This window comes from Lactuca serriola, chromosome 8 (assembly GCF_051521515.1).
Source record: "Lactuca serriola cultivar US96UC23 chromosome 8, Lser_US96UC23_V15, whole genome shotgun sequence".
Lineage (NCBI taxonomy): Eukaryota > Viridiplantae > Streptophyta > Magnoliopsida > Asterales > Asteraceae > Lactuca > Lactuca serriola.
Window position 1 is genome coordinate 171,489,142 of NC_136415.1, and position 72,089 is coordinate 171,561,230.

At 37.8% G+C, this 72,089-nt stretch overlaps 3 protein-coding genes across 5 annotated transcripts; 1 reads left to right on the plus strand and 2 right to left on the minus strand.

Moving 5' to 3' along the window:
- Positions 1 to 17,419: 17,419 nt before the first annotated feature.
- LOC145070503 (biotin--protein ligase 2-like) lies at positions 17,420 to 19,872 on the plus strand. Its single transcript, XM_079017442.1, has 10 exons — positions 17,420 to 17,702; positions 17,776 to 18,046; positions 18,129 to 18,190; positions 18,256 to 18,404; positions 18,493 to 18,613; positions 18,709 to 18,861; positions 18,986 to 19,031; positions 19,204 to 19,276; positions 19,356 to 19,432; positions 19,689 to 19,872. Exons 1-10 carry the CDS (start codon positions 17,579 to 17,581, stop codon positions 19,729 to 19,731), a joined length of 1,119 nt encoding a protein of 372 aa, XP_078873568.1. The 5' UTR covers positions 17,420 to 17,578; the 3' UTR covers positions 19,732 to 19,872.
- A 218-nt stretch (positions 19,873 to 20,090) lies between these two features.
- On the minus strand, positions 20,091 to 22,969 carry LOC145071411 (gibberellin 2-beta-dioxygenase 8-like). Its single transcript, XM_079018300.1, has 3 exons — positions 22,467 to 22,969; positions 21,614 to 21,956; positions 20,091 to 20,544 (listed from the first exon to the last, which is right to left on the minus strand). The coding sequence occupies exons 1-3, from the start codon at positions 22,919 to 22,921 to the stop codon at positions 20,326 to 20,328; spliced, it is 1,017 nt and encodes a 338-aa protein (XP_078874426.1). The 5' UTR covers positions 22,922 to 22,969; the 3' UTR covers positions 20,091 to 20,325.
- Positions 22,970 to 27,725: 4,756 nt separating this feature from the next.
- On the minus strand, positions 27,726 to 34,716 carry LOC145066309 (uncharacterized). 3 transcript variants are annotated; one of them, XM_079013529.1, is made up of 10 exons: positions 34,510 to 34,716; positions 34,137 to 34,374; positions 33,011 to 33,190; positions 32,690 to 32,782; positions 31,129 to 31,311; positions 30,945 to 31,047; positions 30,131 to 30,301; positions 29,333 to 30,027; positions 28,306 to 28,514; positions 27,726 to 28,182 (listed from the first exon to the last, which is right to left on the minus strand). In XM_079013529.1, the coding sequence occupies exons 2-10, from the start codon at positions 34,365 to 34,367 to the stop codon at positions 28,122 to 28,124; spliced, it is 1,926 nt and encodes a 641-aa protein (XP_078869655.1). In that variant the 5' UTR covers positions 34,368 to 34,374; positions 34,510 to 34,716; the 3' UTR covers positions 27,726 to 28,121. The 3 variants fall into 3 exon arrangements, with proteins under 3 accessions (XP_078869655.1, XP_078869656.1, XP_078869654.1); XM_079013530.1 differs by having other exon boundaries at positions 28,316 to 28,514; positions 34,137 to 34,716; XM_079013528.1 differs by having other exon boundaries at positions 34,137 to 34,716.
- Between the last annotated feature and the right edge of the window lie 37,373 nt (positions 34,717 to 72,089).

The window sequence follows — 72,089 nt, forward strand, 5'->3', positions numbered from 1 at the left end:
TCCTTGACCACATCTAACCACCTCCTCTGACGCATGTTTAGATTGGGCTGATCCATCAAGTACTTTAAGCTCTTATGGTCCGTGTATATCGTACATCGAACCCCATATAAGTAGTGGCGCCAAATCTTGAGGGCGAACACTACTGCCCCCAACTCTAGATCATGCGTGGGATATCTTGTCTCATGAGGCTTCAGCTGCCTCGATGCATATGCTATCACATGACCCCTCTGCATCAACACCGCACCCAACCCCAAAATCGATGCATCACAATATACTACAAAATCCTCCATCCCTTCCGGGAGAGCTAATACCGGGGCTTCGCACAACCTCTGGCGAAGTGTCTCAAAGGAGGTCTGCTGCTCGGGACCCCATGAGAATGCAACACCCTTCCGGGTCAACCTGGTGAGTGGCACTGCGATCTTGGAGAAATCCTTGATAAATCTCCGATAATACCCTGCTAATCCAAGGAAGCTCCTGATCTCAGAGGGTGACTTTGGCACCTCCCAACCCATCACCGCCTCAACCTTGGCCGGATCGACCAGAATCCCTTCCTGGTTAACGAGATGTCCTAGGAACTGGACCTCCCGTAACCAGAAATCACACTTGGAGAACTTTGCATAAAGCTTCTCCGATCTCAGTACCCCAAGGACCTCCCTCAAATGTTCCTCATGCTGCTCCCTAGATCTCGAATACACCAGAATATCATCGATAAATACAATCACCGACCGATCCAACATCGGCCTACATACCCTGTTCATGAGATCCATGAACACCGCCGGGGCATTGGTGAGCCCAAAAGGCATCACCACAAACTCATAATGCCCATAACGCGTCCTGAAAGCTGTCTTCTGGACGTCCTCATCTCGCACCCTCACCTGATGATATCCCGACCTCAAATCGATCTTGGAAAACCAAGATGCTCCCTGCAACTGATCAAATAAATCGTCGATCCTCGGCAACGGGTAACGGTTCTTGACCGTCAGCTTGTTCAACTCCCGGTAATCAATACACATCCGGTGTGAACCATCCTTCTTCTTGACAAACAGAATAGGTGCTCCCCACGGCGATCTGCTCGGCCGAATAAATCCCTTCCCCAGCAACTCCTGAAGCTGCGAGGATAACTCTTGCATCTCTGGAGGTGCAAGATGATAAGGCACCTTAGCTATAGGCGCAGCCCCCGGAACCAAATCAATACCAAACTCTACTTGCCTCACAGGAGGTACTCCCGGCAGCTCCTCGGGAAAGACATCTGGAAACTCACATACCACCGGTACCTCCCCAACTGAACTCGGTCTCTCGGAAGTCGCTCGCGTATCCATCACATATGCCACAAAACCCTTACAGCCCTGCTGTAGACACTGCCTCGCCCTGGCGGCCGGACAAAAGGCTGATCCCGAACGTGTACCCTCACCGTACACCGAAAGAACTTCCCCACTAGGGTCTCGTATAGTCACCAGTTGACGCTCACAGTCGATAATCGCGCCGAAACGGCTCAACCAGTCCATGCCCACAATGACACAAACATCACCCATCGCAATAGGAATCAGATCAATCGGAAACTCAATCCCGAAGATCTCTAACACACATCCCCGGAAAACCTCTGCGGCACAAATCACTCTATCATCAGCTATGGAGACTCTCAGAGGCCGACTCAGTGCCTCACGACTAGCACTGATATGCTGGCTAAAGGCCAAAGATACAAAAGACCGACTCGCACCCGAGTCAAATAACACTAAAGCAGGTACGGAATTCACAAGAAAAGTACCTACACATAACATAATATAAGCATAACATCATATGTCAAAATAAATACACGAAAGGAAACATACCAGCCACAACATCGGGCGCAGCGCGGACCTCCTCCGCAGTCAGCTGGAAGGCTCTCCCTCGAGCTCTCGGCGTCTCGGCCTTCACAGGCCGACTCTCTGTAACTCTGGTGGCGGTAGGAGCAGACCCCTGAGATGCTCCGCGCAACTGCGGACACTCGGCCTTCCGGTGTCCGGTCTGGTTGCAGTGAAAGCACACTGCAAACCCCTTGGGGCAGTCCTTGGCCATGTGCCCCTCCTTGCCACATTTGTAGCAAGACCCTGCTCGGCAGACTCCGTCATGACCCTTGCCGCACTTTCCGCAAGTGCGGCCCTTCTGGCTCCCTGGTCTGGGATCAGCAGGCTTGGCCCGCTTGGCGGCCGGCTGCGACAACGCCGGTCGCCGATCCCTCCCCTGAGACTCTGCCTCCTCCCTGGCCTGGGTCTCAAGCTCAATCTCCCTCTTCCGGGCATTTGCCTGAAGCTCGGCAAATGTCCGGTACGAGGAGTTCGCAGCGAACTCCCGAATATCCCTCCTCAAGATGCTCAAGTAGCGGCTCATACGTGCCTGCTCAGTGGACACGTGCTCAGGGCAGAACATCGCCCTCTCGTGGAACATCCTCGTGATCGCTGTAACAGACTCAGTACCCTGCTTGAGGGTCAGAAACTCCTGTGCTAAACGCTCCCTCTCCACCTGGGGAACGTACTCATCCCGAAACATAGTGGTGAACCTCTCCCAGGTCACCGCAGAAAGCTCAGCAGGCGAATAATGCGCTGTCACAAACTTCCACCAGTCCTTCGCTCCCAAGCGAAGCTGGTTTAGCGCGAACCGTACCTTCAAATGCTCAGGAGATGAGCAAGTGAAGAAACACCCCTCAATATCAGATATCCACCTCATAGCTGCCACCGGATCCTGAGTACCATCAAACTCTGGTGGTTTTGTGTTGCTGAACTCACGGAACAGCAACGCATCCCCACCCTGCGGCCTCGCAGCAGCAATCGCTGCGGTAGCCGCTGCAGCAGCAGCCTCAGAAAGAGAGGCATAACGCTCATCAAACGTCTCAATCAAGGTGGTCTTTATAGACCCAAACATCTCCGGTATCTCTGCCCTGATGGCCGCAGCCACCTCCTCCTGAATGATCCGGCGGATCTCCTCCTCACTGGTACCACTGCTCTCGGGCATCAAACGTGTCCTCACCATGATCTACCTCTGAAATACAACATACGATAAATTAGAATCCACACGAGTATGCTCACACTCGACAACTCTTTTCTCCTTGATTCTTGGCATTCCAAAGATTCTGACTTAGGCTGCACACCGCTCCGGTGCTTCCAGTAGTACGGGCCCAATACTACTGTCCGCACCGCACCAGAATACACTCCAAGTCCTTCTCTTTGGATCCCAGGTCTCAAGTACTTTATCATGCATAGACTACTCTCTAATAGATTTCTCATAAGTCCCTTGCTGCTACCTACTCACTCTCAAGCATCTCATAGCAGCTCACCTCTCTCTAGGCTAAGGCATCACACATCAGGCCACTCTAGTCCTAATAGCAATACCTAGCCTACTATAACATGCGGATACATCATATCAATATCAATATCACATAATATATAAAGGTATTTTGGGAAATCACCGTTCAGGCGCTGACTGATCGTACACACATCTCTTGCTCTGCGTTTTTCGAAAATCTTTTACTCTTTTTGAAAATACATCTCAAATCCTCAGTTTGAGTTCAAATACGCCCGAAGGTGTACTCGAATCCCTCAAACCAAGGCTCTGATACCAACTTGTAACACCGAAAATTTTAAAATTTATTTTTCACAATTTATAAAAGCATTTCTCTTTTAATTTCATAAAACATCAAATTTCAAATTCCAATATGTATCATACAAATCCCAAGATCACATAATTATATCGAATTCCTCTACGTGTGTACAGATCAAGCCGGCGCCTTCCCACGGTCATCGCTAGTACCTGAAACAACAACACTAACACTGTAAGCACAAAGCTTAGTGAGTTCCCCAAAATACCACACATAAAACACATATTAGCCACTCGAGGCCATAACTCTATGGGTCCGTGCACCCAACTCTGTGAACCCTCAGGTTCTAACTCTGTGAACCTTCCGGTTCCAACTCTATAAACATGCACAGCATAGATCACATAGAAATAATGCAGTACAACACATAACATGCACATAACATACATACACTAACACATAACTCTGATTACCGACTCAAGGTAAAGTATAGTGAGAAGACTCACCTCGCGTGTCTCGGTATCTCACGATCCCTGGAAATCCCTCGTGCTCGATCCTCCGAGCTCTAATCCTCCTATAACATCACAAGACTCTAATTAACACTTTTATCTCTAAGGTTGACTATCCCTAAGAAGTCAACACAGGTCAACGGTCAACGGTCAACGGTCAACTTTGACCGGACTCGGCGAGTGCACGCGGCAACTCGGCGAGTCTAGACGTTCTCACCAACTCTCTAGGATTCCCTTTCTACACGTCGAGTACTCCCCCCTGACTCGACGAGTTCCACCTGGAAGAATCGCGGGACCACCCCGACTCAACTCGCCGAGTCTCAAGAACGACTCGGCGAGTCCCAGCTCGACTCAGACCACATGACAATCCTCTCTAACTCGCCCTGACTCACTGGGTCAACTCCTGACTCGTCTGGACCACTCACTGGCCGGTCCAAGGCAATCTTCAAGCTACTCGCCGAGTCTGCTCATCGGACTCGGCGAGTCCATTCCATGCAATCACTCAAACTTGCTTCTAAGGTCAGATCTACTCCAACAATTCATAGATCTGGCCCTCCTAGACTGATTCATCACGTAAAGTCCTAGTCTTGATGCATTAACAACCTCTATATGACTAATTATGAAGAATCTTCAACAAATCTCACTACACAAGGTCATGACCTCCATTGTTCTCTATAAAGCTTGAAGAATGGGACTCTCTGGACCTCTATGGATCCAGATCCGAAATCTCATCACTAGCATGGGACTATTTGGCCATCAAATCAACTCAACAAGGCCACAAGAAACCCTAAAATCGGTTATACTTCACAAAACAGGAGATGAGTCGAAATTATACCTTTAGATTGAAGGGTCAAGCTTCCAATCCCCCAAATAGCAGTCCCCTTTGCCTCCTCTTGGCTAGAGCCTCCTTCTTCTTTGCTAAACAACACACAAATGTCAAGAAATGCCTCCTTTCACTCTCAAATCGCTAAAGCACTTTTAGGGTTTCTCTCTATGGACTGATGGATGCAAATGACGGCCATAAGGCCATTTAAATAGGTCCCAAACCCGAGAAATTAGGGTTTCATTAAACAGCGTGGACTCGTCGAGTCCATATCCTGGACTCGCCGAGTCCGAACGAATCCCGCGTCCAGAATCGCGACCCTACTCGGCGAGTCTGAGCTCCAACTCGCCGAGTCCCTTCTCAAAACTCAAAATATTAAAACAATAAAATACCTGGAGATCCAGGCTGTTACAGAGGAAGGTCTTTAATTAGAAAGTCCTCAAGAACTCGTTCTCATAATGATGATCGAAGCAGAAAAGGGCAGTTTTTCAAAAGAATAAAAGGGTTTTTCATAACAAAGTCAAAAACTGTTTGCTAAAACCGAACAAGGCTCGACCAAGAACGGTTTCGTCAGGGAGTAGTTCTGGGTCTTCAGCCACTTCTGGTAAAAAACCTAGGTGCTCAATGTAAACGGATAGGAAACCTATTTCTAAATCACCAGTGACTGTTAAGAAACCAAACTATCAATGGATGCCCAAAATAACTTCCTATCAACCATCAACATCCTCTGAAAAGGTTGTAAATAACAATAAATCTGAGAAAGTGAAGGGCCAACCCGGGAAAGTAAGGACCTGGGTTCCCAAATCTAATTAAACCCGCTCATTTTGCAGGGACAGTGGCCGAGGAATGTCGTTAGACCTTGGTACGTCGACAGCGGCTGCTCCCGGCATATGACAGGAGACATCTCCCAACTGAGCAACATTCAATCTTTTAATGGGGGTATGTTTCCTTTGCGGGCGGAGAAGGTGGCAAGATCACTCAGAGGGGAACCGTTAAAAATGGAGTGTTAAATTTCAAGAATGTCAACTTTGCTCCCGAGTTAAAGCATAGTTTGTTTGAGTGTGTCTCAGATATGCGACAAAGGTTATTCTACACATTTCACCGACAAGGAGTGTATGATTCTCAAGTCAGGCATTGTCATCTCGGAAGAATGGATTTTTGTCAAATCTAAGAGGGATGGAAATGCTTACATTATTGATATGAATAGCAACATTCCCGAACAAGTTACTTGCCTCTTTTCAAAGGTCTCAAAATAGAACGCAATGTTGTGGCACCGACGACTTGGTCATGCTAACGCTAAAAATATGAATCGCCTTGCGAAGAATGAGATGGTCCGCAGTTTACCTGTTAGAGATTTTATAACTTTTGAAAATTGTGTGTCATGTGCACAAGGAAAACATCATAGAAAACCACACCTGCCAAAACATGTTAACTCAATCAATCAGGTGCTCCAATTGCTACATATGGATTTATTTGGTCCAGTCAATGTCCTCAGCATCAACAAAAATTCGTACTGTCTGGTTGTGATTGATGACTTCTCTCGTTTTACGTGGGTTTTCTTCTTATCCAACAAGGCTGGGATTGCGGATCTGATAAAGAAATTCATTGTGTTGATTGAAAACCAAACCAACCACCAGGTGAAGGCGCTTCACACTAACAATGGAACAGAATTCAAGAACTCTATTCTTGATCATTTGTGCGCAAAAAAGGGGATCATGCGTCAATACATCTCTGCTCACACACCTTAACAAAATGGTGTTGCTGAAAGGAGAAATAGAACTTTAAAAGACGCTGCAAGGACAATGTTGTGTGACTCCAAGTTACCCGTCCTCTTTTGGGATGAGGCGATTAACATTGCTTGCTACGTTCATAATCGTGTGTTGATCAACAAAGCTCAGATGAAGACGCCGTATGAAATTCTATATGGTCATAAGCCTCCAGTTAGTCATTTCCGCGTATTTGGATGCCCTTGCACCCTTCTTCACCTAGAGTCCAACCCAAAGTTTAATGCCAAAGCTGATGATTGTTATTTTGTAGGGTATGCTGCACGCACCGCATATAGGGTCTACAACAAGAAGACGAAGCAAATTGTGGAATCCTATGATGTGCGCTGGTTGGAGGAAAATGAAACGGATGCTCGAGTGGGTCCGGATTGGTTATTTGATTACACATCACTCTTCAAGTCCATAAATGTGTCTTCAGATAGTTCATCTGGATCTTCCTCTGGTAAAAAGATTGTGTCTGAAGAAGAAGACGAAGAAGTTATGTACAGACCTTCAATGGTATCCTCTTCACCATCTGAGGGGGAGTCATCTGCTACACCTGAGGGGAGCCATCTATTCCACTTTATAGTCCAAAATCTTCAGTTCAAAATGATACAATGCTCGGATAGGTTGAGCAGGGAGATATACATGGGAATCTACTAGTCACATTAAAAGAGCCCGTATCTAGAACTGTGGATTAACTTTTCCTCGATGTGCGGATTATGTCCTTAAGTCCGGTATTGATGGGGTGAGTTGGGAATTCCGATAAATTAGGTCTATGGAAGGTTATTTTTATTTCTTTCTATCTGTTAGTCATATGTTGCCTCCTCTGCGTGATCGAGAGATCTGACCTGGACTGTAACATATGCAACTCTATCTCTCTGCATCTTCTCTATATGCAATTCTTTCTATCTGTTAGCCATATACTGTCTCCTTTGCGTGACTTACAATCCGACCTGGTACATGGTATATGCATCATTCTTTTTCTCAATCCCTCTAAAACTTCAGTTAGTCATATGTTTCATCCTCTGCGTGATTGGAAGAAATCCGACCTGGGTGTATAGCATATGCATTCTAAATCTATATTCTCTCTCAATAATTGTCTGCTCACCCGATGTAAGGAGTATTCTGGAAGTCCTTGATTACTGGAGCATACCAGGAAGCGGGAAACATGTTCTAGTACAATTAAAATGGAACACTTACTGATTGTCTGTAGATCTCGCTACTCAATTTAGGTGGACAACAATATCCCTGGTCGTCGTCAGCTAAATGGTCCCTAGAAATTTTATCTAAGAATATAGAATCAAAATGTCTTGTCCTTATTAGCTTGTCCAAATCTTATCTAATTTTTCGTGTTTAAGTGAATCACAATACCACCGATCGACCAGACATATACATGAAGGTAAAGGTACCGACAAGTAGACTAAGGCTGTCTAACAACTTTGATCTCTGCATCACAAAATTATATATTCAGTGTTTGTTAAGATAAGTTTAGTTTACTTTATTTTATTTTTAATTTTATTTTTAATTTTAATTTTAATTTTATTTTATTTTATTTTGTAATTGTCAAAATTTAAAATTTTATTGTTATTTATTTTATTTTATTTTATTTTTTAATTTATTTTAATTTTTATTTTATTTTAATTTTTATTTTTGTTTATGTTAATTTTAATTTTAATTTCAATTTTAATTTGATTTTAATTTTAATTTTTAAAATCCTCAAAAGATTATATTTTTTATAAAAAATTTGGAATTTAGACTATGCCTTGTACTGTGTGGAAGACAGGGAAAATTGTCAAGGGTATTTAAAGGAGTTTACAGCCGGAAACCCCTTCACTTCTCATTCTTTCCTCTTTCCGGCCGCAAACTCTCTCCATCCTCTCTCCTCTTAGAATTTTTTTTTCTCATTTTGTGAAATCGTTCAGTCCATCTCAAAGGTACATCAAAATCGACCGTGAGAATGTATTCTATTCATCAAATTGATGGATTTTCGGGCCAAAATCGAACAAAAGGGGATCTGTCGGCATTTACGGTCGAAGCTTACGGCCAGGAGTTTACGGTCGTAAACTCCGTTTGCGGCTTACGGCCATGATTTTACGGCTGTAAACCCAAAATTGACTGTAAACTCCTTTGGTCAAAATTATTTTTCGGCCCAAATTAAATTGATTAAATAAGAGAACCATGAAACCTTAACTGCTTTATTATATTTGTTTTCTCACTTGGTTCGTTTTAATGCAGATCAAATGGCTAACTTGAGATTTGCAGACATGCACAACTTGGCCATCGTACTAGCAGATCCTCCAGTTGCACATGGAGAATTTAGGTCGATGATCCACGGGCTGAGAGAATGTTTCCTAGCTTCTGCTATCACTATGAATATCGTGGTCTATCAGAACATCATAAGGGAATTATGGAAGACTGCTAAGATGAAAAGAGATGATGATGGAGCAGTCACTGTTGATGCAATTGTTAAAGGATGCAAGATTGTGATCACTGAGCAATTGATCAGGGAGACGTTGCTGATTAATGATCAACCTGGTTTTCCTACTGAGATTGGGATTGAAGATGCCCAGAAGATTCTCAAGAAGATGGGGTATGAAGGTGACTCTCCTCCTACTGTGAAGAAGCTTCTGCCACCCTATTGGAGATTCTTAGCTCATGTATTTATGAGCTACATCTCTGGGAGAAGGTCTGGGGCTGACGATATTTCATTAAGGAACACTGGAGCCATCACTTCACTTGCTGCAGGAATAAAATTCAACTTCTCAAGATTTATCCTGGACGAGTTCGTGGTGAACATCAACGCTATAACCCAGGATACTTTCTTGATGTATCCCAAGTTTATTCAATTATTCATCAATAGACAATTTCCTGAGATGGTCAAGGAGGGAGAAACCCTAGACATGAAGTCATTAGGTCCTCACACCGTTGGGCTTATCAAGCAAAATCGCAAGGGAAAGGTCGTTTTCCAAGGACTGCATCCACTTGTGAAGTTCAGAAGATTTATTGAGCTTAATGAGGCATCCGAGTCTCATGGATCCTCTGATAAAGTATCCTCTGAGCCTACTTCCTCAGAAAGAGTGATTTCAGAAGAGGATGTGATCACTGTGTCAGACCAAGAAGAAAGAGAAGAGACGGTTGCTCCACATGTTTCTGTAGCAGAGGAACATGATCTTACTTCAATTCAAGTCCAAAGTGACTATAATGAAGGGTCTTTAAAGAGTGTGACTCAGATTGATCTATATGAAGACCTTGATCTTACGGGCTTTGATAAGGATGATATTCCGTCAAACTTTGGAAGTAATGAATATTTTTTGTCAAATGTCAATCTCAACTCACTACTTGACAATATCAATGATGTTGCTCATCCAGCAACGGAGATACAGAACTCCGATGACGTTCTCGAGTCAATACCCCTTACTACCATACAAGTGGTTGATACGACAACTCCTATGGTGACAGTGTCAGGGATTCCTCCCCTTGATATTGTTTCACCTACCACTGAACCACTTCAGAGTGATGATGCAACAATCCAGACCTTACAACCTCCTTCAAAAAGAAGAAGACATGATCCTAGACAAGGACTTCTGGATTCTGATTTATCTCAAGGCCTACCAATTACACCAACAACCACTCCTGCTATTGTCTCATCAGAGCCTTTCATTGAAGGTCCTGGCACCACCTTTGAGGCTGGTGGATCTTCTGTTCAAGCAGGATTTTCTCCTCCTAGGGCAGATCATGATGTTGCCTTTGTACGACTCGCCATGCATCTAGCTCAGGAAAAAGTTCAATGCCTTCTACCAGAGCTAAAGGAATTTCTTTTAGAGAAGGTCATTCAGGAGAAGATAATGCAGCCATTGATGAGCTTCAGAAGAGAGTAAATGTGCTTGATCAAAAGAACATTGAGCTCAATATCCAAGTTAATGATCTTTTGAGCGAAAATGTACAGCTGAAGATTCAAGTTTCTGATCTTGAAAAGGACAAAACTTTGAAGACCAAGCAGATTTCTGACCTCCAAGAGCACTTTAATCTCCTCACTTCAAGTTACTTTGATTTGAAGAAAAAGCTAAAAGAAGAACTTGGTGACAAGTTCAAGACATCCGCTGATGAGTCAAGGATAAATCTGCACATCCAAGCTCACCCCATTATGACATCTGCTCAAACATCACGTGTTGTTGATAGATTTGAGGAAGAGCCAACTCAAGCTCCGATTGTTGTGGCCTTAAAACGTGTCAAACTGGCCAAATCTGCTGAGAAAGGTCAATATTTGTTTAAGAGGAGCTCAGATCAGAATGCTCCTGTGGATCAGCCCACCATCACCTTTATAGATCTTGAAGAGAATCACTTTAAAAATGTATATGGTGATATGCCAGGGATCATTTCATGGGGATTTCACGATACTCTAAACATGTGGATCGTGAGACGGAAAAGTGGCAACACTGAATTATATAAAGATGCTCGTGATTTCCACTCCTGGACCAGGGTTGATTTTTCAGAGTTGTCAAAGGCTCCTTTTGCAAATCCATCTCAGAATCCTATGGCTACACAATTCAAGCATTTCTTGGAAGATCAAGTGCTCAAGGATTTTCCTTCAATGAAGACTGCAGAGTCAATTATTAAAGTATAAACAAGTGTAATTGATCCCAAAACCAATCAACCTCTTCGGTATGTGATGTGGCCTGCTACCAATCAAGTAAAGCAGATTCCTATCCTTTAGGATCATCCAGATGGATCTTTACGGTCCATGTTGTACTGGGTGTTTGATGAAACTACTGCATCTGCTGTCATCAAACTTGAAAAGGGGTGTATCCGCTTATATGACAAAAGAGACCTACTTCAGTTTGGAAAATGGGATATACATCAACTGAGCCATCATCAGATTAAAGTTGTAGAAGACATCTTTGATCCAGCTGCCAAAGAATATACGGCTATGGTTATTGATATCATCAACAAGCGGATATGGAATGGAGCAATGGGGAAGTCAGCTGTAATGGTGGTCGACAAAGACCGAGCTCAAGCTAGCACCAAACCAAGGGGGAGATTGAAGGGTCTAGTTAGTGGTTTGGTCTAGGCTTCAATGTAATAAGTTCTTTTGAGTCTTTATTGTATTTTGGTAGGTTGTTTGTGTGTTTACGGCCTAGTAGTGAGTTTACGGATGTAAACCTGTTTACGGCCGTAAACCCAGTTTCCAGCCCAAGTCCACTATATATAGGGGCTGTTTAGGTCATTATTGGTTGTTGATGCTAGATAGTTCACAGCTAAGTGTAAACGAGTTGTACCCGACGTTTCAAGTAATAAACGTGTGCAAGCTTGTTTCAACTATTCTTCTACTCATATTCTTATTTCTGTGATTGTGTGATTTCTTGATCATTGGTAAAGATCTGTTTTAGGACCTTACAAACAACCCTCTTCATGCAGGGCCACCATGTTGGCCTTGCCCAGGCGGTACATGATCTTACAATCATAATCCTTGACCACGTGAAGCCACCTCCTCTATCTCATATTCAGGTTCAATTGGTCCATAAGGTATCTCAAACTCTTGTGGTGCGTATAGATGGTGAAACAGACCCCGTACAGATAATGTTTACCCCGTACAGATAATGTTTCCAAATCTTCATGGCGAAAACCACAGCCCCCAACTCCAAATTGTAAGTAGGGTAGTTAGCCTCATGAGGCTTCAATTGATATGACGCATAAGCAATCACTCTACCCCCTATCTGTATGAGTATCACGCCCAACCCGATGTTGACATGAAATGTCTTTGTTTGACAACAATTTACAAAAAAAATTTACAAATTTTATTTTAATTGTATATTATTTTTTTTCATTTTTGCTCTAAAGACAAATCTGTCTTTTTCAATGTACAAAAATAAAAATACGACTTAACACCATCTGTGTTACTGTAATAATACCGACACATGTTATTATATTAATTTTTTTAATTAATACTCATAAGTTATTATTAAAATTAAAAAAGGTGAACAAAAATTAGTATTATTATTTTTTTATTATATTTAGGATATAGTCAATCCGACTTAATAATTATTAATTTTATTTTTAACTGTACTTATTTTTTTTAATTATTTATTAAAGAAGAACATGGATGCCACTAGAGAGAGAATAAAAATAGTTATCTTATAACTTAATGAAAATTATTTTTAATTTTCTCATCCGTGGTGTTCACGGGTCTTACCTAGTATATATATATATATATATATATATATATATATATATATATATATATATATATAGAGAGAGAGAGAGAGGTAGGTTCAATTGAGAAAATAAAAAAGGTTGAGAATAGGGGAATCATTCTCAGCCACTCATTTTATCTAAGCATAAAAAGACACAGTGACAAACTTGTAAATATGATAACAACCTTCAATCTCAAATACGTATCTGTAGAGAATTAGATTACAGTTCAAACTCATTCATTGTTCATCATCCAAATTTCTTCTCCAATTTTCAACAATCATCCAGATTTCTTCAATTAAACCATCATCAACATCATCCAATGTTAATCAATCATCGATCTTCTTCAATAATCAACACGATTCAACAGTTAACAACAAAAATTCGTTTTTGGTTCTTTTAATTCAACATTCAATTGTGCTTGAATACGATCAAATCTTCAACATCTATGATTAATTGTACTCCCAGCGTTATTAGATCAACATCATCGATAATCAACAAAAATCCACTTCATATCATTCATTCAATATCGGTTATCAAATAAAACTTCAAATTGAGGTTAGAAAAAGAGCAAATCGTTTTTTTTTTTTTGAAAAATTTCATATAATTCTCTGTCAATCTACTCTTTTGTAAGATTTAAATAGTCAAAATATCATGTTTTTAACATTTTTAAAAAAAGTTAAATTGTATGCACTCCAACTGTTTGATGAAATGCATAAACTAAGTTACCACGTTATATTCATATATGAATATGTTTTCTCAGTATATGATTATTAAAACAAAAAAACAAATATGCAAGTCTGTATGTTATTCATATGTGAATAACATATAAAAATTATATATATTTGTGAAAATACCTTGTAATATTCATATGTGAATATACTGTGTAATATTCATATGTGAATATACAGTGTAATATTCACAAATGAATATACTATGTAATAGTCACATGTAATATACCATGTAATACTATGTAATATTCAGATATGAAAATATTATCTAATATTCATAAGTGAATATATCATCTAATATTCACAAGTGAATATACTATGTAATATTCATAAGTGAATGCATCGTCTAATATTTAAATATGAATATACTATGTTTATTATACGTTATATTCATATACGAATGATACTTAAATTGTAAAAAAAAAAATAATAATCATAGTTTTTATTCATAACTGAATAACGAATGTACTGTAGTAAAAACCTGATTCATTTTTATTCACTTATGAATAACGATAGCTGAAAATATAAAAAAAAATAAATTTTTTATTTTATCTTAAAACTATATGGATGTCTATTTGTAGAGAATAAAAAATCATGAATTTTGGTATATTTAAAATCATTTTTCGATAAAAATAGCTTCTTAAAAATTAAAAAAAACGAAAAAACTATGTTTTTGTATATATTAAGGTAATGATTAGCATAGTTTAAGGAAACATGTTTTGTTGGAAAACACATGTTTATTCCTTTCCCATTTTTGTTGGTACGACGGAGGCTTTTGCGGCAAAAATAAATGAGTGGGTGACAATAATTCCCTCATTCTCAACCTTTTTTTCTCAATTGAACCCTCCTCTCTCTCGCTCTCTCTCTCTCTCTCTCTCTCTCTCTATATATATATATATATATATATATATATATATATATATATAATATGTTAATTTATTATGTTCATTGATTTTCATATATGTTCGTTTATGTTCTTATATGTTAAGTTGTGTTTTTTTAACTATGTTTGTTTAACATCTTAACAAACACAAACAAGAAAATATGTGTGTTTACGCTTTCATGTTCGTTTGTTCAGTTAATTTAAATGAATGAACATGAACAAGCATTTTCTTGGTTCCTTTACAGCTCTGCTAGAAACCTCAAAACACTACAAGATATTTCTATGATCCTTATAGTTCAAAGTCATGCATTAGGCTTGGGATGAGATCGGTCCTGGAAACAGAAAATTGAAACCGAAATGAGGAAATATGGAAACCAAAAACCGAACCGAAAATACTGGTTCGGTTCCGATTCCATTTTGGTTTTTTAGTTCCAAAACCCCAAAGAAACCGAACTTCTAAAGTATATTGCCATATTTTGCATTTTGAGGTGGCATTTCCGTAGTATCTAGTGATTTAATTACCATTACAATGAGATAAAATGAAAACTATTTGTGACAAAAAACGACAACCCTTACAAACTGATGTTTAGGGTTATATAACTATACTATTTTTTACCCAATTTAACTTTTTTTAGCCTAAATTGTAGCTAAAATAGGGGCTTAAACCTGGAATAAAATCAGCTTATTATTAGCTCATATCAAAAAGTTTAGTTATTAAAAGCTAGGCAAAAATTATAAACATTGTTGAGATAAAACACACAACCCTAATATCCCTTGTATATAATTGTGTAACTCAACTATTTCTTAACCAAATCAATTATTTTTTGACCCTAAAATGTAGCCAAGGGCTACAACGAAAAAAAATCAGCTGATTATGAGCTTGTATGGAGTCATGGTTTTTCAAAGTTGGGCAAAAATTATAAACAATATTGAGAAAAACAAAAACATACAACCATATTAGCCCATGTTTAGAGTTGTATAAGTCAACTATTTTCTTAACTAAGTTTAATATTTTTAAGCATAAAATATAGCCATAACAGAGGTTTACAATTTAGAGAAAAAACAGCTCATTTTGAGTCCGTACCAACGAGTTATAATTGTTCACAGCTAGACAAAAATAATAAACATTACCGAGAATTAAATCGATATGCCCTTAACGATTCTGTAAAACGAAAATTGGGTTTTTTTGGGCTTCGAATTTCCGAGTAAACCTTTTTTTTTCTAGAAAAATGATAGTTTATAACGGATACCTCACTTTTAGCCGGTTTCTCCATTAAATTTTTGTAAATAAAATGATTAATTACACCAATAGTCCCTTGTGCACATGCCAGAAAGTGTTTTGTTCCTATTTTCAAAAATTAACTCGGATCGTCCCTCGTTTGCTTAAAACTTGCATGTTTCGTCCCTTAAATGCGTTTTTGTTGCAAATGTAGTCCACGTCCCATTTGAAATGACTAAAATGCCCTTGGATATTTATTTTTTAATTAATCTAATACTATTTATTATTATTTATAACTTAAAAATAACAACTCTCTCTAATCTCTATGTCTCCCAGTTACGTTGCAAAATACCACAAGTCTATAACCACCTTCGATCTCTCTCACTTCTCTCTCTCTCTCTCTCTCTCTCTCTCATTCTTCTTCAACACATACTCTTATTTCGCCCAGCCCATCTACCTCCTTCACTTCCAAACCCTCACACTATTTGTTACTGATCGGAGATAGCATAGTAACAAAAAACGCACATACACATGTGTCTGATGCGATATCAAGATAGATGGCAAGTGAGATGGAGATGTAACACGATATGGAGAGAGAAATAGGCTGAAGAGACAAACTCGATGAAAATGGTAGTTCCCTCCTTCTTCGTCATTCTCAAATCCAAAAATTGAAAGTGATGAAGGTTTCGATTTTGGTTTTGAGTTTCAGGTTCAATTTGATTTTATTTCGATGGATTCATCTTGGACCTGATTTCGATTGCTGTGATATGTTGTGAACTCATGAAAGATTAAAATTGGTAGCTTCGATGGTCATTGGGGAAAGGGAAGGGGAACGTGTTTGTGGTGACAGGTGGTGGTGCCAAATGAGTTGGTGCTCACGCTGATATGTGGTGGTGACAGAGGAGCTACAGGTTTTTGGCAGCTGTGACGACTCCAACGAGGGATTGAGGTGTAGACCGATGGCCTCATCGGTGGCTTCAAGTCTACCATCAATGACAAAACCATGGATTTCCTCAAACCATTCTTCTCCTGTCCTGATCTCCACACCCTCCTCCTCATCTGGTCATTGCATCACAAACAGAGCTCGGTGGGTTGCGATGGTAGCCTAGTTACTTCACCGGAAAATCGAACCTATTGAGTGACTGATTCACCGGATTCTGATGTTATTCTCTGGAACTCGGAAAAGAAAGTAAGAGAAAGAGTAGATGTGGTTGGTCTCGCCAAAAAAAGAAGAGGAGGAATTGCTTAGGTGTTTGTCGAGAGTGAATGAGACAAAGGGAAGGAAACTGGGGAAAGGGAAGGGGAAGGGTGGGTCGGTGCATATATATATATATATATATATATATATATATATATATATATATATATATATATATATATATATATTAATTTAAATATAATAAATAAAAATTAAAAAAGAAATTATTAAAATCGTCTTTTTATGTCTGGAGGGATGAGGTGTGTAACTTTTAACCAAACGAGGGACTGTCCGAGTTAATTTTTAAAAATAGAGACTAAATACGCTGTTCGAGTTTATTTTTAAGAATAGAGACTAAACACGTTTTCTGACATATACATAAGGGACGAGTGGTATAATTTACCCAAAATAAAATGATTATCAAAATTTAATTAGTATTTAACAGCATTTTTCAACGATAAAAAACCAAAAAGTTGATCAACCAAAAAACATAGTGTGTATCGATCCATGTACACAACTAAAACAACAATAATAATAATATAATAATATAATAATAATTAATAAACAATGTTTTCTTCTTCCCACAAGGCCACAACCACCATCGCCGCCGTCACCAACTCGACGAAGAACACCATCGGTGTTAACCTCTTCAAAAGTTAGAGTCTAAATGCATATCTACAATTCCTCAATTCATGCTGTTTGATTCCCTACGAACTTCCTTTTACTGTTTTTTCTCTCTACAACACACCTTCTCCTTCACTCGACCTTTTCACAAGAAGATTTTCAGTCTCTCGGCCTCAATACTTCCTGTATCAGGTATACTAATACTTCCTTCCCCTGCACACGCAATTTATCTGACTTTTACTTTAATCGTGACGTTTTCTTCTAGCAACAATGGAGTCCCAACTATCTTGTGTATTAGTATTAAGCGGAAAATCAGAAACAGAGAAGGAATTAGCAAAGTCTCTGAAGGAAAATTCATCCCTTAAACTTGCAGACGATCTGAAATTACGAACTTTTTTGCAATCTGAGATCGAAATGCAATCGGAAAACAACGAATTTAACATCGACACTTACATGGATTCTCTTACAACTACATCCTTCGGAAGATTTCTTCTTTCGTCCCCTAGATTACCTTCGACTCAAGACGTGGTATCTCTGTAAGTTCAAGGAAAGCTTTTGAAATTCCTATTGTTAGTATTACACTTTATTCATTAATTGAAACTCTTAGGGTTTATGCAGAAACTTCTGTGAGATTCCGATAGGTTCCATGTGCATTGCAGATGTTCAATTCAAAGGAAGAGGTATCAAATCTATGAACTTTCAATTTGATTAGATTGAAACTTATAGAACGATTCAATCTTGATAGGAAGATCACAAAATGTATGGGAATCTCCGAAAGGCAGCCTTCTCTTTTCATTTACAATGCAAATGGAAGATGGACGTGTGGTGCCTCTTGTTCAATATGTTGTATGTCTTGCTATGACTGAAGCAATTAAGGATCTTGCTCTTAAAAATGTAAGTTTTTTGTTTCTCAATGTGATATAACATCTTTTCATGTATGATTTTTTGAATATTAATTTGTGTTTTGTAATATCAATTTCAGGGAATTCCACCTCTTGATGTTAGAATAAAGTGGCCTAATGATCTTTATTTAGATGGAATTAAAGTGGGAGGAATTTTGTGTACATCAAAATATCGATCTAAGAAGTTTCATGTTAGTGCTGGTAAACCTTTCAATTTAATTATCTCTTTAAGTGGATAATCTGTAAATGTAATTACATTATTATGATCTTTTTTTTTTTTTTTTTTTAAATTTCAGGAGTAGGATTAAATGTTAACAATGATAAACCAACAACATCTTTGAATGCTGTATTAAGGAAGTTGAATTCTGGTTATCAACTACAAAGAGAAGAGATTACATCAGCATTTTTTAATAAATTCGAGCATTTCTTTCATATTTTGATAAACCAAGGTGAGTATTAATAGTAATTTCTTTTAAAAAAATTCAAATTTTTTTTTCTAAAATCTATGTGTTTACTTACCCAGCAGATAATAAAAAGTGTAATTCATGGTTTCTTTTATATAATAAAATACAGGCTTCCAACCTCTTGAGGAATTATATTGCAAGACATGGCTTCATAGGTATTGTTTCAAATATATTTCACAATTAGTGTTCATAATTCATCTCATATTTATGTTTTACATAATTTATTGTACAAAAAAGTAAGATTCTATAATAAGATTTACTAATTTTATACAAGAATTATTGATTTATTGAGTGTTCATCATTATTTATTCGTCTTTATATGTCCAGTGGGCAGAGGATTATTGTCCAGGAACAAAATGAAAATCAAGATTTACCGATAGAAAGTGTGGTTACTATTCAGGTGAGCCAAACTTATTTGGGGGTATTTTTGTCAATTTGATAACCAAAAAGTTTTAAACAATTTGACTTGTTAATTTTAGGGTTTAACATCTTCGGGATATTTGATGGCAATTAGCGATAATAGTGAGATATGTGAGCTTCATCCGGATGGCAATAGGTACTATTTTTGTTTCATTTTATTTAACAATTAAAAAAAATGGATAATAACAAGTAAGGGCGTTTACGTCTTTTGCACGGTCAGTCCATGTCCCACATATTTTTTTTTTTTTACCTTTTTGATGAAGACAAACAATGCATTTTTTGTCGTTCACATTAGTCTTAATCAGTCTAATGCATGCCAAATGTGGTACGACCTGTCATGTCATGTCATGTCAGATCAGATCAGATATAATATTTGATTGAATATGTTGCAGTTTTGACTTCTTCAAAGGACTTGTGAGGAGAAAACTTAACTAAGAGGCTTGGATTTCTAAAGTAGGTTACAAAACTTCACAACTTGATGTTTTTAATCATTTAACAATGCAATAATATTTGTTTTTAGTAACTCTATCTATCATTGACTTGTACTATATATGATAATAACCTATTCTTAGTTAACTTGACTCTAAAGATATCTTATTGTTATTTGTTAAAACTTGTTAGAAAACAAACCATGTAACATTTTTTATAATCAGAAATATAAATTGTAATAATACATTTAACAATATTAATGATGATAATAAAAAGATAATACTAATAATAAAAGTGATGATATTGTGCATGAAAGGTGTGTCATGACCATATATGAAATGTAGAAACTTGACAAGGCAAAGAAGGAAAGGAAGCAAAGAATTTGTGATTGAATATTTGTGATTATTACATTGTCAACTACCAACTAGCAAAAGCCACATAAATAAATAACATAAATTGGAAAATTACATAAAGACCCTTTAAGAAACAATCTATTACAATTATATATCCATAGGAAAGCAAAAACTTTTGGGAGTTGACCAAGTTGCAGTCACAAGTGAGGAGTCGTTGACCTTAGTTTGACCATGGAGATGATAATGATCAAGAAAGCATGTAGGAAAACAACTTGTAAACTATGGCAACTATGACTACAAATATGATCTGATCAGTTATGGAGATTGAGTCATGTTTGTCAACCACATCATTTAGGCATGAAGGTGAACACTTGAGTTCAATGGAGAATGCTCCTTTCTCATCTTGAATATCTGGTTCTATGTTTATCTCTCCAAATGCAGATCTGAACTCTCCATAGCTCCATTCCTAAATTTACTCATTAATTCATCATCAAATTCAGACGCTGTTAGCTTCATGCTCATTGATTCTTTTTGACTTAATGGACTTGATAAGGATAATAGCCTAATAAATCTATGGGTTAAGCGTTTAATCTGGATATATGGTTGTTTCTTTTTTACTTAATCTGGACATAATGTCTTTTGCACAAAAATTGAAACTAATTTATTAACATGGTTGTTTCTTTTTTACTTAATCTGGACATAATGTCTTTTGCACAAAAATTGAAACTAATTTATTAACATGGTTGTTTCTTTTTTACTTAATCTGGACATAATGTCTTTTGCACAAAAATTGAAACTAATTTATTAACAGTGTGAAATTTGTTTTTAAAGGCAAAATGGTTATTTTATCTCTAAAAGGAAACATATCTTGTGTGTATAATCATTACCCATTTAGCTATTTTATTCATACACGACTTAATGGGGAAAACAGAAACAACCCCTTATCTAGTAAGTTATATATCAATGTTGTTATTTAATGTAATGTAGAATGGTTTCATGGAAATACGAATTTCCCCACTAAGGGTCCGTTTGATAGTTGTGTTGTCAGGGAAACTGTATAGAAAGGAAACCATGTTGTTTGATTGTATATCTGACTGTGCTGAATGATGAAAAATGATCATACGGCCAGAAATATATAATTTTGAAGCTTTTTAGGAAAGACCTGTCTTACCGGGAAAGACCCATTTTTTGGTGCAAATCAAACAGTCTTTCCGGCTCATTCAGCCAGAAAAATCTGTATGGATTTGGAAAGATGTCTGTCAAACGGAGTCTAAGTCCTTCCTCTTTTTATTTTATTTTTTGTAAATATTTGCTTTATTAATTTTCTTGTTCTCTAAGTATTTCTTAAACATTATTTATCTAGACAAACATTGTATCCAAACTAGTTATAAATATAGAGCCATTGATATTCTCTTCCAAATGTAGAGTCAGATGGACATGTTTAGCTGAGGTGGGACACTGGAAATGACAATCTGACAATGTGCAACATGAAATATTTTGTTTTTATGCATAAAACTTAAAACGAAAAAAATTACCTCCATTTGTTCACCAACGGTGATGACAATGGTGTTAGGGATGGTACGGAATGACACAGGTCCTTCCTCAGATATGAGACGGAATTCGCCTTGCTCAGTTGGGATATGAATGCTCAGAGCAAATGTGGCATTATCCCGTCTATTTCCATCCAATGAGCGTGGAGTTTGAGATGAACGTGGTGTGTGTGGTTGAAGAGACGAGTTATTATGCTTGAATAACACCATTCGAGTTTCATTTTCCTTTATTTTCTTTCGTGGTTGCTTTCCACCATTCGTCCCTATGGCTTGAGCCATATCTTTCGCAATTGCTTCCAGCTTATTCGCAACATTATCCATCTTTGATCTACAAATATATACAACAAGAGTCGCAAATCAACTTATTTACACATTAACCCTAAAGTTATGTTCAATATTGAAGCAATTGATCTTTGCAAGAGTCACAAATTTCAATATCGATTAGACTTCTTGTGGGCATTAGGATCTTATGTGTACCTGATTTACGATGTTAATGATGCAAGAATAACATTTTTGCATAATTAGAAGCTATATGTCGTTAAATACTACATTGTTGATAATCTTTCTAAATGCCCAAGGTCTTTTTATCGCTATAGAATAAATAATGAAGTAAAATACAAAGCCTTATCATTTGTTGATAGATCATAAACATGTATGGATCATCCCCAAATAACCTACATTTGTTTTGAAACATTCTACAGATAAAATGTCAATGTCAATGATCTGTAATTAATCAAATACACAATTCACTTATTAATGGAAATGATCTATGGAAAAATTTTGATTTGTTAATAAAACGAAAAATGAAGAACTGATGATCAGGATACGAAGAACAAACCTGAATTTCAGAAAATTCTCGTCATTCTTAACGTCACGCCGTCGTTCAGCCACCGCCATGGCAGATCGAGACCAAGCAAACTCCTCCCGATCTCCATCACGGCTCCACCTCTCCGCAAGCAATCCAAAGATGAAATCCGCCTCCGTGAACGCCGCATTCAGCTCCTCAGGCGATATCCCATGGCCACTGACACGAAACATCCCAAACTTAGCGGCGGACTCCATCATCTGCTGGATCGAATTCTTATCCTTAGCTTTGATCAGCTTGTATTCAACCTCTGCAATAGGCGGTCGATTGGAGTCATCAGTCGTATCAAATTCGGGAATGTTCTTCAATTTGTCGACGTAATTGTTGAAAGAAGGGTCGTTGCGAGTAGGCCTGGAATTGGGCATCGGAGATGGAGGTTGCGCCGGTCCCCCTGTGGAGAGGCGACTCCTAATCCGGGCGATTGCCATTATTGGGAGATTGTTATGGGAAATTCTGAGATCAAATGGGAGAGAAATGAGAAGAAGATGTGAAATATAGTTATTGCATGGAGCGTTTTGTGCGATGTCGGGGTGGTTGGCACGTCTCCATGCATGGATTACTTGTACCTTCGTATGCATGGCGTACTTGTACTTTATAAACGAACATCTGGACCGGGTTTACCGGATGTTCCTACGTTTTTTTATTTAGAAATATATATATATATATATATATATATATATATATATATATATATATATATATATATATATATATATAGAGTAACTGCTAGATCGCATTAAGAAAAGGTTAATGCCTATTCATTCTCTATACAATAGATATAACGATAAGATAATTTGATTTATAAAAATAATAGTTAACAAAATATTACAGAAAAACCCCTAAAAGTTTGTCAAAAATTTGACGATTTTACTTTAACATCATGCATAGACGCCTTAAACTTGCAATTTCTTTACACATTGAGAAGGTAAAAAGTCTATGCACATTAATCTCACACAGTGGCGGATCCAGAACAAATGGTAACTGGGGTCAATAAAAGATTAAAAAAAAATAGAAAACTTTTATGTATAAAAAATGTTTGTAAAATCAAGAAGAAGCATTTTGAAGCATTTGTTTATTATAATAGCATCATATATGGGTATTTAATTTGGTTTTTCATATATGTAAACCTTGATTTAAGATCATATTAGTGATAACCCTGGATTTTTTTAATGTCATTGCTCCAACGTGGCTTTTTTTTTCACAAAAAATAGATGATAGTAATTTTGATATGTTTTAGGATAGATTAAGAGAAACAAAGTCACAATTTTTGAAAGAGTAAATTACATGAATGGTCCCTATGGTTTAGGGTAATTTGTGTGTTTGGTCCCTAACTTATTTTTTTAACTCGAAAGGTCCCTACTATTTGTTTTTGTTACGTGTTTGGTCCTTATCTTACCTAAAAAATACTATTATGCCCTTGATTTTTTTTTAAATTTATTTAAATAAACACACCCCTAATCCTACCCCCTCACCTTACCTCACCTACCCCATCGTTTTTTCCTCTTTAAATAATAGTCTTTTTAGATAAGACATGGACCAAACACGTAACAAAAATAAACTGCAGGGACCAAACGCGTAACAAAAACAAACCATAGGGACCTTCCGAGTTAAAAAAATAAGTTAGGGACCAAGCATGCAAATTACCCCAAACCATAGGGACCATTTGTGTAATTTACTCTTTTTGAAAATTCTATTTTATCAAATGTATATAAGAAGGAATCTAGAATCAAGTGGGGTCCATGCACCCCACTTCTAACACTCTAAATCCGCCACTGATCTCACGTATTTGGTTGGAGTTGCAAAGCTTGGATGTTTGGAAGTAATGATCACGCAAATTGGGGTTTAAGAATGAGTTTTTTCCCCTTGTTTCAACATATGTATCATTTATTTAGAAATGATATTAGTTGTGTGCTCTCCTAACTGGCATCCAACTAAGCTTAAACAATCTACATCAACAAAGCTTGCAAGTTAAATGAGGTTATGAATAAGGCAATTATAAAGGTTACTACTATCACATGTGATGTGAAACTTATGATAGAGTTATGTAGTCAAGATGACATCTATTCCTCACATTGTTGGAGTAAGTTATTGGTCAGGATCCTTAACAGACTCAAATAGATGTGAGTGTATTGTTGTACAAAAACAATATTGACATGATGGTCAATAAGTATGTTATCTTATTTGAATTTTCAAATTGAGAAATCAATATTGAACTTATATGGAATGATATGATCCATACATCATGTTCAATAATATCAACAAAATGAGATAAGATGATAACATATATAACATTAAATATTTTAATGAATTTTTGTAGAGACAAATATCCATGCATAGTTAAAAGAGATGAGCTTTGCTAGAAGTTTAACATATATTTGATTAATTTTGTTTCTTTTATAAGTGGGAGTCCGTTAGATAAGATATGATGTACAAGATTAATAGAATTTACTACAATAATAATTATATATGATCACATACAAAGAACATGAAAAGATGTGAAATAAGTAATATATTTATAGATGATAAATTTATTATTTACACACCAAAATAGATAAATAAATAATTTGTTATTTATTATTTACTAAATAAAACAAATGAATTAAAGAGTTAATTTATTAGTTAAATAAATGAGTATATTTTATAAATCCAACTTATTAATTAGAAGTAGTTAATTAAGTTTGTTATGTGTGTTAGCTGTTCTAAAAGAATTTAATTAACTAGCAATAGTTTGTATTACAAACATTTGTGTGGATAGGTAGAGAGGTGATCTCCGAATTGAAGAATATGGCTCAAGTAAGCTGCGTTGAAGGCACATTCCCATTTACATATTTGGGGTCCCAGTTGGGGCTAACAAGGGGTTGAAAAAACATTAGCAACCCATTGTTGACAAGTTCAAAACCAAACTCTCGACATGGAAGGCTAAAACACTCTCATTTTGTAGGAGAATCACGCTTATCAAATCTGTTTTGAACAGCCTACCAACGTATTATATGTCCCTATTTAAAGTCCCCTAAGGCATTATCGATTCACTTGAAAAAATCAGGCGTAAATTTCTATGGGGAAGCGGTGAATTGAAAAACAAGATCCACTGGGTCGAATGGTCAAAGATATTGGCTCCGATAGCTGATGGTAGGCTTGGATTAGGCACTTTAAAAGCACAAAATATGGTACTACTAATCAAATGGTGGTGGCGGCTGATGAATGATCGTGACAGTCTTTAAAAAGAAGTCATTATGTGCATACACAACTTGCAAAACAAGCCTACTTCGTATATTGCCAAGAAGTCCATCAATGGTGTGTGGTGCAACATCTCCAAGGCTATTAACTATCTCACATCGTTTAAAATTGATAATCATCAACTATTCTCTCTTACACCAGGATTCGAAGTTAAAATCCTTTTTTGGAAGGATGTTTGGTGTGGGAACACTCCACTTCATCTAAGATTCCCTCACTTATATTAATTAGAAACTGTTAAATGTTGTAATCTTGTTGATCGAATGTCCGACAGTGGCTTCTCTTGGAGATGGAAATAGGAGCCTTCCAAACTAAATGAATTACAGGAGTTACTTCAAATGTATAAAGATATTTGGGAACTAGGCAGTTTGGAGACTTCATCAATTGGATTTCGATTTGAAATGACTGAAAGCGGAGAATACAAAGTTAATCTCATGAGAAAGATGATAGATTCTAAACTGATTTCCTACAAGGGACACAAAATCTGCTGGTCAAAATTGATCCCTTTGAAAGTTAGATGTTTCGTTTGGAGGGCATCAAATGGTAGAATTTCGGTGGCCAAATCATTAGCAATTAGGGGAATACAAAACTCTCATCAGATGTGTTCATTATGCAATAATGATTCAGAATCGGTTAATCATCTTATTGTCAATTGTGAGTTTGCGAAAGTAGTACAAGCCTAGATCTTTAAATAGTGTGGATTGCACAATAGGAGATTCGCAAACGTCTTAGAAGTAGAACTTATTGATTTCGCTACCTCTTGGGGTAATTGTCCTAAAAAGAAATTGATCGGGAGCTCAGTGTTTTTTTTTGCCTTCTATGGAATATCTGGTTGGTCAGAAATGATAAGGTCTTCAAAAATATTATTGCATCTCCAACAAAAGTAGTCGATAATATCATTTCTATGTCATATACATGGTGCAAGCATAGGAGTCCTCATGGTTGTGGTAGTTGGGCTGAATGGAGTTGTTCGTCATTTGCGCATCTAAGTCTTATCACATTATAATTGTTTTTTATGTTTCTCTTTTCTGTAGTGTTTTATTTGTTCACGATTTAGTTTCTTGCTAATTATTGATCCCTTTTAATTTCGCCATTTCAAAAAAAAAAAACGTACAGAGGTGATCTATCACTATATATTACATCAAAGTTTTGATGAACCTCACAATTCGAGGTAACGATTCTAAGCTTCCTATGGTATATTCTTGGTTGATTAAATTTGACCAAGTTGGATCCTGTTTTGGAAATAAAAAAATGTTGACCTGTTAGATCTTGACCCCTCAATACAAAAAATAAATCCTATAAAGAAATTTCTATGAGAGTTTCTCATCCACATTTCGGTATTTGGGTTGGATGACATTATATCTCTAATGATTTTTTGATATTTGCTGTGAAATTTCACATTTTCTAGTGGTCAGAGTTTTTGGATTTCGTATTGATCAATAGTTTAATATTGATTTTGTTTTAAAGCACGATATGGGTATAAAAAACACAAAAAACAATATTTATTTTGTTCGTTTTACAATTATGAAAAATAACAATAGTTGCATATAAAGAAACAAAAAATTGATCTAGAACGTAGGTGTAAAAATGAAGTTTAACAATCATTTTAGAACGCCATATAAGCATCAACATCACTAACGACCAATGATAAATGGTGTAACACAAAATACTATTTGAGAACTTTAATATATGAAAATTTTTTGATGACTACTATAAAAATGGAGAAAATGACTTATTTTTTAAAATTTTAAACCAAACATGTATTTTTATTAAGCTATATGAAGTCACAAACGTAAAGTCTGACCAACGGTATTAAACATTTAAACCATCAACATGGGACAAAAAAATCGTAACATCTCAAACAAACAAAAAAAAAATTATCAATCATCACATCCCTACAACAGCATTGTAAAAAAATATCCAACTAAAAATAATTTATAATTTACAAGTCAATTCCAAAAAAAAAAAAAAAAAAAAAAACAATCATCTTCCCAAGTATACCAAAATTCTTGTAAGATCACTATTGGCAACACAATACAATGTCACATTCAACTAAAAAGGGTAAACACTACCCCTAAACATCCCCCACAACCAACATTTAAATTTAAAAATAAATCACAAAGTCCCCAAAAGCAAAAGCAAGAACTGTGAAGTCACACCTAGCCTTTAACCTAAGACTTCACTTATAGATTCTCACCTCCTTTTAACACATGGGGACACATACACAACACATTTTATGTTACCTACAAAAATTTGAGGTGTTCACCAAAAAAAAAAAAAGAAAAATTATAACATTCTATGCATATATATATTACATGCACAACAACCAACCCCCCCAAAAAAAAACAAAAATCCAGCTGTCAAAAACCGAAACATCTTCCGGTTATATTTCGGTTAGGAAAGAGGCGGGAAATCTTCTTCGTCTTTTAGATGATACGAGGATTGTACATTAAACCTAAAATGATTTCAAATAAAAATATAAAAATGCGTGAAAGATTTAGATTTAAATGAAATGAAATGTTTTTATGTAACGTTTTTTTGTTTTTGTTTAAGAAATGATGATACATTTCCTATATACCTATCCATACCAGAAACGGGTCTGGGCCTCGGGGATCCGTTTCGGTTCGGGTTCGGGTTTTGGTGTCGCCTTCTGTGTGACAAAGGCTCTCTTGGTTGTTGCATAGGGCGGGTAACCGATTCGGTTGGGGTGGTGAAATCGGTGGGCCCCGTTTTTGTGTTTGTTGCATTTGATGTTGATGTGTGGTAACCATGTCGAGATCGATTATTCTGAAAGGTTTAAATGTAGTTTAAAATAAGGGAAATCTCAGATAAAGTCTCGATATTTTGGGTCAGTTTATGGTTTAATCCCGACTTTTATTTTTTTTTTTTTAACAAAAAAGTCCCGATTATTTTATACTTTTCCCAAATTAACGAAACAGTCATTTTTTTTTTATTCAACATAAAATGACAGATTATCATATAAAATTAGATAATCGGGAATTTTCTGTTCAAAAAATAAATGTCGGTATTAGGGAAATCTACAGAAAAGTCCCAAACTTTTGGGAAAAGTTTCAATAAAGTCCTAAAAAAGAATTTTGAACAGAAAAGTCCTATTATTTTGAGAAAATCATATAATCTGTCATTTGTTGTTCAAATATGAAAAATGACTTTTCGTTAATTTAGGCAAAATGTTAAATAATCGGGATTTTTCTGTTCAAAAAAAGCTTTTAGGACTTTATTGAAACTTTTGCCAAAAGTTTGGGACTTTTCTGTAGATTTCCAATCAGTATTAAACCGTAAACTGACGCAAAATATTGGGACTTTATCTGAGATTTCCCTTAAGATAAAGGTTAAATGCAAGAAATAGCAATGTACTAATGTAGTTTTATTGATTTGTTTATTATCGTTATAATTGTTGAGGCACTATTTGTTATTGATCTTTGATTCTCTTCTATGTGCAAAAAGACATAAACGCCCTCAACCCTCCTAATCCTAAATAGCCCTAGAAAGTTTGTCTTGTCCCATGTAACAAAAGTGTGACTTATTTATGCAACAAAGTTACACTTTTTTACCAATTTATAAAATAAATAAAATTAAGAAATTACCGTATCGGGAAAGTACGAAATCGCCCCTCTTCGGTCATTTGGAACAAAAGGCGGCGGTGGTGGTGGTGGTGGGTGGTGGTGGAACCGTGGATGGCGGACAACACCATTCATGCCGCCATGTTCCGATGCAATCATACTCAATAAAATAGGCGGCGGTGGCGGTGGTGGCCCCATCATGGGCGGCAGTGGACCCAAAACATAAGTATTCCACCACCGGACATGATCTAAACACACCAAATGAGACATCAAATCTCCGGTGAGATCCAACGGTTCAGATTGACCCAAATTTACACCTTCTTCAATCTCCTTTGATTCATTTTCATCAACAATTTCGTCTTTTTCTGTCTTATTAACCAACTTTGAGTAATTAAATAAAAGATGTGGGGCATAAAACGGTATAGCAACTTCTCCTTCATTCACAAGGGCAGAAACGTCTTTTTCCTCGTTGGATTTCGGGTTCCCTGGAGACCCGTTTTCATCGTTAGAGGTTCTTGTTGTTTGAGATGTGGGAAATGACTTTTCTGCCCTTGGAATATGATCGGGAAGATCGGGTCTTTGACCACTTCCATGCATGTTTAATGTATTTGAGAAGAAAGAAAGAAGCTCATTGGAGAGTTTATCTTCAGGAGCCATGAGGATTTGTTCGAGTTTTCTTGCACCATAATTAAATGCACTTCGGATACGAAAAAAATTTCCTGAAAAAATAAATAGTTGATTTTTCAAAGATATAGAAAAATGTAATTTGTTTTAAAAGACGTAAATGCCCTTGAGAGCCTCATCATCAAAAAATAAGCATACCTTGGCTAACACTACGCCCGAGGTTATTATGGTCATTTAACGGGTCAACAATATTAAGATGCTTTTTGTAAAATAAATCACCAGGTCTCATGGGAACTGAAAACTTCTCAGAACAATGCCTAAGAAAACCAACTTCAAGCAATAGATCATTGCTATTTGGTGGTCTCTCAACTGCAAATTCAAAAATTTTAAAAAAAAAATAATAATAATAATAAAATTAACAAACACAAAGTTAAAAAGAATAACATGCAAGAAATAACCACATAATCTCACTATTTGTTGGGTTAATCCATAAAAGACCTTATATTTTGTGTTTTTTTACAAATGAAACCTCAAATTTATTTTTTGCCTGAAAAAGACCTTGTAGTTTTTCATTTTTTCCGAAAAAGCCCTCAACTTTGCATTTTTTTTCCGAATAAAACCCTCAACCTTCTAAATGCTTCCAAATAAACCCTCAACTTTTTTAGTTTTTCTTGAAAAAGCCCTGATTTTTTTTGGAAAAAAAATACAAGGTCTTTTTCAGGAAAAAAATAAAGTTGAGGTTTAATCCGGAAAAAACACAAAATATAAGGTCTTTTATGAGATTAACCCTAATTTGTTTATTGTAAATTCCACCGAATTATAGCAATGTCATCCAAATAAAAAGAAAAAAAATTTGATTTGAAACTACAATGCTATAATTGGGTAGAATTGTCACCTTAATAAAAAAGGGTGAAAGTAAGATACTATAAAACACACATAAATGGAAGTATGTTGCTATTTCTTGCAAATTAACACAAAAAGCAAACAATGACAATGGTGTATTGAAACTCACCTACTATTCTTGGCAACTCTGATAATCTAATGGGGCCCATTAAACTGATACCATATTTATCCCAATCGAACGTACTGAAATACTCCAAGAATTTATATAAAACCTGTCGTATTTAAGCAACATGATAATTCAATTTCAAGGGCGATTTTGGTATTTTGAAAGGGAATTTTATTTGAAAACTTACGGAGAGGGGCCCATCTAATGATGTATGAAAGACATGAAAGATATAAAGAACTAAAGTCTCTAATCCATATGTTGATATTAAACCAACATGTGCACCAAGTGTTCGACTCTCGAAATAGCACCATGCTTTTATTAAAATTATGCTTCTTTTGAAAAGATGGTCTTTCTTGATTACGCGGTCCACCTGCACGATCGAAATAATGCTTAACAGACAGTGACAGTGACAGTGACAGACAAGACAGTGACAGTGACACTTGACAGTGATGGTGACGATTTTTTCTTTTATCTAAAACCGAAAAGACATAAAAATAATTAGGTTTCCATCGTCCGAAAAAACATGGTTTTGCGGGGTTTTTTTTTTTTTTTTTTTTTTGTTTTTTGATTCAACGAAATTGGTTTTTAGTTGTATAAAACAATAAAAAGTGACAAAAGAACATAGTTGTTGAATTTTATAATATATGATAGGACAAAACATTATGAAAAATTAAGGTTAGTTACATAAAAGACACTATATATTGGGTTTTATCGGATTTAGTCATTTAACATCAATTTTAATTTATTTTCTAAAAAAGGGCTTACAGTTTTCCATTTTTTCGATTTGGCCCTTACATTTTTCCATTTTTTCGGATTAAACATTAACTTTTTTTTGTCAGAAAAGTCCCAATATTTTCGGAAAAGTTTCACTTTAGTCCCAAAAAAAAATTTGAACAGAGAAGTCCCGATTATTTGATTTTACACGATAATATGCAATTTCCTATTAAAAGAAGAAAAAGGACTTTTTTGTTAATTTGAGGCAAAATGAAATAATCGGCACTTTTATGTTCAAAAAAGAAATTTTGGGACTAAAGTGAAACTTTTCCGAAAATATGGGGACTTTTCTGACAATTTCCTTTTTTTTTCTAAAATATCCCTTACATCTTTTTGTAAAACAGGAAGATTACTGGTAAAACTGCTAAAAGGGACAAATAGAAAAATGGAAAATGTAAGGACTTTTTTTACGAAAAATAAAATAAAGTTGAGGTTTAATCCGGAAAAAAATGAATATACAGGGTGTTTTATGTAATTAACCCAAAAAATTATATTTAACAACGCAACTAATTCGAGTTCAATGGAAACAAGAAATAGCTTAAATAAGTAATCAAGTAAGAAACTTATATAGGTTATAAAGTAGCACTGTATTAATATATATACAGTTGGGTTTGATTTTATAAAAGAAAATCAAACCACAAATTTCAGTTTTTTTAAACAAAAACCCAAACTGTCCGTTTTTCCAGTTTGATTTTGATTTTTTGTAGATCAAGAAAAATTGAAATTTTTTCCCACCCAAAAAAGTGGGACAGAGATTCTCTCTCTTGTCTGTGCAAAAGACGAAAATACCCTTTACATCCTCATCAACCAAAATAGCATTAGAAAGCTTGTTAGAGTCTAATTTTGTCTCTTGTAAGAAACACATCCTAAGGGAACTTCTTAACATTATTTTATCATTTCTGTAAGAAAATAGAGAAGATAAATAAAAAATAAAGTAAATGGCATAATGTAGAGTTCATAAAAGTGTCACATACCTGTTCAAGAAAACATAAAGTGCAAAGTCCACCGATTTGGTTGACTGAAATGTCAACCACAAGATTTTGCACCATGCATTTCACCAACTTAACCTACAATAAAAAAATTCATTTTTTCCAAAAGCACAAATCAATCAATAGCAACTTTAAAAAAAAAATTGAATCTTTTATTTCAAAATTCAAACTTTTACAAGGTCTCATCACAAATTTAACAGACGTCATAGTTGTACTGTATTTGACATGCATTAGACTTGAACTGTAATTTTTGTCCCATTGACATCAGAAATGGTGGCATTAAAAAATATTTAAAAAAAAAAATACCTCAGCCCCAATAACTTGAACATCTTTAACAACAAATTCTGCTGAATTGTTTTTCCCTTCTCTATCGAGTAATGATGCAATTTCATTTATGAGATCATGTGTGTTTACACCAACTGCACTTAGATCAATATCTCCATCTGGAAGATAGGTTTTCAAAGGAACTGATCCATAAGCAAACACCTGAAAAAAGTTTATGAAAAACACTTGAATGAATAAAGATCATAGATTGATAGAAATCGATAGAAACAAATCATGGATCTTGCTATGCTACATGATTGGAAAGTTACTAGGGTTACCGAAATGTTGGTGAAATTATGCTTTAACCATATTCATTTTCAAAAAATACCAACAAAAATAGGAGAACAATTATGTTTGGATTAAAATGTTACTTAAAAAGGTGTAACCTTTAGCAAATTGTTGAAAATGGTTTACGTGTTCGGTTGGGTGACGATTTTGTTAGTTTTATAATATCCAAATCAAGATACAAATTAGTCGAATTACTACGAAAAACAGACATACAAAAGCTCATATAGAAAGTAACTTATTAAACTCTCAATTTTACAAAAAAGCAACCATTTTTTTAGTGTATCCAAACGCGATATGATAGAATAACATGGTTCGATAACGAATACTAATCATATACTTATGGAAACTTCATCATATACTTAATATGAAGTATGAAATCCTAGGCTTCTTGCAAAAGCTTGATTATTAACCATAATTTTTTGTTCATCCTTTACTTTTTAAGTGATTTAACTGCAAATGTTAAAAGTATAATACTATAATTCATTATTGGCCACAATGAGAGACACTTTTACATGCCTTTCAGAAAGGATAATTCATTATTGGCAACCTTGAATTCATGATTCTAGACCTAAATCAAAGCAGAAAGCTACAACTTTATAAGCCTCAACCCCTTCCATTCCTCTAAATTATCATAAGAGTAACAAATGAAACAGATTTCCGATGATTTTTCCCATATAGTGGCTATGGTAATGACAATTTTTATCAGTTCATATGCTAACGAGCTTACGAAAATGATAATGATGATTAAGTGTAATGGTATTTATAAAAAATAAAAACTTGAAAAGCAACAGATTGAACATATGGATGGTGTCAAAATCACCTCACAATCAAGATTCTCCTTGAGCAATCGCTGCAAATAATTGATTACTGCATCTCTTTTCCCTTCAGCAACAATAGTTGGCTGAAACTTCGAAATTATCCCCTCCGCAGCTTTCTCAGCTTGGTTCCACCGATGAATCCCGATGAACCAAGGGTTTGATTGAGGCGCTGGTTCCCATGGCTCCTCGGCGATCAAACCCGAAGGAACCACCAGGTCTTGTTGGACTCCCATTGATAAACTAGAACAAAAAAAATATACAAAACCCAGATTTTGTTTGAGAAATTTCCTATAAATCCATCTGGGTTTCTCCAAATTGGTGAAATTCGATGAACCGAACAGAGGAGATTTGGAGTAATTTGGAGTGGGCGATGACCTTTTTTACTCAAAATTTTGTGGGGATTTTGGGAATCTTCGGTCCTTCGACTGCTGAGTAAGCTTTAGCGTTCAAGTACTCAAAAATTGAAGCGTTCGTCGACTGATTCAAGAGGATTTTTGACAATCTTAGCTGCTGCGGCTGGTCGAACTGCCAATTGATTTTTTCTCCTGTCAAACCGTCCCTTGAATTATAATTTTTTTTTGTTAGGGCTAAATATTGATTTAACTACTTTTCCTAAAATAGATAACCTAATAAATGATTAAGTTGAAAACATTTATTAAATTGGCCTTTTATAAATAAAATATTTAACAAATAATAATTATATTTTTCTCGAATTGTCATTTTATTCATAATATTAGCATTAAATACAAGAAAAATACAACAATTAGTAGATTCTAAAATGACATTGTATATTTCAGACCGAATAAAAACATTCCGGTAAAAAATTATGAAATAATATTTTGGACTGAGAAAAAAGGTCTAGATCATGAGTTCTTAGTTTTTGGCTATTTGTTTACTTCTTTATGCCTTTTGAATTTGTTTAGAGTTTCAAATTTACATTTGTATTATTACGAATGAGTTCATATAATAAGTATATTAGAATATAGGTTTGTAGTTGTGAATAATATGAGCAAATAGACAGTTATATGCATTATATTGCTTCAGATTACATATGTTTTTGTTAGTCTTTTATTGTCCCAGATCAAACGTAGTTATGCACATTATTAACGATAATGATGTCCGATATTTTGTAATTATTTTAACTACTAACCAGCATACCACTTAACTCATTATATTTTTTTATTGATCATTATGTGGAAAGTGGTATGAATCATTTCATAATGGAAAACTATTTTTATGGCAATGAATCGCATGGTGTCATGAATAACCAAGTATATAATTTATTACATATGACGTTGACTCGTCTAATTTATGTAGAAGGGTGTGATGTTATGTATAAATGTAAGGAAGTTACTCACGATGGTCGTGTTTATGATGCTAACGAATCAGTCATAATTGATTTGTGGTTGATGATGCAAACATATTTGCACATGGAAAACTGGTAAAAGTGTTCAACTGTTTATCAAGTTATGATGATATTAAATCTGACGTTAAAGAAATTAAACCTCGACGACCCCATAACGTTCATTCTCCATTTTATTTTTTTTTAATTCTCCATTTTACCATAACCAAAACATAAAATTTTATCAGCCCCCCCCCCTTCCTGCGCCCAATCATATGTCAAGTATAGTTGTACAAATGATTATTGTCATTGTAGTCCAACCAACTTAGAACTTTTGTTTTAAAAGGTCCCTTTTGTTTTTTAGCATTCTTAGGGTATGAAATCACGTTTTTAGGGTCTAAAAAGTTCTTATGAAAAAGTGAAGGGGTGACCCGGTGAACCCCTTCCTACTCAACGGGTTTTATAACCACGACAATTAATAAGATGTCACCTCAATTGTCATGTAATGTTACAATAATTGACTTAATTTAATGCTTCATTTAAAAGTTGAATAAGAAACATATCTCAATATCGCTTTCGCTTTCTTCCTTTTTCTTATACTGTTTCTCTCTGGAAAATCGATTAGCTGGATTCTTGCTATGGTTATTTACATGAAAATCGATCTTTATTTTCAACGTGTTTTTACGAGGTACCTTGTTATCAGTTACTTACTCAGATGGAGTAAAGAACATATTTGAGGATGTGGATTTTCTTGGAATAGACAAGAATGAATTTGTGGTTTTCTTTAAAAGATTCATGCACGATAAATGTAAGAATGTGTATTATTGCATGCCAGACATTGAACTTCCTAAAGAATTAAGGATGATAGCTACTAACATCGACTATATGGATTTCATCGAAATAGGGTATGTCAGTGGTTGTATACTTCATGTTTACATTGATCATCTTTATGTGAATATACAGGATTGGCTTAATGATGAGAAAGTTGAAGTACTCAGTCCTGAAGACAAGCATTCATGAAGATTTGCAAGGTGATATGGATGTTAACATTCACCTAGATGATTTCCACAATGATATGGACCTTGACATTAAACTTGATGATTTCATTCCTATGAACAAGACCAACAATGATGTTTTTTTGAGGAAGCTCGGCCTCAAGGTGAATCCAAGCCCAGACGGTCCACCTCATGAGGAGCCATATGTTCATATGGATGATAATGATGCAATAGTTGCAAATGGTTATTAGTTATGCTACAATAAAATGATATTATGAGACTTTTAGTTAAATGTTGTTCTAACTGGTGCATGTTTAGATTGTAGACTTCATGGATAAGTGAAGAACACTCTTTTCGGATTAAGTCTTTCATAGATGAACATAATTGTCAAAGAAATTTCAAATTGGGATTAATTGCCGCTATGCTTGGATTGGCAGCCATTATACTACACAATCCTTACACAAATAAAAATTAAGTGTTAGGCTACTTAAGGAAAAGGTTAAAAAGAAATTTGGTATTAAAGTGAGTATGGGCATCCAGTATACTACAATCCTTTGAGTTACAAAAATTAAGTGTTAGGCTACATAGGAAAGAGGTTTAAAAGAAATTTGGTATTGAAGCAAGTATGGGACAGTATATGAGAGCAAAGAAATATGCAATTCAGCTAATTGAAGGAACACTTGTGGAGCGCTATGCAAGGCTTTGATCATATGACTAAGAGATATAAAGATCAAATCCATGGTCAATAGTTAAAATGTATGTCAATTGTATGTCATATGGTAAGACTTATTTGAGCAAGTTTTACATATGTTTTGAGGGCCTAAATTAAGGCTGGAAATGGAGTTGTATAAGAGTAATAAACATGGATGGTTGTTTCTTAGCAGGAAACTTACTTGGTACGAATTAAGTCCAAGTAGTTTAGACCAGTGAGTTTCTCCCTTGAAAATACTAAGAGGAGTAAGAAGTTGGAGTGAGGTGGTGGTGGAGGAGGAGGGAGGTCGTTATTGTTCTTGTTCGACATCGACAGAACAAAAGTTTATGTAGTTTGATTTTATCCTTTAATTAATTATTAACCTACGTGAATTATTAATTAAGGTTATGATCTATATTTGGCTTCACGATATGTAAAGGGATGTTGTAACCACAACATAAAGTTATTTAGGTAGGCAATGTACTTTGCCACTTTCAATTTATTTGAAACTTCTAGATCATTTGAGATTCATTGACAATCAATGGCATGTTCTCAAATTGTGCTCATCTCAATTCTATGACGCAAAAGTCGTGGATCATAGAATGGATGATGAATCAACCATGCAAAACTGTGTGACCCTCAATACAAATTATTCTCGCATTGACATGCCAGTTAACCACACATGTTCCATAGCAAGGTAATTTTATGAGTGAAACATCATTTTAACTTCTCGCAATGATGTATCGGTTGACCATACACTTCATCATCAAAATATAAGTAAAATGTGTGTTTTCATGGGTAGCACATGAATCACATTTTTAATATAAAATGAGAATTTTTTTTATTACTTTAGTTAATACTTGTAACTTGAACATTATCCAATCAAACCCTTTTAGTAACTCAAATCTCAAAATGAAAAAAGGTGGTTAGGGTGGTAATCTATGATCCATTAAAAAATGACCTCATTAGAAATCATGGAGACCTCCTTAAACCTATTTTATAGCATTAGAGTAGGTGAGCCTAGTCATGGTTCGACGATAATGTTTTAATTGAACATGTGAGGACACATGTTGTAAGTTTGTCATACATATAGTAATCATACCATATAAAAAATTTAAAACTTTTAAATTTATATATTTATCTTTTACATATTCTAATTTTATTCACTATTAAACAATATTTATAAATAAACATTTAAATTTTAATTCTAGTTTAAATAATATTCCAAATTGAATTAATTAAATATTCATATTTAAATTCTTATTTAAATAATATTTAGAACTAATATTAGATTGAATATTCAAATTTAAATAGTTCAAATAATATTTAAATTAAGAGGTTTATCCCCAATATTCGGAAAAAACTGAAAATCATCCTCAAAATTCGATTTTCGATTTTTTTTTACAAAGTAGCACATATAATTAAAACCTAAAGGCTCTGATGTCACTGTTGGGTTATGTTACATCTATACACAAATGATTAGCATAATGGAATAAACAAAATCATCTGCAAGTGTAGATGCACCCTAAAATCTAAGTTTTACAAGTTATGACAACCTACTTTTAAAATCGAATTAGAGAAGGATAAAAATACTAACCTATTTATCCTTTGATTGAGACCTTGAGAATGTCAATGCTTGCAAAAGGATGAATGACACAAAGGAGAATCCTTCTGATGTAGTCAGACCCATAACTTCAATAAGCAAATAAGGATTGCCCATTTGGAAGGATAATTCGAAAATCACTAACCATATCAGAGAGGTTGTGGCTTTCGAATTATGTTATGAGGTAAATCCAAAAGGAACCTTACAATTTCAGTTTATTGTTTCAGATACTCCAGATGATCACGGAAAGGTGAAGGTGTAATCGTGTACATCATCTTGTTTTTTTTGGATATTAGGTCTTGGGAAAACTCTGATTATGATTATACTCTTAAATAATGTTTTTGTAAACACTTTATAATTAAAATGAGTTGTTTTTGAAAGTTTTAAATTTCTATGATTTTTGGGATGTTACATAGTCAATGCCTTATGCCCTGAAGTCACTGTAGCGAACCTCTATGGTTGGTCAATGTGGCTTTCAGAAATATTAAATCCAGTCCTTAACTTTTTCCGGTCTAATGAAAGGTTTTGGTCATTTTAATTTATATTGTGTTTATTCCTTCATACATATAAGACAAACATTTATACCCTTTTTAATTTATAAGCTATAACATAATAAAAAGAAAAATAATAATAATAACCCCTCATTCCCCAACGTTCATTCTTCCTCTCACGACCCAAAGTATCATCGGCGACATGCTTGGTACCAAACCACCGACAACATCTTGCCACCTACCTCCCCCCTAATGGTACCATAATGAGACGGTGCCTTTCTTGTTTAGATCCAATCCATAATCATAGAATCGACCCCCCCCCCCCACACACATTTTTCTTCCCTCGTCCCCTTTATTTGGTTCATGACAATAAGCAATAAATGTAACAACCCGAAATATCAAGAGTAGAGTTGAAGGGCTAAAAGAGTAAATTGGGAAAGAGCGACTCGGCAAGTCCATGTGCAGACTCGGTGAGTAGAGTCGCGACTTGGTCGCGTGTTAAGTGGCCGACTCGGCGAGTCAGTGTAATGGACTCGGCGAGTAGGCGCTGAGTGGAGAAAACCCTAATCCTCGGGGTTGAGCCCTATATAAAGAACATAACATCCATTCCCCCAGCCTCCTTACTCATCCTCAAGTCTAGGAACCCTAACCCTCGTGTGTGAGTGGATCAAGTGCATTTGGAAGCTTGGAGAAGCAATTGTTGAGGAAATCTTGAAGGGCAAGAGGCTTGGAGCAAGAGGCTTTGCTTGGATTCGAGTTTCATTGCAGTTGGGGCGTTCCTTTGAGGTAATATCTCGTTTTTGAGCTGCTATGTCTTAGATGCATCATTTTGGGGGTGTTAGAGATCATATCCTTGGATGTATTGGAGTTTAGAGGTTAGATTTGAGGTTGCTACCTTAGATCTGGAATGGAGAAGGGTTGGAATGCATGAAAGTCCCTGTTTGTGAGTGGTTGATGGAGCTATTTTGTCCCAAACCCAAACCCTAGAGTGAAAATGCATAGATCTCTTTGGATTCATGTAAAGTTTGCCACTTTACGTGATGGATGAGTTGTAGGAGGCTAGATCTATGTTTTGGATCAATTGCATGGCCTGGAATGCTTCTGTATGGGTTCAGACCGGTGGTACTCGGCGAGTCACATGGGTGGACTCGACGAGTTTCTTGAAGATAAGCTGGAACTCGACGAGTTGGAAGAACAACTCGGCGAGTTGGATGAAGATGGCCTGGGACTCGGCGAGTTGTATGAACAACTCGGCGAGTAGGTTGAAGATAGCCTTAGACTCGGCGAGTCTGTTGTTGGACTCGGTGAGTCTTGTCGAAGAGTTCCAATATTTTCTGGTTGAGTCGAGAATCGGTGAGTCAAGGGATGACTCGGTGAGTTGTGTGCGAGTGGACTCAGAGTTGTGGGACTCGGCGAGTCTCGGGGTGACTCGGCGAGTTGAGTCGCAGACTGGGGAAGTTCTGAGCATGGGGACTCGACGAGTCGACGGGTTGACTCGGCGAGCAGGGTCAACCAGGAGGGTTGACTTTGACTTTGACCAAGAGTTGACCGTTGACTTTTAGGGCTTGGTCAGCGATGTGGCCTTTGGGCCAAGAGAGGGGTAAAATAGTCTTTTACCCTTAAGAGGGTGCCATGAGAGGATTGATTCTAGTCTCGAGAGTTATATTCATGGGAGTATATGCCTTACGTGTTAGGCAGTGGCGAGTTCGAGATTCAAGTGTGGGGATATCTGCTTTCTGCTTGCCAGGTGAGTCTTCTCACTATACTTTACCTTGAGTAGGTAACCAGAGTTATGTGACAGAGTATTTGTATGCTATGTATGTTATGTGTTGTACTGCATTATTTCTATGTGATTTATGTTGTGCATGTTTTCAGAGTTGGAACCGGAGGGTTCCTAGAGTTAGAACCGGAAGGTTCACAGAGTTAGAACCAGAGGGTTCACAGAGCAGGGTCCACGGACCCACATAGTTATAGCCTCGAGTGGCTAATATGTGTTGTGTGTGGTATTTTGGGGAACTCACTAAGCTTCGTGCTTACAGTGTTTTGTTTTATGTATGTGTTTTAGGTTTCCTTCAGGATCACGGGACGGCACCGGCTTGATTGTACACACCAGAGAAAGAGTCATGTTTTGAGGATCCTGGTTTACTATGCAAGTGAAAATGGAGTGATGTTTTGTAATTCGATTATGAATGAGATTTTAAACAAGTGTTTCTAAGAATTAAATGATTATTTTTAAATGATAAATTGTTTGAAATTTTCGGTGTTACAATAAATTAAAACTCCACCACCTTTTTTTAATCGATCAGGTGGTGGTTTTTTGTGTTTTAGGCGGTGGTGTTGGTGGTTGTATATAGGTGGCTTAAATCAGATGGTTCGCAGTAAAGATGATGGCAGTGTATGGATTATGATGGTTATTCGCGGAAATGGTGGTAACCTGGAGAGCCAAAGAAACCCCTGTGATATTAAACTGGATAGTAATAATAATAATAAAAGAATTGTCGGATAGCTTTTCAGTTAAAAGCTTTGAAGAGTATAAAAAGAATGATAGCTTTATGGAAGGATAGAAATGAATGATAACTTTCTCTCTCATGGGTAGAACAAAAAGAAAGGGTAGAATAGAAAAGTAGATTCTATTTCTTGGGTACATTTTCATATTAATAAAAATTTGTAGGGTACAATTGTTAAAAGCTTTCTTGGGTACAACTCTTTAAGCTTTTCTTGTTTGTTTGTCAAAAAAGCATCGTGGGTGTTGTCTTTGTTTGCTATTTTATTAATAGACTAGGCACTAATGTCCCAGGGTTTAAGGGATATGTATGGATCTCCCTTAGATTAGTTTTATTATTATATTAGCTCTATATGGCTATAAGCAGTAGATGTGGTACGTTTTTATTTCACATCAATGTAACCGCCTGTTCTTTTTCAATAAAGACTTGAACTTTAAAGCTTGTAACACTTTGTCTTATTTATTTCTTCTGCACCTTTGCATCTTTTTCGGCTCACACATTTAACCAATAATTTACCTTTAATATTGCATACATTTAGATCATTATTTCCCAACAAGTGGTATCAGAGCAAGGTGACTGTATGCCAACGTATATGGCAAGGTTATTGATGGCAGATAAAGGTGAGGGTGTTCAAAAATCCAAGAAGAATGATTGTGTTACATTACATTATCCAATGCTTACGAAGTTAAATTTGTAACACCCAAAAATTATAACCTAAAAATTTCATTTTTGATTATAGTAAAAATAGATTTTCAAATATTGTTCATACATCACAATAGAATAAATATAGCAAGTTTCATTAAAACTACAAATGGTGTGTGCGATGCCGTCAATCCGAGCTCTTCCCTTTGGAACCGGAAGTACCTGAAAACAAAAAAAACTGTAAGCACAAAGCTTAGTGAGTTCCCCAAACTACCACATACCATACATACAAAAAGCATATAACAGGCCCCGCCCGACATTAGACCCCGTTTGGCATCGGGCCTCGCCCGACATTGAGCCCCGCTCGAAAATAGATCGGGCCCCACCCAACATACATATGACATATATTACAATTAATCACATACACATGCAATAATCACAAAGATAGATAGCATACAAATGGTCATCGGGCCCCGCCCGACATCGGGCTCGAGCTTGACAAGCATATAAACACATACACATGCAAGAGTCACGAAGACAACTAGCATACTAACATAGAATAAACATTGTCCGACATTGGTGCCTTTGACCTACAAAACCCAGTGAGGAAACTCACCTCGATAAGCTGAATGCAACGAATGATCCTTGACTGATGGTTCTACAACTCCCTGATTTGTCAATTGCCACATAAAACTAATTAACATTTGGGATCTACATCATAACCAAAAGTCTCTACTTGGGTTAAAAAGACCATTTTACCCCTACCTAGCTTGGTCTAAGAATGATACCCAAACCACAATCCAATGGACCCAAAATTTAAATAATCCATCAAGGCCCAATCATGGCCTAATTCCTTCTTATGGACCTTAGCTCAAGGCTCGATAATATTTCTAGCCCATAACTCCCAAAACTAGAAGACCCAACAAAACCCTAACATTCTAAGCCCAAAACGTGGCCCAAACCTTTAAGCACAAATTCAAAATGTCACCAGACTGAGTATGCGGGGCGTACTCAGCTTATACGCTAAGCGTACTGGCTCGAAGGCTCGTACACTATGTGTACAGGGTTGTATGCCCAACGTACTTGTCCATATCCACCACATACTAGATTTAGGTCTTAACCTAATAAGACCTTGCTTCCAAAATGTAGATATGATCTCCTTGAGCTGAGTTGACACGTAAAGTTGCTAACTTTACATCCATGCATGGCCATAGGAAAGCTCAAAAGCTAAATAAGGACTTAATAAGAGACTTAATGAATGCATGGGGCCTTAAAATGTAACATCCGGATTTCCAAGTATCATAATTTAAGTATTTACTCTTGAGTTAAGAAGAGGGACTCGACGAGTTGACACCTAAACTCGTCAAGTAGGATCGCGACTGATGACTCGGATTAATGAATGGACTCGACGAGTCGGTGAGGCGACTCGACGAGTCCGCACTATTGGCAGAAACCCTAAATCTTTGGGCCCAATCCCTATTTAAAGGCACTTATGGCCTTCAATTGCGGCTACCTTCCCAGAAGAGAGAACCCTAGCGAGCTTAAGTGTGTAGAGTGAGAGAAAGAGCTATCTTGAGCTTTTTGGTGTGATTTTGCAAGAGAGGAGAAGAGTTCCAGCAAGAGGGACCAAGGGAGGTTGTTGTTCTGAGTTAGTCAATCAAGGAGCTTCATTCTAAGGTACAAAATCGAACCCCTTTCCTTCCCTATTGTGTAGATTCCATTTTGGGGTTAGGGCTTGAATCACTTCATCTTTGGGGTTTTGAATGCCTAAAATCCCTCTTGCAAGTTTGTTTTATAGATCTGGACCCTTCTAGGTCCAGAGAGCTGAAAGTATGAAGCTTTAGTAGAGTAAACCTTAGGGTTTGAAGCTAGGAAGCATTAATGGGGTTTCTGTAATGCTCGTAGATCCGGGCTAGTCAATTTAAAGACAATAAGCATCGAAAATGACTTTTTGATAGAAGATTATTTAGAATGAATAATCTTAACTAAGTTGTAGTGGTCGTGACAAGGATTTTAGATATATAAAGAATGCCGAAATCTGAGTTATAACGAAGAAGTTATGACCTGTTGAAGTTCCGCAATCTATGATAGAGCGATATTTAGCCTTAGCAATCTAAATGAAAGTTGTAGAATACGTTAAATCGAGAGCGTGCATAAAAAGAACGTCCAAATCTGACTTCGTATGAGGAAGTTATGATTTTTCTAAGTTTCAGCTTAGCAATATGCAGCCCGAAATTCGATTTTGAGATCGAGTGAGTTCTAGCCAAAACAATCTAAACGAGAATCGAAGATCTCGTTGATAGTAGTGCAACAATAAAAAGACAGACAAAAACGGAGTTCAGATGAAGGAGTTATGAATTTCGAACGGAGTTTTCCTGTCCCGGCCTACTAAAAATAATATATTAAAAATAAAGTCAATATTAGCCAACGTTTTCTGAACGAGAATTGTAGAGCATAATCTCACCTACGCGTGGATATAAAGAACGTCGATAACGGAGCTCGTATGTGAAAGTTTTGAATTTTTGAAGTTCGGGGCGCGAACCCCAAAGCTGTGTCTGAGTTCACGACGTGAAAACAGTATCCACGACGTGAACTGACTTCTGACGCCTGACAGACGCAAGTTGCGATGACGCACCTGATGACGACTGAACTCACGACGTGAATATTTGAGATTCACGACGTGAATCCAGAAGATCAGCCCTATAAATAGAAATCGAAGGGCAGCTGATTTAGGTTGCTACTTTATCACTCTCTCACTCCCGATACCCTCTCTAAGCCCTCTTTTACCCCCCCCCCCCCCCCCCCCCCCGAAGCCCTGGTATCATCCCGAGACCCGAAGCAAGTCCCTAAGTTCCGAAGATCCCGAGAAGAAAAGAGTTTCCGAGCCGAAGCTCTGCCCGTGAGAAGCCCGGTGTATGAAGAGATCACAGTTTCACCGAAGAATACTACTTCTACAAGCCGTGGTGCTGCCCGATCATCTTCTGATCAAGTGAGTGTGTAGTCACTTTCTTCTAACACATAAATATTAAGTATTTGCTATGAAATACGTGCTATGTGTATAATATATTGTTGTGTATTTGAGATGGTTGTGGAATGGATGAATTATATAAGCTTTAATGAGTTAAACTGTATATGTATTTTGTATCTACAAATATGTTGGGTAGAACATGGGTGGATGAGGTTGTTGGTAGGTGATAAAAGATGGGTTGGAACATGAGATAAAAGGATAAAGAGATAAACTTGTTTTAGATCCGGGAGTATGAATCAGATCAGAAGGTTAGTTTTAGATCCGGGAGTATGGATCAGATCAGGAGGTTAGTTTTAGATTCGGGAGTATGGATTATGTATTTTTGAACTATGTGTTCATCCGATAAGGTATCATGTGCATAGTCCCTTTCATGGACATGATTTTAGTACAAGTATTGGTTAAAGTATTAAATATATATGTATGTGAAGTATCTGTTATTGCCCGAAATACGTGTTAGATATATTTGATGATATGCAACGTGCGAATCAGTTATGGTTCAATATGTGTTAAGATGTGAATATATGATATTATTACTTAAAACTCTGTGTTAATTATACACTAGTTAGCATTGCCTAAACAAAGTTAGTATCGAAAATTGATTATAAGCACTGTAGGTTTGCCTAGTGATGGGTTAAGACTTAAAAAGGGATGTTTAGTTCAATTAAGTTTGGACATTGGGTAGCCTCTAATTAAGAGTAGGTGTGTGGTGAGATCGATGATCGGTGGAGTACGTCCTACGTACAGAGGTACATTTTATGTACGAAGTCCTTTTTCAAAGATTTGTGTTTTAGGTGCTGCTTGTGTTGGGGTACTATTATGTTCTCGGGTACGGATTCTACGCATACCAGAGTACTATAATGTGCCAGAAGTACTATCATGTACAATTCTTTTTGACACTAATGTGTGCCGGTTACGGGAGCATACAGGAGTACTCTATTAGTATTTCCCCATGCAGTTTATGTTGAAAGAGCTTTGGAGTCAGCGTTTCTTTTATGAAGTGATCGGACGATCTTCATGTGTCGGTGTTTCCTTTCACGAAGTAATTAAGGGAACTTCATAGACTGCCTAATAAAGTGTATCGGTAATAGACCACTGTTAGGTATGTCTGGTGTTATATTGCCGGATAGGGTGCGTCTGGGGGTGACATGCCTCATGATATTCTGACCACTGCTAGGAAAATTTCGATGCTAAATAGGGAGAGTCTGGGGGTAAAACACCTCATGATATTCAGACCACGCCTAGGCATTGTTATCTAGATAACTACCCCTGACTTAATTGTCTTGTGGTTCTTTCTTTTACAAATGAAGGTTCGTGGTGAAACTTATTCCATTCCCCTCAATTAATGTCTTTATTGATCCTTATTTGCTGCCAGGGAATTTTCGAAGCAGCTTCGTCAGTTCTTTGCTCATATCGATTCCTTAGGCTGGATCTCGTAAGGTCATTGTATTGGGTCAGTATGTGGGGATCGATGGGATAGGATAGATTGTTTTAGAAATATGAATTATATGTGTTAATAATATTAGTGCTTTTGCAGGATTGAGATATACACTATTATCACCTTGCTTGAACTAAGAGCTTTCGTACTCTGTGTTCCTTAGGTGATTGGGTTCACCAGGGATATTTGAACTAAGTGTTCATTAGGTGTTTTTAAACTAGGTGTTCATTAGGTATTGTTGAATGGAGTGCGTTCACCGGGTGTTCTTGAACTAGGTGTTCATTAATTATTTTGAACTGCGTGTTCACCAGAGGTAATCTAAGAACCTTGGCAGCACTAGACTTTGTGCCAATTCCTTAGGGCAATCCTTAGGAATGAATGGGAGAAGGGTAATCGGTTCTTAGGGTAAATCTTCAAAAAATAAAGGAAGATAATGGGATTGATTGTTTGATAAGTGAATATAATAATTATACTATTGTGGGTTGAAAACCCTATATGCTCACCAGGCTCCTAAGCATGACCCTCTCAGTTTTCTTTGTATTACAGGTTATAGCACGAGAGCATAAGTTGGCTAACATAACGAGAGATTTTGGATGATAGGCCAGTAGTTATGAATAACTGTTGTAAGGTCTATTTTGTTCTGTTTATGCTTTTGGTCTGTATTGAACATGACATCTCGAGATTTTGTTATATAATGAAAATACATTTCTTTAAAGAAATGCTTTGATAAATTCTTATCATATTTTGTTTTGGGAACAAATTCCGCAACTGTTTTCTTTAAAAGATTACTCTGATTTTAAAAAACAAAGCATAAACAAATCGGTCTTTTCTGGCGTGAAATTGGGGATGTCACAGTTTCTATGGTACATAATGCAAGATACACCATGCATGAACACCAAGTTCAGACCTTTACGTGATTTTTGGGTGTTGGAAGGCCAGGTCTATAAGTTAGAGAAATAGATATGACCTCAGAAGGCCAAATGAGTAATGCCATGGGGGAAACTCGTCGGGTCCATGAGAGAACTCGACGAGTTGGATCGGGTTGCCCCGCGATTCATGACCAGTGGTAACCCGTCGAGTGAAAGGTTAACTCGACGAGTCGAGTGAGGCCTTAGGAGGATTCAGAGGACATGCATGGACTCGCCAAGTCACCCAAGTGCACTCGACGAGTCTAGTTAAAGTTGGACCGTTGAGTGAGTTGATTTCAGTTGACCTTAGGGTTGGTCAAACTGATTTAAGAGAGGCCAGGGAGGGGTCGAATAGTCTTTTACCCATTCTTAGAGAGGAGGATGTAAGGAGTGTATTACTTAGAGATGTTATCATTTTGATAGGCGGAGGCTAGATCGGGGATTCGAGCACGAGAGTTTTCTAGACATCTTACGAGGTGAGTCTTCTCACTATACATTAACTAGAATGGTATCTATATGCAGACCGGAGGGTCTTATGTGTATGTGTATGTTGAGATTTATGTGCATTGTGTTATATGTATGCTATGTGTTATTTAGACCGGACCATAGGGTCTAATGACTCATGAGGCCAAATGGATCCTCGATCAGACCGGACCGGAGGGTCCAACGAGCTAGACCGGACCGGAGGGTCATACTAAGATATAGCCTCGAGTGGCTTATGTGCTGTATGTGGTATTTTGGGGAACTCACTAAGCATTTATGCTTACCGTGTTATGTGATATGTGTTTCAGGTACTAGCAAGGATCATAGGAAGGCGCCGACATGATTTGTACACACTGATAGAGCATTTTGTATTTGAGATTCTGGGATACGTTTTACCGTGATAACATTTGATACACTTGGGATTTGAGATGAATTGTATGAGTCATGTTATGTTTGAAAAATGAAAAAAAATTTAAAATTTCACATCGTTTCAAGTTGGTATCAGAGCCTTGGTTTGAGGGATTCGGATGCACCTTCGGGCGTATTGTCCCACCCCGAAAATCAAAGGCGGAAACATTTCCGAGGTTGACTCCAAGTTGTGTATCAAATCCAATGTACATAGTAATCACAGTAAACAACCATTACATTACATATATATGAAAGTTTACATTTGGTTCAAAAGTAAATTGTACAAAAGTTATACATATATCATATGAACAAAACGAGACGAGTCTTCCACGCACTCCGTCTTCACCAAAAGAGATCATCGGGTACCTGTCTAACTCAGACCTGAGAATACAAGCAGTTTGAAAATCAGCATAAAGCTGGTGAGTTCATAAGCGGTTTTGTTTATGAAAATGTATCGATTACCTTTAGTTTTCCGAAATGGTTTGCTATCCAAGAAAATCCCATATTTTCTTATGAAATGTTAGTTTAGTTATCTTTCGTTACAGTTCAGTTTCATGTTATATGTTAACTCCAGGAAAATCCCATATTTTCCTAAATGCAATTGTGTTTAGGAAGGGTTTTATGGCTTAAAAACCCACTTATTATGAGTTTACGGCCTAAGCTCCTTCGATGACCGTAAACTCATATACAAGGTCTTAAATCATGATTAAATCCCTAATTTGGAAGCCAAATATGCTATTCATTAAGGTTAGGAAGGTACCTTAGGGATTTGAGGCCTTAAAATTGAGTTTTGGACCCTTAAACTTGGATTTTAGGAGAGAGGTTAGAGAGAGAGGGAAAAAGCTTCAAATGAAAGGTTTAACATATTTATATAGTTCCCAAAACTTGGACACGGTGGAATTCTACCCGATACCGGCCTTAAACGAGGCTTTAGGTCGTACCCGATTAAGTTTCCGTCACCCGGCGGGGACGTTTCTAAAACTTATGAAATAAATGTTTTGGGCTAATTTCATGAGTTCCTAAAGGGTTTGGAAACTCATTGGATGATAATAAACATATAACTTTAATTAACTAAACCCAAAAACGATATCGGGACATTTCGATATACGACGAGTTATACGGGTAGAATGGGTTTTCGGCGATGGAAAACTTCGGGTTGTTACATTATCCCCCCGTTAGAGGGAATTCGGTCCCGAAATTCAAAGAATAAGATATAGATTATGAATTGGAATGAGACACGAATGGATTTGTTGCCTCGGATCTTCACTTTCTCAAGTGGAATCAGGTCTCTACTGAGCGTTCCAGCGAATTCTCACTATCGGGACGTGTCTTTGTTTCGTACTTTGACTCTCTCTCAATCTACGATATCAATCTATTTTCTCATGGAAGTTCCAACCCTGGACGACTTCGGTTTCCTCAAGGAATTACTAGGATTTCGTCGAGTAGGTGCTCCTAAGGATTCGAGATGTGATGGACTGGATAGATGTTATCAAGCTCTAAGGGCATCTGAAATCTAAAGGTTGCAGAATCGATTTCTACAAAGATCTCGAAGGGTATGATGTGAGACTAAACTAGATGTTCGAAAGAAACTCCCGGGAATCCTTCGGGATAGACATTTAGAGGAAAGAGCTGTTAACTTCCCGTTTCTCGATGATCACAGAAACGAGGGATGCGTGGTAATTCATAGCGGGAAAACTTTTGAGTTCTAAGTCATAGAATGATACGAAAGTTTGATGCCAAAGATCACGAGAACAGGGTCGAGGAAAGATCTAGACGAGCAACCCTTTCGAACCTAAAGATAACAACATGAATGAGACTCGGTCATTTCATGTTAAACATAGCATCAAAGTATTTTTGTAGAAAGTTTCCCCTTTTTAAATCGAATGGAATAGAATAGTCCTTCGGACTGAGGATTTAATCTATAGGTACGAAGTTAGTGTTCTCTATCTCATTGGTTAGTCATCTCGACGGTACACATTTCGATTACATACGAAGGATTGAGTTTAGAAAATGTTTGAATAGATAGATAACAGATTTCCCTTTTTGTACTAAAATCGAAAAGAGTTGCAGGTATAAGAATTATCAAAGATAAGTGTACCTGCGGCGACAGAGGGATCAGTGGTTGTAGCTGCCTTGGGGCAATTCCTTTTGAAGTGCCCAGCCTCACCACAATTGTAGCAGGCTGGACTGATTCCTGCTCCGGATGATTGGTTCGTTGGCTTGGCTGGTTTTCTGCAAGTTCAAGCAAGGTGGACCTTATTGCCACAGTTATCGCAGATCCTTTCGCGACATGGGCCAGGAATGCGGTGGTGGTAGCTTCCTCATCAGAGTTGTCTTCATGATCGATCAAGATTTTCGCAAGACATTTAGCACTGTCATATGTGTCTGGCTTTGCAGCCAAGACATTCCCTTTTGTTGGCTGGGTCAACCCCCAGATGAACTTCTCTATCTTTTTACTCTCCGGGGTAACCATTCCCGGACAAAGTAACGCCAGATCGTCAAATCTTGAGGTATAAGCAGCTATGTCGGAACCCTTCATCTTAAGGTTCCAAATTTTGTGTTCTAGCTTCTGGAGTTCGCCCCGAGGGCAATATTCTACGAGAAGAAGCTCCTTCATAGCTTCCCAACCCATAGCATTGGCTACAGGTAAAGTTAAGGATTTGACTCGGCCGTTCCACCAAGTCAGGGCTTTGTCTAGGAAGGTGCAGGCGGCAAACTTGACTCTATCAGACTCCGAACAGGTGCATATTTCAAAGATTGGTTTGATTCTCTCGAACCATCGGGTTAAAGCAATGACACCCCCTGTGCCATCGAAGAATGTCAGTTTTGCGTTCATGAAGTCTTTATAGGAACCCCCTTTTTGGTGTCCCTGGTTATCATCTGGGTTTTGGGTTCCACCTCCTGAACCTCTAGAGTTCAGTTGAGGTAGGAGAGCTGATATGGTGGCAGAAATGGTTGCCTGAAGTGTTTCCAAATCTATTTGAATAGGAGGTGGTGGCGGAGGAGGATTGCTGTTGTTCGTTGAGCTGGGTCTCTTTCTTGGAGGCATCTTGATCTAAAAAGATCAGGAAAGAGAGGATCATAAGTCCTCTGAATTGAATCAAGAGATATGGGACAGGAGATATCTCATCTAGACAATATATAATATCATACTAAGCGATAAAGCAGAAAGGAGTTATCAAGACAGAACATTTTATCGCTAGAGGAATGATCAAGGAATAATGCGTATACGAGGATTTCTACAAAGGATCGGCTCGAGAAATAGTCCCATAGTATTTCATGGTTCGCTGCAGCGACGATTTGTTGTTTGGGATATTGGGTAAGTTTTAGGTATGCCGCATACCACAGTCACTCCCAAGCACATGTTGGCCCTGTCTCGAATGAATATAGTTGGCCAGGCTATATTGACCCTAGACACGACTACATAACTGCTCAGGTTTAACTGCAGCGTACAACACCCATTTAATTATGTTTTGTTCTACTTGTAGTTACGGATTTCGACGGCTCGACATACTTAAATACTTTTGAAAATACTTATATTCTGTAGGATACTTTTAGTTCAGAGCACTTAGGCCCCTTAATGTTTATAGTTTTATACCATGTAAGGTTTGGTATACTCTGTTCACTATAAACAAGGGCTCTGATACCAATCTGTCACACCCCGAAAATCAAAGGCGGAAACATTTCCGGGGTTGACTCCAAGTTGTGTATCAAATCCAATGTACATAGTAATCACAGTAAACAACCATTACATTACATATATGTGAAAGTTTACATTTGGTTCAAAAGTAAATTGTACAAAAGTTATACATATATCATATGAACAAAACGAGACGAGTCTTCCACGCACTCCGTCTTCACCAAAAGAGATCATCGGGTACCTGTCTAACTCAGACCTGAGAATACAAGCAGTTTGAAAATCAGCATAAAGCTGGTGAGTTCATAAGCGGTTTTGTTTATGAAAATGTATCGATTTCCTTTAGTTTTCCGAAAAGGTTTGCTATCCAAAAAAATCCCATATTTTCTTATGAAATGTTAGTTTAGTTATCTTTCGTTACAGTTCAGTTACATGTTATATGTTAACTCCAGGAAAATCCCATATTTTCCTAAATGCAAGATATACTGAATAAAACAGAGTATATTTTAATACACAAAACTATATTTTGAAAATCTTGGGACTAACATCCCGGACTAGTTACAAGATAGTTTGATATGCTAGAAAATATAGATTGAAAACCATGGGATTACTATCCCGAATAAGATATGAGATTATTTGATAAAACCATGGGATCACTATCCCGAATTTGATATAAGATAGTTAGATAAAATCATGGGATTACCATCCCGTACAAGATATAGATTCAAAACCATGGGATTACCATCCCGAACGAAATATAGATTTAAAACCATGGGATTACCATCCCGAACGAGATATAGATACCAGACCATGGGATTACCATCCCGAACAAGATATAGATTCAAAACAATACCCTAGTTGTGAATAAGTTTATATTAATACGTATTGTGAGTCGGGTAACCATGCTGATACGACAACGAGACCTCCTTGACGTTAGTCAGACGTCGGACGATATCCAGAATTTTTCACCCCAGGCGTGCCCACCTAACTGTAACTAGCAGTTAAGGTGTGGGATTGTCAGTCCCGAATAGATCTATTCACAAATTCCTCGCTCTCCCTCCAGGAGACTTCTGTTACACTTCCGGGGGGGATTTATTGATCATCCATAAAGGGTAGTGACTACTCACAAGCTAGTACTAAACTATTCACAGGATTCTTATACGATATCAAACATACAACGATTATGAAACATGATACAGTGAAAATAGATACATGCTATGAAATTATCCGGCAATACATTCAAATGATACGGAGATAAACAGAATCAGACATAGTTTATCTAATAACTTTATACAAATATCAGTACATGATATAAAGAGAAATATAGACCCCAAATTATTCCCATAATAATTTGATTAGTTTGGTTATTTTCTTAACTAAAATCCTTTTAGTTGTAATTGATAAATCATTCCTTATGCTCAACATAATACATAAGGAGTAAAAGTGTTTATAAGTTTGCCAGATACTATTCGAAACACATCAATGTTATAATTTGAAAACAGTTATAGTTTTGCTTGTATTCTCCCCCTAAATAACATTGAAAAACACGGAAAAGGCGTAGGGGTATGAACTCACCGGACGAGAAATGTGACGATTTGGATGCTAAGAGTTGATCCGGGGCTTGTAAATACACGAAGTTCCTAATTATAATGTAAAGATACACATTTGTATCTAATTAGGACTTATATTTATTATTTGATAGGGACAATTGCTTCTAGTCGCGAAAACACTCCGATACAAGTGTTTGGAGGGACCCGGGTGGCGTTTAGGGACACATATAGTTAGGTTAATGAATTGGGACTTTAAAGAAACACTCCTTAGGGAGTTTACGGCCATATGACCCTCTCCCCATGAGTTTACGGCCGTAAACTCATGGTGGGGTGAGTTAAGGGCAAAAATGGCTTAAATCATTTAAGGGAATTTTTCTAGGTTTAGATTTAAGGGCTTGGATGGATTTAAAACATCAAAATGACCCATTTAAGGGAGTTTACGACCTAGCATAGGCTCCTGGCCGTAAACTCCTAAATACTCAAGAAAAATTGTGTTTTTGGTTTCCAAACAAATCACATGTGATTGCTAAAATTGTTTCAAGACCTTACATGCATTTACTTGATGTTTTGAATAGCTTTTTGGAGTTTACGGCCTATGAGACCCCTCTCATGGCCGTAAACTCTCTTAGAGGGTATTTCCATGTGTTTTAAGGCTAAAAACTTGCATGTAAGGGCTTCTAAAATTCATTCCAAGGCTTTAGGGGTGTTATAGGAGCTAAATAACACTTTAAAATGAATTTATACCATATTTCAAGGAGTTTACGGCCCAAGATCTTGCCTTGGCTGTAAACTCAAAATAACCCCTCAAAAATTATGTTTCAAGTGTCCAAATGCTAAAAACAATATTCTATAATTCATATCTAAGCCTTATTAGTGATTTGGAAAGGTTTAAGGTCAAGAAAACCCCATAAATATGAGTTTACGGCCCAAGCTTGTGCCTTGGCCGTAAACTCCTTCAAATCCATCAAAATCCATGTTTTAAACATTCTAAGACTATTCCATGAAGTCATATAGCCATATCTAAAGTCCAATTGTGTTTAGGAAGGGTTTTATGGCTTAAAAACCCACTTATTATGAGTTTACGGCTTAAGCTCCTTCCATTGCCGTAAACGCATATACAAGGTCTTAAATCATGATTAAATCCCTAATTTGGAAGCCAAATATGCTATACATTAAGGTTAGGAAGGTACCTTAGGGATTTGAGGCCTTAAAATTGAGTTTTGGACCCTTAAACTTGGATTTTAGGAGAGAGGTTAGAGAGAGAGGGAAAAGCTTCAAATGAAAGGTTTAACATATTTATATAGTTCCCAAAACTTGGACACGGTGGAATTCTACCCGATACCGGCCTTAAACGAGGCTTTAGGTCGTACCCGATTAAGTTTCCGTCACCCGGCGGGGACGTTTCTAAAACTTATGAAATAAATGTTTTGGGCTAATTTCATGAGTTCCTAAAGGGTTTGGAAACTCATTGGATGGTAATAAACATATAACTTTAATTAACTAAACCCAAAAACGATATCGGGACATTTCGATATACGACGAGTTATACGGGTAGAATGGGTTTTCGGCGATGGAAAACTTCGGGTTGTTACATTATCCCCCCGTTAGAGGGAATTTCGTCCCGAAATTCAAAGAATAAGATATAGATTATGAATTGGAATGAGACACGAATGGATTTGTTGCCTCGGATCTTCACTTTCTCAAGTGGAATCAGGTCTCTACTGAGCGTTCCAGCGAATTCTCACTATCGGGACGTGTCTTTGTTTCGTACTTTGACTCTCTCTCAATCTACGATATCAATCTGTTTTCTCATGGAAGTTCCAACCCTGGACGACTTCGGTTTCCTCAAGGAATTACTAGGATTTCGTCGAGTAGGTGCTCCTAAGGATTCGAGATGTGATGGACTGGATAGATGTTATCAAGCTCTAAGGGCATCCGAAATCTAAAGGTTGCAGAATCGATTTCTACAAAGATCTCGAAGGGTATGATGTGAGACTAAACTAGATGTTCGAAAGAAACTCCCGGGAATCCTTCGGGATAGACATTTAGAGGAAAGAGCTGTTAACTTCCCGTTTCTCGATGATCACAGAAACGAGGGATGCGTGGTAATTCATAGCGGGAAAACTTTTGAGTTTTAAGTCATAGAATGATACGAAAGTTTGATGCCGAAGATCACGAGAACAGGGTCGAGGAAAGATCTAGACGAGCAACCCTTTCGAACCTAAAGATAACAACATGAATGAGACTCGGTCATTTCATGTTAAACATAGCATCAAAGTATTTTTGTAGAAAGTTTCCCCTTTCTAAATCGAATGGAACAGAATAGTCCTTCGGACTGAGGATTTAATCTATAGGTACGAAGTTAGTGTTCTCTATCTCATTGGTTAGTCATCTCGACGGTACACATTTCGATTACATACGAAGGATTGAGTTTAGAAAATGTTTGAATAGATAGATAACAGATTTCCCTTTTTGTACTAAAATCGAAAAGAGTTGCAGGTATAAGAATTATCAAAGAGAAGTATACCTGCGGCGACAGAGGGATCAGTGGTTGTAGCTGCCTTGGGGCAATTCCTTTTGAAGTGCCTAGCTTCACCACAATTGTAGCAGGCTGGACTGATTCCTGCTCCGGATGATTGGTTCGTTGGCTTGGCTGGTTTTCTGCAAGTTCAAGCAAGGTGGACCTTATTGCCACAGTTATCGCAAATCCTTTCACGACATGGGCCAGGAATGCGATGGTGGTAGCTTCCTCATCTGAGTTGTCTTCATGATCGATCAAGATTTTCACAAGACATTTAGCACTGTCATATGTGTCTGGCTTTGCAGCCAAGACATTCCCTTTTGTTGGCTGGGTCAACCCCCAGATGAACTTCTCTATCTTTTTACTCTCCGGGGTAACCATTCCCGGACAAAGTAACGCCAGATCGTCAAATCTTGAGGTATAAGCAGCTATGTTGGAACCCTTCATCTTAAGGTTCCAAAGTTCATGTTTTAGCTTCTGGAGTTCGCCCCGAGGGCAATATTCTCCGAGAAGAAGCTCCTTCATAGCTTCCCAACCCATAGCATTGGCTACAGGTAAAGTTAAGGATTTGACTCGGCCGTTCCACCAAGTCAGGGCTTTGTCTAGGAAGGTGCAGGCGGCAAACTTGACTCTATCAGACTCTGAACAGGCGCATATTTCAAAGATTGATTTGATGCTCTCGAACCATCGGGTTAAAGCAATGACACCCCCTGTGCCATCGAAGTATGTCGGTTTTACGTTCATGAAGTCTTTATAGGAACCCCCTTTTTGGTGTCCCTGGTTATCATCTGGGTTTTGGGTTCCACCTCCTGAACCTCTAGAGTTCAGTTGAGGTAGGAGAGCTGATATGGTGGCAGAAATGGTTGCCTGAAGTGTTTCCAAATCGATTTGAATAGGAGGTGGTGGCGGAGGAGGATTGCTATTGTTCGTTGAGCTGGGTCTCTTTCTTGGAGGCATCTTGATCTAAAAAGATCAGGAAAGAGAGGATCATAAGTCCTCTGAATTGAATCAAGAGATATGGGACAGGAGATATCTCATCAAGACAATATATAATATCATACTAAGCGATAAAGAAAAAAGGAGTTATCAAGACAGAACATTTTATCGCTAGAGGAATGATCAAGGAATAATGCGTATACGAGGATTTCTACAAAGGATCGGCTCGAGAAATAGTCCCATAGTATTTCATGGTTCGCTGCAACGACGATTTGTTGTTTGGGATATTGGGTAAGTTTTAGGTATGCCGCATACCACAGTCACTCCCAAGCATATGTTGGCCCTGTCTCGAATGAATATAGTTGGCCAGGCTATATTGACCCTAGACACGACTACATAACTGCTCAGGTTTAACTGCAGCGTACAACACCCATTTACTTATGTTTTGTTCTACTTGTAGTTACGGATTTCGACGGCTCGGCATACTTAAATACTTTTGAAAATACTTATATTCTGTAGGATACTTTTAGTTCAGAGCACTTAGGCCCCTTAATGTTTATTGTTTTATACCATGTAAGGTTTGGTATACTCTGTTCACTATAAACAAGGGCTCTGATACCAATCTGTCACACCCCGAAAATCAAAGGCGGAAACATTTCCGGGGTTGACTCCAAGTTGTGTATCAAATCCAATGTACATAGTAATCACAGTAAACAACCATTACATTACATATATATGAAAGTTTACATTTGGTTCAAAAGTAAATTGTACAAAAGTTATACATATATCATATGAACAAAACGAGACGAGTCTTCCACGCACTCCGTCTTCACCAAAAGAGATCATCGGGTACCTGTCTAACTCAAACCTGAGAATACAAGCAGTTTGAAAATCAGCATAAAGCTGGTGAGTTCATAAGCGGTTTTGTTTATGAAAATGTATCCATTTCCTTTAGTTTTCCGAAAAGGTTTGCTATCCAAGAAAATCCCATATTTTCTTATGAAATGTTAGTTTAGTTATCTTTCGTTACAGTTCAGTTACATATTATATGTTAACTCCAGGAAAATCCCATATTTTCCTAAATGCAAGATATACTGAATAAAACAGAGTATATTTTAATACACAAAACTATATTTTGAAAATCTTGGGACTAACATCCATGACTAGTTACAAGATAGTTTGATATGCTAGAAAATATAGATTGAAAACCATGGGATTACTATCCCGAATAAGATATGAGATTATTTGATAAAACCATGGGATCACTATCCCGAATTTGATATAAGATAGTTAGATAAAATCATGGGATTACCATCCCGTACAAGATATAGATTCAAAACCATGGGATTACCATCCCGAACGAAATATAGATTTAAAACCACGGGATTACCATCCCGAACGAGATATAGATACCAGACCATGGGATTACCATCCCGAACAAGATATAGATTCAAAACAATACCCTAGCTATGAATAAGTTTATATTAATACGTATTGTGAGTCGGGTAACCATGCTGATACGACAACGAGACCTCCTTGACGTTAGTCAAACGTCAGACGATATCCATAATTTGTCACCCCAGGCGTGCCCGCCTAACTGTAGTTAGCAGTTAAGGTGTGGGATTGTCAGTCCCGAACAGATCTATTCACAAATTCCTCGCTCTCCCTTCAGGAGACTCTGGTTACACTTCCGGGGAGGATTTATTGATCATCCATAAAGGGTAGTGACTACTCACAAGCTAGTACTAAACTATTCACAGGATTCTTATACCATATCAAACATACAACGATTATGAAACATGATACAGTGAAAATAGATACATACTATGAAATTATCCGGCAATACATTCAAATGATACGGAGATAAACTGAATCAGACATAGTTTATCTAATAACTTTATACAGATATCAGTACATGATATAAAGAGAAATATAGACCCCAAATTATTCCCATAATAATTTGATTAGTTTGGTTATTTTCTTAACTAAAATCCTTTTAGCTGTAATTGATAAATCATTCCTTATGCTTAACATAATACATAAGGAGTAAAAGTGTTTATAAGTTTGCCAGATATTATTCAAAACACATCAATGTTATAATTTGAAAACAGTTATAGTTTTGCTTGTATTCCCCCCCTGAAAACATTGAAAAACACGGAAAAGGCGTAGGGGTATGAACTCACCGGACGAGAAATGTGACGATTTGGATGCTAAGAGTTGATCCGGGGCTTGTAAATACACGAAGTTCCTAATTATAATGTAAAGATACACATTTGTATCTAATTAGGACTTAGATTTATTATTTGATAGGGACAATTGCTTCTAGTCGCGAAAACACTCCGATACAAGTGTTTGGAGGGACCCGGGTGGCGTTTAGGGATACATATAGTTAGGATAATGAATTGGGACTTTAAAGAAACACTCCTTAGGGAGTTTACGGCCATATGACCCTCTCCCCATGAGTTTACGGCCGTAAACTCATGGTGGGGTGAGTTAAGGGCAAAAATGGCTTAAATCACTTAAGGGAATTTTTCTAGGTTTGGATTTAAGGGCTTGGAATGGATTTAAAACATCAAAATGACCCATTTAAGGGAGTTTACAGCCTAGCATAGGCTCCTGGCCGTAAAATCCTAAATACTCAAGAAAAATTGTGTTTTTGGTTTCCAAACAAATCACATGTGATTGCTAAAATTGTTTCAAGACCTTACACGCATTTACTTGATGTTTTGAATAGCTTTTTGGAGTTTACGGCCTATGAGACCCCTCTCATGGCCGTAAACTCTCTTAGAGGGTATTTCCATGTGTTTTAAGGCTAAAAATTTGCATGTAAGGGCTTCTAAAATTCATTCCAAGGCTTTAGGGGTGTTATAGGGGCTAAATAACACTTTAAACTGGATTTATACCATATTTCAAGGAGTTTACGGCCCAAGCTCTTGCCTTGGCTGTAAACTCAAAATAACCCCTCAAAAATTATGTTTCAAGTGTCCAAATGCTAAAATCAATATTCTATAATTCATATCTAAGCCTTATTAGTGATTTGGAAGGGTTTAAGGTCAAGAAAACCCCATAAATATGAGTTTACGGCCCAAGCTTGTGCCTTGGCCGTAAACTCCTTCAAATCCATCAAAATCCATGTTTTAAATGTTCTAAGTCTATTCCATGAAGTCATATAGCCATATCTAAAGTCCAATTGTGTTTAGGAAGGGTTTTATGGCTTAAAAACCCACTTATTATGAGTTTACGGCCTAAGCTCCTTCCATGGCCGTAAAATCATATACAAGGTCTTAAATCATGATTAAATTCCTAATTTGGAAGCCAAATATGCTATACATTAAGGTTAGGAAGGTACCTTAGGGATTTGAGGCCTTAAAATTGAGTTTTGGACCCTTAAACTTGGATTTTAGGAGAGAGGTTAGAGAGAGGGAAAAAGCTTCAAATGAAAGGTTTAACATGTTTATATAGTTCCCAAAACTTGGACACGGTGGAATTCTACTCGATACCGGCCTTAAACGAGGCTTTAGGTCGTACCCGATTAAGTTTCCGTCACCCGGCGGGGACGTTTCTAAAACTTATGAAATAAATGTTTTGGGCTAATTTCATGAGTTCCTAAAGGGTTTGGAAACTCATTGGATGATAATAAACATATAACTTTAATTAACTAAACCCAAAAACGATATCGGGACATTTCGATATACGACGAGTTATACGGGTAGAATGGGTTTTCGGCGATGGAAAACTTCGGGTTGTTACATTATCCCCCCGTTAGAGGGAATTTCGTCCCGAAATTCAAAGAATAAGATATAGATTATGAATTGGAATGAGACACGAATGGATTTGTTGCCTCGGATCTTCACTTTCTCAAGTGGAATCAGGTCTCTACTGAGCGTTCCAGCGAATTCTCACTATCGGGACGTGTCTTTGTTTCGTACTTTGACTCTCTCTCAATCTACGATATCAATCTGTTTTCTCATGGAAGTTCCAACCCTGGACGACTTCGGTTTCCTCAAGGAATTACTAGGATTTCGTCGAGTAGGTGCTCCTAAGGATTCGAGATGTGATGGACTGGATAGATGTTATCAAGCTCTAAGGGCATCCGAAATCTAAAGGTTGCAGAATCGATTTCTACAAAGATCTCGAAGGGTCTGATGTGAGACTAAACTAGATGTTCGAAAGAAACTCCCGGGAATCCTTCGGGATAGACATTTAGAGGAAAGAGCTGTTAACTTCCCGTTTCTCGATGATCACAGAAACGAGGGATGCGTGGTAATTCATATCGGGAAAACTTTTGAGTTCTAAGTCATAGAATGATACGAAAGTTTGATGCCGAAGATCACGAGAACAGGGTCGAGGAAAGATCTAGACGAGCAACCCTTTCGAACCTAAAGATAACAACATGAATGAGACTCGGTCATTTCATGTTAAACATAGCATCAAAGTATTGTTGTAGAAAGTTTCCCCTTTCTAAATCGAATGGAACAGAATAGTCCTTCGGACTGAGGATTTAATCTATAGGTACGAAGTTAGTGTTCTCTATCTCATTGGTTAGTCATCTCGACGGTACACATTTCGATTACATACGAAGGATTGAGTTTAGAAAATGTTTGAATAGATAGATAACAGATTTCCCTTTTTGTACTAAAATCGAAAAGAGTTGCAGGTATAAGAATTATCAAAGAGAAGTATACCTGCGGCGACAGAGGGATCAGTGGTTGTAGTTGCCTTGGGGCAATTCCTTTTGAAGTGCCCAGCTTCACCACAATTGTAGCAGGCTGGACTGATTCCTGCTCCGGATGATTGGTTCGTTGGCTTGGCTGGTTTTCTGCAAGTTCAAGCAAGGTGGACCTTATTGCCACAGTTATCGCAAATCCTTTCACGACATGGGCCAGGAATGCGATGGTGGTAGCTTCCTCATCAGAGTTGTCTTCATGATCGATCAAGATTTTCGCAAGACATTTAGCACTGTCATATGTGTCTGGCTTTGCAGCCAAGACATTCCCTTTTGTTGGCTGGGTCAACCCCCAGATGAACTTCTCTATCTTTTTACTCTCCGGGGTAACCATTCCCGGACAAAGTAACGCCAGATCGTCAAATCTTGAGGTATAAGCAGCTATGTCGGAACCCTTCATCTTAAGGTTCCAAAGTTCGTGTTCTAGCTTCTGGAGTTCGCCCCGAGGGCAATATTCTGCGAGAAGAAGCTCCTTCATAGCTTCCCAACCCATAGCATTGGCTACAGGTAAAGTTAAGGATTTGACTCGGCCGTTCCACCAAGTCAGGGCTTTGTCTAGGAAGGTGCAGGCGGCAAACTTGACTCTATCAGACTCCGAACAGGCGCATATTTCAAAGATTGATTTGATGCTCTCGAACCATCGGGTTAAAGCAATGACACCCTCTGTGCCATCGAAGAATGTCGGTTTTGCGTTCATGAAGTCTTTATAGGAACCCCCTTTTTGGTGTCCCTGGTTATCATCTGGGTTTTGGGTTCCACCTCCTGAACCTCTAGAGTTCAGTTGAGGTAGGAGAGCTGATATGGTGGCAGAAATGGTTGCCTGAAGTGTTTCCAAATCGATTTGAATAGGAGGTGGTGGCGGAGGAGGATTGCTATTGTTCGTTGAGCTAGGTCTCTTTCTTGGAGGCATCTTGATCTAAAAAGATCAGGAAAGAGAGGATCATAAGTCCTCTGAATTGAATCAAGAGATATGGGACAGGAGATATCTCATCAAGACAATATATAATATCATACTAAGCGATAAAGCAGAAAGGAGTTATCAAGACAGAACATTTTATCGCTAGAGGAATGATCAAGGAATAATGCGTATACGAGGATTTCTACAAAGGATCGGCTCGAGAAATAGTCCCATAGTATTTCATGGTTCGCTGCAGCGACGATTTGTTGTTTGGGATATTGGGTAAGTTTTAGGTATGCCGCATACCACAGTCACTCCCAAGCACATGTTGGCCCTGTCTCGAATGAATATAGTTGGCCAGGCTATATTGACCCTAGACACGACTACATAACTGCTCAGGTTTAACTGCAGCGTACAACACCCATTTACTTATGTTTTGTTCTACTTGTAGTTACGGATTTCGACGGCTCGGCATACTTAAATACTTTTGAAAATACTTATATTCTGTAGGATACTTTTAGTTCAGAGCACTTAGGCCCCTTAATGTTTATAGTTTTATACCATGTAAGGTTTGGTATACTCTGTTCACTATAAACAAGGGCTCTGATACCAATCTGTCACACCCCGAAAATCAAAGGCGGAAACATTTTCGGGGTTGACTCCAAGTTGTGTATCAAATCCAATGTACATAGTAATCACAGTAAACAACCATTACATTACATATATATGAAAGTTTACATTTGGTTCAAAAGTAAATTGTACAAAAGTTATACATATATCATATGAACAAAATGAGACGAGTCTTCCACGCACTCCGTCTTCACCAAAAGAGATCATCAGGTACCTGTCTAACTCAGACCTGAGAATACAAGCAGTTTGAAAATCAGCATAAAGCTGGTGAGTTCATAAGCGGTTTTGTTTATGAAAATGTATCCATTTCCTTTAGTTTTCCGAAAAGGTTTGCTATCCAAGAAAATCCCATATTTTCTTATGAAATGTTAGTTTAGTTATCTTTCGTTACAGTTCAGTTTCATGTTATATGTTAACTCCAGGAAAATCCCATATTTTCCTAAATGCAAGATATACTGAATAAAACAGAGTATATTCTAATACACAAAACTATATTTTGAAAATCTTGGGACTAACATCCATGACTAGTTACAAGATAGTCTGATATGCTAGAAAATATAGATTGAAAACCATGGGATTACTATCCCGAATAAGATATGAGATTATTTGATAAAACCATGGGATCACTATCCCGAATTTGATATAAGATAGTTAGATAAAATCATGGGATTACCATCCCGTACAAGATATAGATTCAAAACCATGGGATTACCATCCCGAACGAAATATAGATTTAAAACCATGGGATTACCATCCCGAACGAGATATAGATACCAAACCATGGGATTACCATCCCGAACAAGATATAGATTCAAAACAATACCCTAGTTGTGAATAAGTTTATATTAATACGTATTGTGAGTCGGGTAACCATGCTGATACGACAACGAGACCTCCTTGACGTTAGTCAAACGTCGGACGATATCCAAAATTTGTCACCCCAGGCGTGCCCGCCTAACTGTAGCTAGCAGTTAAGGTGTGGGATTGTCAGTCCCGAATAGATCTATTCACAAATTCCTCGCTCTCCCTCCAGGAGACTCTGGTTACACTTCCGGGGAGGATTTATTGATCATCCATAAAGGGTAGTGACTACTCACAAGCTAGTACTAAACTATTCACAGGATTCTTATACCATATCAAACATACAACGATTATGAAACATGATACAGTGAAAATAGATACATACTATGAAATTATCCGGCAATACATTCAAATGATACGGAGATAAACTGAATCAGACATAGTTTATCTAATAACTTTATACAGATATCAGTACATGATATAAAGAGAAATATAGACCCCAAATTATTCCCATAATAATTTGATTAGTTTGGTTATTTTCTTAACTAAAATCCTTTTAGTTGTAATTGATAAATCATTCCTTATGCTTAACATAATACATAAGGAGTAAAAGTGTTTATAAGTTTGCCAGATATTATTCGAAACACATCAATGTTATAATTTGAAAACAGTTATAGTTTTGCTTGTATTCCCCCCCTGAAAACATTGAAAAACACGGAAAAGGCGTAGGGGTATGAACTCACCGGACGAGAAATGTGACGATTTGGATGCTAAGAGTTGATCCGGGGCTTGTAAATACACGAAGTTCCTAATTATAATGTAAAGATACACATTTGTATCTAATTAGGACTTAGATTTATTATTTGATAGGGACAATTGCTTCTAGTCGCGAAAACACTCCGATACAAGTGTTTGGAGGGACCCGGGTGGCGTTTAGGGATACATATAGTTAGGATAATGAATTGGGACTTTAAAGAAACACTCCTTAGGGAGTTTACGGCCATATGACCCTCTCCCCATGAGTTTACGGCCGTAAACTCATGGTGGGGTGAGTTAAGGGCAAAAATGGCTTAAATCACTTAAGGGAATTTTTCTAGGTTTGGATTTATGGGCTTGGAATGGATTTAAAACATCAAAATGGCCCATTTAAGGGAGTTTACGGCCTAGCATAGGCTCCTGGTTGTAAACTCCTAAATACTCAAGAAAAATTGTGTTTTTGGTTTCCAAATAAATCACATGTGATTGCTAAAATTGTTTCAAGACCTTACATGCATTTACTTGATGTTTTGAAAAGCTTTTTGGAGTTTACGGCCTATGAGACCCCTCTCATGGCCGTAAACTCTCTTAGAGGGTATTTCCATGTGTTTTAAGGCTAAAAACTTGCATGTAAGGGCTTCTAAAATTCATTCCAAGGCTTTAGGGGTGTTATAGGGGCTAAATAACACTTTAAAATGAATTTATACCATATTTCAAGGAGTTTACGGCCCAATCTCTTTCCTTGGCTGTAAACTCAAAATAACCCCTCAAAAATTATGTTTCAAGTGTCCAAATGCTAAAACCAATATTCTATAATTCATAGCTAAGCTTTATTAGTGATTTGGAAGGGTTTAAGGTCAAGAAAACCCCATAAATATGAGTTTACGGCCCAAGCTTGTGCCTTGGCTGTAAACTCCTTCAAATCCATCAAAATCCATGTTTTAAATGTTCTAAGTCTATTCCATGAAGTCATATAGCCATATCTAAAGTCCAATTGTGTTTAGGAAGGGTTTTATGGCTTAAAAACCCACTTATTATGAGTTTACGGCCTAAGCTCCTTCGATGACCGTAAACTCATATACAAGGTCTTAAATCATGATTAAATCCCTAATTTGGAAGCCAAATATGCTATACATTAAGGTTAGGAAGGTACCTTAGGGATTTTAGGCCTTAAAATTGAGTTTTGGACCCTTAAACTTGGATTTTAGGAGAGAGGTTAGAGAGAGAGGGAAAAAGCTTGTAATGAAAGGTTTAACATGTTTATATAGTTCCCAAAACTTGGACACGGTGGAATTCTACCCGATACCGGCCTTAAACGAGGCTTTAGGTCGTACCCGATTAAGTTTCCGTCACCCGGCGGGGACGTTTCTAAAACTTATGAAATAAATGTTTTGGGCTAATTTCATGAGTTCCTAAAGGGTTTGGAAACTCATTGGATGATAATAAACATATAACTTTAATTAACTAAACCCAAAAACGATATCGGGACATTTCGATATACGACGAGTTATACGGGTAGAATGGGTTTTCGGCGATGGAAAACTTCGGGTTGTTACACGTATCTGAACTCAAACTCTGGATTTGAGAAAATCTTTCGTAAAAGAAATAATTTTTCTAAAAAGAGTAAAATATATTAAGAAAAGTAAAAAGGAGTTGTGTGTACGATTAGCCAGCGCTCGAACGATGATTTCCCAAATACCCTTACATTATGTGTTATGAGATATTATGTGATGTGCTATGCATGCTAGAGTAGGCTAGGTAAATCATATCTTAGGACTAGGGTGGCCTGATATATGATGCCTTAGCCTAGGAGTTTATGTTGTTGTGAGTTGCTTTGAGTGCATGTAGGTAGCAGAGAGTAGCTTGTGAGAAGTCTGCTTGAGAGTAGGCAGAATCCCGGGGGTATAGAGTACTTGCGAATTGGGATCCTAGGAGGAGGAATTGGTAGGGATACGGATACGGTGTGGAAGGTAGTATTGGGCCCGTACTACTGAAAGAACCGGATTGGTAAACATCCCAAGTAAGAATCCTTAGGGTGCTAAGGAACAAGTAGGAACGGTTGATCGAGTGTCTGCAATCTCGGTCGAGTCTCTGATTATTTTATGTCATATTTCAGAGTCATCATGGTGGGAACGTGCCACAACCCAGGAGGCAGTGGTACTAGTAATGAGGAGATCTGTAGGATGATTCACGAGGAGGTAACCGTAACCATTCGGGCTGAGATACCGGAGATGTTCGGGTCTATCAAGACCATGCTGATTGAGACATTCGACGAGCGATATGTTGCTCTGACTGAGGCGGCTGCTGCTGCAGCCACTACAGTTGTCACTGTCGCGAGACCACAGGTGGGTGACTCGTTGTTGTACCAAGAGTTCAGTAACACGAAGCCACCAGAGTTTGACGGGACTCAGGATCCGATAGCCACGATGAGGTGGATCTCTGACATTGAGGGATGCTTCTACACATGTTCATGTCCCGAGCATCTGAGGGTATGGTTCGCGCTGAACCAGCTTTGCTTGGGAGCGAAGGATTAATGCAAGTTTGTGATGGCTGACTTTACTCCTACAGAGATTACAGCGGTGACCTGGGAGAGGTTCACCACCATGTTCCGAGATGAGTATGTTCCCCCTGTAGAGAGGGAACGTCTAGCCCAGGAGTTCTTGTCCCTCAAGCAGGGGACGGAGTCTGTGACTATGATTACGTGGATGTTTCACGAGAGGGCGTTGTTTTGCCCTGAGCATGTGTCTTCTGAGCAGACACGCATGAGTCGATATCTGAGCATACTGAGGAGAGACATTCATGAGTTCGTGGCGAACTTGACATACTGGACATTTGCCGAGCTCCAGGAAAATGCCCAAAAGAGGGAGATCTAGCTAGAGACTCAGGCCAAGGAGGAGGCCGACACAGTCTCAGCCGGCAGCCAAGCGAGCAAAGCCCGCTGATTCGAGATCTAGAGGACTGAAGGGCCGCACTTGTGGGAAGTGTGGCAAGATCCATGAGGGAGCGTGCAGAGCAGGGGTGTGCTACAAGTGTGGCAAGGAGGGGCATTTCGCGAGGGATTGCCCCAAGGGGCTTGCAGTTTGCTTTCATTACAACCAGACTGGCCATCGGAAGGCCGAGTGTCCACACCTACTTCAGGGATCAGCTCAAGGATCTGCACCTGCTGCTACTAGAGCCACCGAGGCCCGAACAGTGAAGGCCGAGGCACCGAAGGCTCGCAGGAGAGCCTTTCAGTTGACAGCGGAGGAGGTCCACGCAGTGCCTGATGTCGTGGCTGGTACGCATTCTTTTATTTACTTATGCTGAGTTTGAGATATTGTGCTTATATTGTGGTATGCTTAGGTTCTTTCGTGTCATTAGCATTTAGTCAGCACATCAATATCCGACGAGAGGCGTTGAGTCGACCTCTACGAGTTTCTATAGCTGATGAGCGAGTGGTTTTTGCTACTGATGAGATTCGAGGATGTGTGCTTGAGATTTTTGTTGTTGAGTTTCCGATAGATTTGGTACCGATTGCGATGGGGGATGTTTGTGTCATCGTGGGCATGGACTGATTGAGCCGATTCAGAGCTGTTATCGACTGCGAGCGACAGTTGGTGACCATACGAGACCCTAGTGGGGGAGTACTTACGGTATATGGAGAGGGTACCCGATCTGGGTTAGCATTTTGCTCGGCTACCAGAGCGAGACAGAGTCTACAGCAGGGCTGTAGAGGGTTTGTAGCCTATGTGATGGATATACGAGTTGCCGCAGAGAGGCCGAGTTCTGTCGGTGAGGTACCGATCGTGCGAGAGTTTCTGGATGTTTTCCCCGAGGAGTTGTTGGGCATGCCTCCGGAGAAGCAGGTGGAGTTCCGCATCGATTTGGTTTCGGGGGCAGTGCCTATTGCCAAGGCACCTTATTGCCTTGCGCCGCCAGAGATGCAGGAGTTATCCTCGCATCTTCAGGAGCTGTTGGGGAAGGGATTCATCCGACTGAGTAACTCGCCGTGGGGAGCGTCGATCCTTTTTGTCAGGAAAAAGTATGGTTCACACCAGATGTGCATTGACTACCGGGAGTTGAACAAGTTAACGATCAAGAACCGTTATCCACTACAGGATCATCGATCTGTTCGATCAGTTGCAGGGAACGTCTTGGTTTTCCAAGATAGACTTGAGGTCTAGATATCACCAGATGATGGTGCATGATGAGGATATCCAAAAGACGATGTTCAGGACTCGTTATGGGCATTACGAGTTCGTGGTGATTCCTTTTGGGCTCACCAATGCACCAGCAACGTTCATGGATCTCATGAACCGAGTATGCAGGCCGATGTTGGATCGATCGGTGATTGTGTTCATCGACGATATTCTATTGTATTCGAGATCCAGAGAGCAACATGAGGAGCATCTGAGAGAGATCCTTGGAGTGTTGAGATCGGAGAGGCTTTATGCCAAAGTCTCCAAGTGTGATTTCTGGTTACGAGAGTTCCAGATATTAGGAAATCTCGTTAATCAGAATGGGATATTGGTTGATCCAGCCAAGATTGAGGCTGTCATGAGTTGGGAGGTGTCGAGATCTCCCACTAAGATCAGGAGTTTTCTGGGGTTGGCCGGCTACTATCGGAGATTTATTAGAGATTTCTCCAAGATTGTCGTTCCCCTCACCAGATTGACTCGGAAGGGCATTGCTTTTACTTGGGGTCCCGAGCAGCAGACCTCGTTTCAGACTCTTCGCCAGAGATTATGTGAAGCCCTGGTGTTAGCCCTTCTGGAGGGAATGGAGGATTTAATGGTGTACTGTGATGCGTCTATCTCATGGTTGGGAGCGGTGCTTATGCAGAGAGGGCACGTGATAGCATACGCATCGAGGCAGATGAAGCCTCATGAGACTAGGTATCTTACCCATAATTTGGAGGTGGGGGCAGTAGTGTTCTCCCTCAAGATATGGTGCCATTATTTGTATGGGGTTCGGTGTACCATATACACGGACCACAAGAATTCGAAGTACCCGGTGGATCAGCCCAACCTGAATATGCGCCAGAGGAGATGGTTGGATGTGGTAAAGGATTACAACTATGAGGTCCTGTACCACCCGGGCAAGGCTAACGTGGTAGCCGATGCTTTGAACCGCAGGGCGGAGAGTGCCCAGATTTGAGATATATGTATGAGGATGACGGTGATGACTCCGGTGTTGGATACCATTCGAGAGGCCCAAGCAGAGGCTGTGAGACCGGAGAATCGCAAGAGAGAGTGGGTAATTGGGCAGGTATCCGAGTTTGTTACCGATAGTCGAGGGCTTATGACCTTTCATGGTCGGATTTGGGTGAAGTTTATAGGTGGGACACGTAGCATACTGATGGAGGAGGCGCACAGATCGAGATTCTCGATCCATCCCGGGGCCACTAAGATGTATTTGGACTTGAAGAGAGATTATTGGTGGCCTTGCATTAACAAGGATGTTGCGTGGGTAGTAGAGAGGTGCTTGACCTGTCGTCGGGTTAAGGCTGAGAACCAACATCCGCAAGGCAAGTTGCAGCCACTAGAGGTTCCCCAGTGGAAGTAGATGATGGGTTTTGGCCATAAGAACATCCTATGTGCTCATGCAAACCCTAATGCTTGGATCTAGGTTTCTCTATTGTACATGCAATTCATCCAAGACTTTAAACCCTAGATCTAGCATGTGATAATCAATATTAACATAAGAATGGGGTTTAGATCTTACCTTGATTGTTATGTAGCAATAACAATCTCAAATCCTCCTTGTAATGGCTTTAGAAAGCTTAGAGTCACAAGTGTCACTCCTCTAATGGCTCACAAACACCAAGAGCAAGAGGATGAAGAATGAGAAGAGAGGAGGCACCCAAAAAACATGTTGAAACCCTAAGGAATTAGTTCACTAGTTTTTTGGAGCCATAAGGGTCCTTTATATATGTAGGATATTAGGGTTTTCAACTAGGAAACCCTAATCAGACTGCTTAGGGATCATTTCAGAAGGCCCTTGGACGATTTCTTTATGGACCTCCATATAGAATTCGTCCATTGCCATCTAATGGATCCTAAGCCCAACTTTTTAACTATCTTATAATTACAATATCAGTCCCCCAAGTTTAATTAATCTCTTTTAGCCACAGAATAAATTCTTGACTAATATTAATTAAACAATATGATTTCTCCTTTAATATATTACTCTTATAATACATTAATAAATCATAATTAATCCTCTCTCTCTATAATTCATCCTATCAAGTTGCTGTGACAACCCGGAATTTTCATTTGGTCAAACCTTAAAAGTCAAATCACTTCATATTATAAGTCAAGTTCACTTTTACTTGTTTTTGGGAAAAATAAGTTCATTTGATTATTTTAATAATTAATCTTTAAACGAACGGGTGAAAAAAAGTGTCGTCTCGGGTTTTGAAATTTAAAAACCGCAAACACCTCGTGTCTTAGAAGTTCATGACCAAACTTTTATGTTTGGGTTGAAAAATCATCTCAAAAACGTAAACTCATGCCTTAAGCATGAGTTTACTCCCCAAAAACTAGTCATTTTGTGTTTACTCCCCATTTACCAAAAGAGTAAACTCCAAAAATCCTCTCAAGTATCATCCTAGAATTAATTCAAGATCTTCTATCTAGTAAGTGTTTCTAGCCCTTTCAAGTTAGTATATCACTTAATCTAGTGATTGTACATCCTTTAATCCATCCATTTTTGTGTTTTGACTAGTTTTTCCAAAACACCAAGAACACACACTAGTGTTCTTGGACTTAAAGTTCATTTCAAGCTTCCAAAATGTAAGTACTTCTATCCTAGAGTCATTTAAAGCTAGCTATACATGTTTATACCAAGGAAAAGTCCCAAGAACACCAAGAACAAGGTGTTCACGGTTTTGGGAGGCTCCCAAAACCGTAAACACCAAATTTAGTGCCTTAATGTGCTTTAGGTTGCCTAGATGCTTCACAATGCCTTAGGGACTTGTCTAGATTCATCC

Bases quoted from the DNA above. Each gene is read 5' to 3' on its own strand.
- LOC145070503 (XM_079017442.1), top strand. From the start codon at position 17,579: ATGCTGTTTGATTCCCTACGAACTTCCTTTTACTGTTTTTTCTCTCTA. The intron at 17,703-17,775 runs GTATACTAATAC...GTTTTCTTCTAG, and splicing joins CTCAATACTTCCTGTATCAG to CAACAATGGAGTCCCAACTA. The intron at 18,614-18,708 runs GTAAACCTTTCA...TTTAAATTTCAG, and splicing joins GAAGTTTCATGTTAGTGCTG to GAGTAGGATTAAATGTTAAC.
- LOC145071411 (XM_079018300.1), bottom strand. From the start codon at position 22,921: ATGGCAATCGCCCGGATTAGGAGTCGCCTCTCCACAGGGGGACCGGCG. The intron at 21,957-22,466 runs GTTTGTTCTTCG...ATATATTTGTAG, and splicing joins GAGAATTTTCTGAAATTCAG to ATCAAAGATGGATAATGTTG. The intron at 20,545-21,613 runs GTAATTTTTTTC...GAGTAAATTTAG, and splicing joins CCGTTGGTGAACAAATGGAG to GAATGGAGCTATGGAGAGTT.
- LOC145066309 (XM_079013529.1), bottom strand. From the start codon at position 34,367: ATGGGAGTCCAACAAGACCTGGTGGTTCCTTCGGGTTTGATCGCCGAG. The intron at 31,312-32,689 runs GTATGTGACACT...TCGATCGTGCAG, and splicing joins CTTTATGTTTTCTTGAACAG to GTGGACCGCGTAATCAAGAA. The intron at 28,183-28,305 runs GTATATAGGAAA...AAATCATTTTAG, and splicing joins CCCGTTTCTGGTATGGATAG to GTTTAATGTACAATCCTCGT.